Raw genomic sequence first — 72089 nt, 5'->3', positions numbered from 1 at the left:
TTTACTGATGATATTACGTCTCACTTCTGAATGTGACTACGTATTATTATCTTTCAATTTGTTGTATATTTAAGATGCGACGCAACCACATACAACATTCCTAACAAATTACTATTACACTTGTAGGTTCAAGTATTCCTACTCTAATTAACCAGTACACCAAGATATCCGACTGCGAGAAATAGTCTTTATTTCACTGTAACGTCTAACTTTCTTGTAAGTGCCTTTACCAGAATGTATTTCATCCCATTTGAACCATTTGCCGGCTCACATCGATCAGTATTGAGTGCGGCCGGAGACCTCGTCATTTCGTCTTTGGGTGACGGATTTCGCTGCGTCCCTGGGGCACGAGAAGAGGCGGCTCAGGAAGTTAGTGCGGAATGCGGCTGCGGAGCTTTGCCTTGCCCGATACTTGGCCTGGTGTCAATGGCGCATGAGTGCTGATGCGGTGTGCCACACGACGGAAGGAGCGTACCCTCTAGGTTGTGGTATGCCGTTGCGTACAGACAAGCAGACTATAATTCTGTTATTAATTTCAGTTATCTATATTCCATTCTATACGTTAATCTTGCTCATGGTAAAGCAAGTCTGATTTTCAATACAAAATTGTTTCGCTTTTAAATTGTGTTTAATTTCATATGAAGACCGATCTTGTAACTGAAGACATTGGCTGAAGGTCCTTTGTCTCAGTTGCATTAATTGCGACAGCTTAAAATGATCCTTCCTTGCTTTTAATTTCTCTTAAATATATGCATAGGAGCCGCTAACATGGCGAAAAGTCTTCAATTCAAACGCTGAAATTTCTAGATAACCTATTCTCTTGCCAAACACATGCTGAAAAAATGCGTGATGACATGAAAGCATAAAACACTTCAGGTGAGTGTGACGGAAATCGGTTATGTTTTGTAAATGTACAGACAATAAAAATTAAAATTTCAGAAAAACTGTATGAGCTATAGAAATTATCGGCGTTTGTGGGGAGAATTACAGTGAAGCGCCGACGAAACTGGTGGAAGATTACCGTCAAACCTCCTTGCCTGGGGACACCAGATGAAAGTTGATGTCGTCAAGCCCTGAATGAAAACTGCGCAACGGATAACTGGGGAGGGGAACTTGAGAGCGCTACCAAGAGAACGTGCCCTTTCTGTACGACACTAGGCAAGGGGCTGGAGGGCTCACACGATGATGTGTGGGTCGCCCTGAATTCTATATCTTTTATTTTAAATCAATTCCTTTAACTTGACTCCTATGTGGTTTTTAGGGTATGCTAAATATTGATGACAATTGATTACCTATTTATTTTAAACATTATCACTCGACTTTACAGCGATTGCAGCAATTGTTCCAGTTTACAGATATTACAGTTTTACAATTTATAGCTCGCGTATATTATATACTAATCTGCACGCACATTTATACGGGGAAGACGGAATTGTGCTGGCCAACTGTATACCGCCAAAGTCTCCCAGTACTTTACATGCGACATCAACTATGTGAGGAGGATAACGGGCAAACTGGGGACCAGATACATTAACACAAGGGGACAAATTTCCGAAATTAAACGAGAAAATTAATTTCCTTATACAATCCGAATCTGGAAATAAAAGAATTAGTGCAAATATTCAAATACCTCTCTTCCACACGTGAACATCGACCCAGACGCACTGAGGGCATGTTTGCTCACTTACCCGTCTTCTGTAACACTCCCAGAGTATCGCGGGCACCCGAAGGTCTTCCTGAGCCGCGGTGGAGGGGATGGTCGAACCACTTGGCTGTGACCAACCTCTCCACCCCAAATCTTGTGACACTGGCACGTCTCTGACTTTGACCTGCCTGTGCTGTCTCTCTGATCCCCTACCCAGGAGTAAGGTTGGCACTACTATACTACAGAACTACTTCCCAACTAAGATTTGGCCACGCTTTACGGAAAGGTGTGAGGAGGATTAGGAAAGTTCATGTGCAGATTCACATTCACGTCCAAGAAATGCATAATACACGACACATATAATTATGTATTATGAAGCATGACACATTTCTTTCCACCCGTCCACATGGGTTCTGTTGCACCCGCGGCCAGCCGCGTCGTGCAGTATAATTGGCGGCGGAGCCGCCTCCGTTTGCATTTTCTGGTGCGGTCGAGCAGCGAAACCTGCTGCTCATGGAGTGGAAACAACTGTACCGTTTCATTGGTATAATCATGAGTATTCAAATACAGAGCTATATAAACAGGCAGAATACGACACTGCGGTCGGCAACGCCTAATAACACAACAATTGTCCAATTGTCTGCAGCAGTTGTCAGATCGGTTACTGCTGCTACAACGGCCGCTTATCAAGATTTAAGTGAGTTTGAACGTGGTATTGTAATCGGTGCACGAGCAATGGGACACAGCATCTCCGAGGAAGCGATGAAGTGGGGACTTTCCGTGTGACCATTTCACGAGTGTATCGTGAATATGAGGAACCCGGTAAAACATCAAATTTCTGACATCGCTGCAGCAGGAAAAGATACTGCAAGAACAGGACCAACGACGACTGAACAGAATCGTTCAACGAGACAGAGTTGCCAGACTTCCACAAATTGTAGCCAATTTCAGTGCTGGACCACTAAAAAGTATCAAAGTGCAAACTATTGTTCAAATGTTCAAATGTGTATGAAATCTTATGGAACTTAACTGCTAAGGTCATCAGTCCGTGAGCTTACACACTACTTAACCCAAACAATCCTAAGGACAAACACACACACCCATGCCCGAGGGAGGACTCGAACCTCCGCCGGGATCAGCCGCACAGTCCATGACTGCAGCGCCCTAGCCCGCTCGGCTAATCCAGCGCGGCTGCAAACTATTCAACGAAACATCATCTATATGGGCTTTCGGAGCATGAGGACCACTCGTGTACCCTTGATGACTACATAACACAAAGCATTACGCCTCGCCTGGGCCCATCAACAGTGACATTGTACTGTTGATGACTGGAAACAAGTTGCCTGCTCGGACGATTATTGTTTCAAATCTATAATGCGGATGAACGTGTAGGAGTATGGAGGCAACCTCATGCATCCATGGACTCTGCATGTCAGCAGGGGACTGTTCAAGCTGGAGGATGCTATGTAATGGTGTGGGGCGTGTGCATTTTAAGTGATATGGAACCCGTGATACGTCTAGATACGAATCTGACAGGAGACACGTACGTAAGCATCCTGTCTGATCATGTGCACCGATTCATGTCCATTATGCATTCCGACCGACTTGGGCAATTCCAGCAGGACAATGAGACGCCCCACGCGTCCTGAATTGCTACAGAGTGGCTCCACGAACACTCTTCTGAGTTTTAACACTTCCACTGGCCACCACTCCCCAGACATGAACATTATTAAGCATATCTGGGATGCCTTGCAACGTGCTGTTCAGAAGAGATCTCCATTCCCTCGTACTCGTACGGATTTATGGGCAGCCCTGCAGGATTAGTGGTGTCAATCCCCTCCAACACTACTTCAGACGTTAGTCGAGTCCATGTCACGTCGTCTGGAGGCAAATCTGCTTGCTAGTGGGGCCCTGTAGGATAGTAGACAGGTGTATGAGTTTCTTTCGACCTTCAGTGTAACTTGTTAGCCTAGGATGGTTCGCCATGAAGTTGAACAACGCAGGACGTGAAAAATCGTCGACGTATTGCTGTGCTGCAAGAGTGCCTTGAGTGACAATCGAAAGGGGTCCTGCTGTGAAAAGAAATGCCGCCCCCAGAACATCACTGGTTTACAGGCCGTATGGCGGGCGACAGTCAAGCTGGTATCCAGCAGCTGTCCAGGGCGTCTGCAGACACGTCTTCGACCTGGAATCTCTATGACTAGAGTATAATTATGTTCAGTGACGAGTCGCATATCGAACTGAACCCCGATGATCAGCGAATACGTGTATGGAGACATCCTGGACGTTGGTGGGATACCAATCCGACTGTCGTCGGCCATGCGGCCCGACAAGGCGGGGTGATGGTCTTGGGTGTCACTTCCATTCAGAGAGGACTCCTTCAGTTGTCATGCATGGTACCTTTACCGCATAGCAGTTCGTCGACGATATTCTATACTCCGTCTTGTGGATCTTCATGCGACGCCACCTTGCGATTACATTTCAGCAAGATAATGTCCGGCCGCACACGAAGAAAATCTCTACTGCTTGTCTTCGTGCTTGCCAAACCATACCATGGCCAGAAAGATCACCGGAGTTCTCCTCAGTTGAGAACCTCTGGAGCATTATCTACATCTACATCTACATCTACATCTACATCCATACTCCGCAAGCCACCTGACGGTGTGTGGCGGAGGGTACCTTGAGTACCTCTATCGGTTCTCCCTTCTATTCCAGTGTCGTATTGTTCGTGGAAAGAAGGATTGTCGGTATGCCTCTGTGTGGGCTCTAATCTCTCTGATTTTATCCTCATGGTCTCTTCGCGAGATATACGTAGGAGGGAGCAATATACTGCTTGACTCCTCGGTGAAGGTATGTTCTCGAAACTTTGACAAAAGCCCGTACCGAGCTACTAAGCGTCTCTCCTGCAGAGTCTTCCACTGGAGTTTATCTATAATCTCCGTAACGCTTTCGCGATTACTAAATGATCCTGTAACGAAGCGCGCTGCTCTCCGTTGGATCTTCTCTATATCTTCTATCAACCCTATCTGGTACGGATCCCACACTACTGAGCAGTATTCAAGCAGTGGGCGAACAAGCGTACTGTAACCTACTTCCTTTGTTTTCGGATTGCATTACCTTAGGATTCTTCCAATGAATCTCAGTCTGGCGTCTGCTTTACCGACCATCAACATTATATGATCATTCCATTTTAAATCACTCCTAATGCGTACTCCCAGGTAATTTATGGTATTAACTGCTTCCATTTGCTGACCTGCTATTTTGTAGCTAAATGATAAAGGATCTATCTTTCTGTGTATTCGCAGCACATTACACTTGTCTACATTGAGATTCAATTGCCATTCCCTGCACCATGCGTCAATTCGCTGCAGATCCTCCTGCATTTCAGTACAATTTTCCATTGTTACAACCTCTCGATACACCACAGCATCATCTGCAAAAAGCCTCAGTGAACGTCTGATGTCATCCACAAGGTCATTTATGTATATTGTGAATAGCAACGGTCCTATGACACTCCCCTGCGGCACACCTGAAATCACTCTTACTTCGGAAGACTTCTCTCCATTGAGAATGACATGCTGCGTCCTGTTATCTAGGAACTCCTCAATCCAATCACACAATTGGTCTGATAGTCCATATGCTCTTACTTTGTTCATTAGACGACTGTGGGGAACTGTATCGAACGCCTTGCGGAAGTCAAGAAACACGGCATCTACCTGTGAACCCGTGTCTATGGCCCTCTGAGTCTCGTGGACGAATAGCACGAGCTGGGTTTCACATGACCGTCTTTTTCGAAACCCATCCTGATTCCTACAGAGTAGATTTCTAGTCTCCAGAAAAGTCATTATACTCGAACACAATACGTGTTCCAAAATTCTACAACTGATCAACGTTAGAGATATAGGTCTATAGTTCTGCACATCTGCTCTACGTCCCTTCTTGAAAACGGGGATGACCTGCGCCCTTTTCCAATCCTTTGGAACGCTACGCTCTTCTAGAGACCTACGGTACACCGTTGCAAGAAGGGGGGCAAGTTCCTTCGCGTACTCTGTGTAAAATTGAACTGGTATCCCATCAGGCCCAGAGGCCTTTCCTCTTTTGAGCGATTTTAATTGTTTCTCTATCCCTCTGTCGTCTATTTCGATATCTACCATTTTGTCATCTGTGCGACAATCTAGAGAAGGAACTACAGTGCAATCTTCCTCTGTGAAACAACTTAGGAAAAAGACATTTAGTATTTCGCCCTTTAGTCTGTCATCCTCTGTTTCAGTACCATTTTGGTCACAGAGTGTCTGGACATTTTGTTTTGATCCACCTACCGCTTTGACATAAGACCAAAATTTCTTAGGATTTTCTGCCAAGTCAGTACATAGAACTTTACTTTCGAATTCATTGAACGCCTCTCGCATAGCCCTCCTCACACTACATTTCACTTCACGTATTTTTTGTTTGTCTGCAAGGCTTTGGCTATGTTTATGTTTGCTGTGAAGTTCCCTTTGCTTCCGCAGCAGTTTTCTAACTCGGTTGTTGTACCACGGTGGCTCTTTTCCATCTCTTACGATCTTGCTTGGCACATACTCATCTAACGCATTATGTACGACGGTTTTGAACTTTTTCCACTGATCCTCAACACTATCTGTACTTGAGACAAAACTTTTGTGTTGAGCCAACAGGTACTCTGAAATCTGCTTTTTGTCACTTTTTCTAAACAGAAAAATCTTCCTACCCTTTTTAATATTCCTATTTACGGCTGAAATCATCGATGCCGTAACCGCTTTATGATCGCTGATTCCCTGTTCTGCGTTAACTTTTTCAAATAGTTCGGGTCTGTTTGTCACCAGAAGGTCTAATATGTTATCGCCACGAGTCGGTTCTCTGTTTAACTGCTCAAGGTAGTTTTCAGATAAAGCACTTAAAAAAATTTCACTGGATTCTTTGTCCCTGCCACCCGTTATGAACGTCTGAGTCTCCCAGTCTATATCCGGCAAATTAAAATCTCCACCCAGAACTATGTCATGGTGGGGAAATCTACTCGAAATATTTTCCAAATTATCCTTCAGGTGCTCAGCCACAACGGCTGATGAGGCAGGGGGCCTATAGAGACATCCAATTACCATGTTTGAGCCTGCTTTAACCGTGACCTTCACCCAAATCATTTCACATTTCGGATCTCCGTCAATTTCCTTCGATACTATTGCACTTCTTATAGCTATAAACACGCCTCCCCCTTCACTGTTCAGCCTGTCTCTGCGGTATACATTCCAATCTGAGTTTAGGATTTCATTACTATTTACGTCTGGTTTCAGCCAACTTTCTGTCCCTAGTACTATATGAGCGTTGTGACCGTTTATTAATGAGAGCAGTTCTGTGACCTTTCTGTAGACGCTCCTGCAGTTTACTATTAGCACATTAATATTGTTATTCCCTGTTGCATTTTGCCTACTCCTACCTTGCTGCGTCTCAGGAGGCGTCTTGTCGGGCCTAGGGAGGGGATTCTCTAACCTATAAAACCCCCATGTGCACTCCACACGTACTCCGCTACCCTTGTAGCCGCTTCCGGCGTGTAGTGCACGCCTGACCTATTCAGGGGGACCCTACATTTCTCCACCCGATAGCGGAGGTCGAGAAATTTGCACCCCAGATCTCCGCAGAATCGTCTGAGCCTCTGGTTTAAGCCTTCCACTAGGCTCCAAACCAGAGGACCGCGATCGGTTCTGGGAACAATACTACAGATAGTTAGCTCTGATTTCACCCCGCGAGCGAGGCTTTGCGCCTTCACCAATTCCGCCAACCGCCTGTACGAACTGAGGATGACCTCTGAACCCAGACGGCAGGAGTCATTGGTGCCGACATGAGCAACAATTTGCAGTCGGGTGCACCCAGTGCTCTCTATCGCCGCCGGTAGGGCCTCCTCCACATCTCGGATGAGACCCCCCAGCAAGCAGACAGAGTGAACACTGGGCTTCTTCCCCGGCCTTCCCGCTATTTCCCTAAGGGGCTCCATCACCCGCCTAACGTTGGAGCTCCCAATAACTAATAAACCCCTCCCCCCGTCCACTCACAGGCAGAGCGGGCGATGCCACTCGGCCAGCCTCCACATTGACCCTCCGCCTCGTGCGCCGCGAACGCCGCTGAACCCGCCACTCCCCTTGGGGAGAGGGTGGCCCAACCGCGCCCAGTACACGCGAAGATGTCTCGACAGCAGGGACAGTGGGTGAAGCATGTAACACCTGGGGTGTACCTTGCGACGCACCAGACTCCCCACTGCCGCTACACTCCGAGGCAGCAGCATTATGGGCAGGGCTCTCCAACCTTCTCGGTATTTTGACGATCTGACGCGCCAATTGGACCGAATTTGGCACAATGCCAATCAGTGCCAAGCCGAATAACTGCTTGCATAAGGGCGAACGTGTTACTGACTTGTTCAGTTTGCGAAGCTCTTTGTCTTGAATAGATCATCCAATTTTTCTGAAATCGCTTTCATTTGTCTGTGTGTATGTGTACATGACATCTACTGATTTCCATCCCATTCATATAATTTCTTTGTGGTGCATTGTTTCTTTGTCTCTCTTAAATTCTTAGATTGTATTACGACCACACGGTTTTATAATTTCAGCTGTGGATGCTCATGTAAGCATTTATTCGAAGAACAAGGCGCCAGTTTATTGGAACTTAATCTTTCAAAACATTGTGTGCTATGGCTCAAGAGACAGTAGGAGATAACGAAGTACACGTAGAATAACTGACGGCAAATTTAATATATAGTATAATGAAACTATATGGATAACACGACAAAAATCATTATAAAGTAGCATGAGGAACAACCAGAAATTTATGGAAATAGCAAAGAGCTACTAAAAATGGATCAAATGGCTCTGAGCACTATGGGACTTAACATCTATGGTCATCAGTCCCCTAGAACTTAGAACTACTTAAACCTAGCTAACCTAAGGACAACACACGACACCCAGTAATCACGAGACAGAGAAAATCCCTGACCCCGCCGGGAATCGAACCCGGGAACCCGGGCGCGGGAAGCGAGAACGCTACCGCACGACCACGAGCTAGCAAAGAGCTACTGCAACGAAGAAAATATGAAGTGATAGAAATACCTTGTCGGACAACACAATAATAACGTTTGACTTACGGCATACCACTTCATGACAGGAAAAGTTCAGTCTCAAGCGGTCTTATCCGCCACAAGAGAAAGAACTCATAGGTCTTCGAGGAATTAGTGGAGTTTTTGATGGGGGTGATGACTGAGACCTACACCTACAGTAATTTGTCTGACATAACGGCGCAGCTGAGTGAATGAATAAAACGCCATGGGGTTCGTTTGTAGTAATAAATTTTGCATGGCAAAGAAAGAATGACAGTATCCAAGCTAACGAGAGGAAGCTGTGGCGCTACATCCCTAGTTCCGAAGTGACGTCATAATACGACCCGTTTCTATGAAGTTAGTAACGAAAAACAGTTTCGGTAAGTACACATTCCACAGCTCACGGAAGGATAGGCGGCCAAGTAGTTTTTGTGTCTGTAAAGTGCTATGAATATGATGGAAACCGCAAATTTCGATTCCTGGAGATAACCTCATGAATCCATGGACCCTGCATGTCAGTAAGGGACTGTTCAAGCTGGTGGAGGTTCTGAAATGGTGTGGGTTGGAATGATATGGGGCTTTGATACTGTTACTGTTACTGGCTATTCAGTGTACGTTAGAGATACGCCTATCCGTTTGCGCGGAAGGAGGTCGCATTAGTAATTGCTGGGTTAAGAAACAAAGAAGCACACAGGACCAGACTATATCCACTTGGAAACACTGCACAAGCTCTCACCAAAGATAACCGCATATTTAAAAAGTTTAGTAAATACTACCCTGAGTCCGGGATAGGTTCCTGTAGTCTGGAACACAGTTAACTCATTAATTATTAAAAAAGATGCAGATAGGGAACCAAGAGACACAAAATCATACCGATCGATTTGCTTGTTAAATATACTGTATAAGGACCATGAGGGCTTCTGTGTAACCGTCCTCAGGTTGACAGGGGACGCCATAGCCTTAGTCAACACCAATGTGTGTTTAGACTGGGAAAATCTATCGACAAAGCAATTAATCGGGCTTCCTAAATTGCAGAACAGACATCACAGATGTACGCAGTGGCGATTCCTACAGACATTACTGGCACTGGCACGATTTTGAGAATTACAGACGCCCAAATCCCTGTACAACAGTTTGAGACACTACTTTTGGAGCAGAGTCGCAGAGTGGCAAGCTTATCAGAGGTTGTCCACAAGGCTCTATGTGTGGACCCATCTTCTGGGATATCACAGTCTCTCTTGAGTTTAATCGAGGGAGGGGAATGTACAGGCGGGATCGTTGCGTGTGAGATGACACGTTAGCTGTGATACCAGCCAACACAAGAGCAAGACAATGCACTGAGGAAGCCAGATACATGGGCACAGCTGTACGCGATCGCTAACAACGTTTCAAAAGGAGAACATGCCATATACATACTTATCAATGCGGAAGGTGCAGAAGACAATGACACGGTGACATAAATAGTTCGAGTGGCTGCGGCACTGACGATGAAACGAGAGACAGTGACAAAACTGACTTAACACAGCCAGACGAAACACACATAGCATAAAACATATAAAACATGCATAACAAGTGACATAATTATTACTCGAAGATCGTAATTTATATTTCATTATGCATGAATATAATAAAAAGTGGAAGTAATCAGAATAGTCCGTAGAGAGGTGTTGTTGTAGAATCCACTGTAAACCTGTACATATCATTTTTAACTAGTAATATAAATGATAACATCATTATGAATATATAGTAATATGAATATAATATAAAGTAAGCAGTAATTCAAACAGTGTTACTATAGAACAGTACAGTTTATGCATATTATGAAATAAATACAAAAATAACAAGCACACTACTCAACAAAACAAGTTTTACTATACAAATATGTTTTTAGAAGATTAATAGTTAGCCACGTAAGATCTATAAATAGCTTAGATTTCGTCGAGACAGGATATTGTTCCAAAACCAAACAAAATTTTTTTACTAACTAACCTAGTAGTGCAGTCCACGTCACGTAGGAAGGCGCTTCCGCGCATAGAGGAGGAGCGATAGGGAAGCGAAGAGGGGATGAGGTTTGCGTAAGCGCGGCGTCAAAGAGCGGGCAAACAATATCCCCTTCGCCAAACCGTGCTGCTCCGGACAACATCAGGTTCATTTGCCTACGGTACATCCTATTGTATGTTCAATTGTATGAGGAGAATAATCAATTTTAAAACCGATTTCGATCTACATGAGAGACGAGCTGACGATGTTGCGTCCGTTGCGTCCACAGTTTCCATGTAATGTCGGAAAGCAAGAACAGCTGACGCAGTTTTGTGAAAAATCAAGCACAGTTTTTCTTAAAATGACGATAGTCTAACAACATGATCATAGAAACTGATAGAATATTTGTGCTTTTAGTGCGAACTTGACTGTATAATAAGTTAAAATGTAATACAGAAAAAAAAAAAAATGATTTCAGGCAGAAACAGAAAATATTTGCTTGACAACTGCTTAGAATCCCGAAAATTTTTTAAAAGTGTGTAATTTTGTAATGCGTGTGTACGGGTGTGTTTGACAATAACTAAATGTAAATCACTCTGCGTAAGAAAGAATTACTGGTAGCAGATACTAATGCAAAAGAGTATCTTGTGAATGGCCACTATATTGTCATGTTTCTCACCATGACCAGCATTATACCATCAACTGACTAGTCCGACATTATGGTGAAAGACCGCATTTATGATCCGTGGAACAGACAAACTAATAGCCCGCATCTCGTGGTCGTGCGGTAGCGTTCTCGCTTCCCACGCCCGGGTTCCCGGGTTCGATTCCCGGCGGGGTCAGGGATTTTCTCTGCCTCGTGATGGCTGGGTGTTGTGTGCTGTCCTTAGGTTAGTTAGGTTTAAGTAGTTCTAAGTTCTGGGGGACTGATAACCATAGATGTTGAGTCCCATAGTGCTCAGAGCCATTTGACAAACTAATATCAAAAACCACCGATAGCTCGACGGGTAACATTTGCCAGTTTGTGCCTTCAATTTGATATATCGTAGTTTGGGTTGAACTTATCTGACCACATTCTCTCGACTTATTACAGCATAGAATGCGCTGGATACACTTAAATTTCACAACAGTACCTGCCTCTTCTTGGGCAATATGTTGAAAATTGTAGTTATGTCGCTCATTATAGGTGAATGTCTGCATTCGTCTTAGGGTAAATAACACTAGTTACTAAAGGCTAGAACAAAAACTTACAACACCAAGAATTTAGTGTGACGTAAACGAAAGTTGGTAGGCGTGTTTCTACATCTGAAAGATGATGTCTGTTCAGATTTCCCGTCAGTCGCAAAATAATGGCGCTAGTAGCGCAACTGTAAGATGCAAATCAGGTATGCTTTAAATACTTGCTACATCGGTCGTGAGCGTTAGTTATCTTTAAGCCTGAACGTGGTGAGTTGTTGATAGACAACAGTGCATTTAAGGTGTCAGAGACTCTATTATCAACACCTCACTGGGTTTGAACGAGATCGTATAACAGGGGTACAAGAAACTGAATGTTCCTTCTCCGATTTGCAGGATGACTTAGCAGGAATGTAGCCCCTTTACATGACTGCTGGCAGCAATGGTCACGAGAATACACGGTCACATAAATACTGGGCTTTGGACGATCACTCGCCATTGCCGAGAGAGAAGACCATCGTGTTCAAAAATGGTTCAAATGGCTCTGAGCACTATGGGACTTAACATCTATGGTCATCAGTCCCCTAGAACTTAGAACTACTTAAACCTAACTAACCTAAGGACATCACACAACACCTAGTCATCACGAGCCAGAGAAAATCCCCGACCCCGCCGGGAATCGAACCCGGGAACCCGGGCGTGGGAAGCGAGAACGCTACCGCACGACCACGAGCTGCGGACCCATCGTGTTCGGCGTATGGCAGTGGCGCATTGTAATGCATCTGCAGGAGCAGTTTGGGCAGCAGTTGGCACCACAGTGTCACAACGAACTGTTAGTAATCGGTTACTTCAAGGACAGCTCCGAGCCAGACGCCCTGTAGAGTACTTTCCGCTGACCCCAAACCACCGCCATTTGTGACTCAACTGACGTCAAGCGAGAGCTCATTGGACGGCGGAATGGGTGTCAGTTGTGTTTTCTGACGAAAACTCGTTCTGTCCCTGTGCTAACGATGCCAATTTGTTGGTCAGATGAAGGCCAGTTGAGGTCCTGTAACCAAACTGTCTACGTGTTTGACACAGTGGACCTACACCTGGAGTTGTGGTCTAGATGCGATTTCGTACAATATCAGGAGCGCTTTCGTCGTTATCCCACTCACCATGACTGCAAATTTGTACGTCAGTCTGGTGATTCGAGCAGTCGTGCTGCCATTCGTGAGCAGAATTCATGAGGGTGTTTTCCAACAGAACGACGCTGGCCCACATGCCACTGTTGTAACCCAACATACTCTAAGAACTGTCGGCATGTTGCCTTGGCCTGCTCGATCACTGTTTGTGCCTCCAACCGCGAATATATACGACGTTATCGGACGACATTCACAAAAAGCGTTAGTAGTCCCTGTGTTGACCGACCAAGTGCAACAGACATTGAACTCCATCCCACAAACTGACATCTGGCACCTATAAAACACAATGCATGTACGTTTGCATGCTTGCATTCAACATTCTGGCGGTTTCGCTGGTTTCGCTGTTTGTTAACGTACCAGAATTTCACATTTGCAACGGTAAATATTGCGCTTACATCAGCCTGTGACTTAAATATTATACCTGGACAAATGTATTATTTGGTGTTACGATCTCTTTCTGTCAGTGTATTTATGCAACTGGTATGTCGACGAAAACTTTTTTACAAACCGTAAATCTTTAAAACCAAGAACTGTTATTACCTTTCTTTGTTTCAAAGTCTGCATTGTAATACCATCACCACTGCTTTCTGCAAATTTACGATGACAGGTGCTAGCCTTACATCTATGTTCACCTCGCTATTAATATCCTCCTCCTGAAGTTTTTCAACGTACTGCACACAGTCTGGCCACACCGAAGGGGAGATGTTGTCTACTGCTTCATGCTCAAGCGTCTGTTATTATTTATTCATTTCTGCAATATAATCTTTAACCAGTGCAAAATCTAGTTCAGTCAGGTCGTACTGACAGTGGTATGGGTGTAAACGCAAAATTGTGTGCCCACATTCACGTGCAAGAAAGTCAAGTTCGTGTGTTTTGTCGCTGCGTGACTTGTAAATGTTAATGTTTTCCCGGGGTTCGGTACGAGTCTGATTTGCACTATGCGGAATATATTTATTTTCATGCCAGAGCACAATATCCACTTCTCTGGTGTTTGTACGTGGTGTTGTCTCCGTAACAGCTGAATGATAACTGGCGTTATCCATTATAATTACCGACTTTGGAAGAAGATGTAACAAGAACTGTTCAGTGAACCACTTCTTGAAACTGACAGCGTCCATTTCCGAATGTCAGTCACTGCTGTTTCTGTTACTCCTAAGTACAAGTTTTCTCTGGCGAACAAACCAGGAGTAGAGCCAGCATGCGTAACAATTATCTCAGAATTTTCTTATGGGTACTCTAAAGCCGTCACAGACCTACAATCACACAATTTCCAGCAGGTCTTCCTTGGAGGATACGAGTCACCCATGTTCCATCATGGTATTACAGTGTTGAACTATGTCCTTCATGTGTATCCTGCATCTTTCTCAGGAATGTGGCTTGTACTGTAGCTATATCACCTCTTTCCATTAAATGCTGCTTCCTTCCCTTTTTACTTTTAACGTCTTTGAAATTAGTGCCTAAAAGGCACTTCTTTGCATTGACGTGGCACTTTCTTTTGAACAAACTTTCTCATGCCAAATAGTAAAAAGCTTTTGCGACGGTTGATACTCACTCTATATGTATATCTGAAACACGGAGCGCCTAAAAAGATCCTTGTCAAAGCAATCCATTTATGTTATAGGCTTCTTCAGACATGAAATGAATTATTCTTGATGTTTTTACATCTCTGGCATTTTAGTTTACTATTCTCTGTGCAGTTCTCTTGTCAACACTTGTTTCTGCAGTTTGTTCTCGTGTCTTCTTAATGTCAACAATAGGAATCCTGCTTTCAAATACACTTGTTCAATAGTTATAAAATCTCCACGCCTGCTTGTGGAGCACTTGGCGTCTATTACCCTCAAATGTCACGTTTATTTGGAAATTGCACTAAATTTACAGATACGCATTCGCAACTACACTGCTTCAAGAAAGTAACTTTGGGATTGGAACTAAAAATTTGATCGCTCTGTCAATGAAACTGCATTGTAGAGGAGTACGGCAACAGCGCAACATGCAGGAGAGAGGTTCTCGTTGTCCAATTGTAACTCCGTGCTGGCCTCGCGGAAAGAAAGCAAATATTGTTGGCTGCTAGCGGTTAATGGAGGCAGATGCACAGAATGACTGGAAATTGGGCTGCCTTCCTACGTGCCACGGACTATAGTAGCTGTTATGTAACCTTCTTTTTAACCTTTTTTTTTGAGGGGGGAGGGTCATCAGTCTTCTGACTGGTTTCATTCGGCCCGCCACGAATTCGTCTGTTGTGTCAACCTCTGCATCTCAGGGTAGCACTTGTGAGCTACGTCCTCAATTATTCGTTGGGTGTATTCCAGTCTCTGTCTTCCTCTACAGTTTTTGCCGTCTACAGCTCCCTATAGTACCATGGTAGTTACTCCCTGATGTCTTAACAGACATCCCACCATCCTGTCCCTTCTCATTGTCAGCGTTTCTCCCCTATTCTGCACAGAACCTCCTCATTCCTACCCATATCAGTCCACCCAATTTTCGTCTGAACCACCACATCTGAAATGCTTCGATTCTCTTCTGCTACAGGTTTTCCACAGTCCATGTTACACTACCATACAATGTGAAACGTCCCCTTTGAACAATTTTACATGACTTTGCTTAAACTGACACACGATGTTTTTAGCGCAACGCAATCTGACTTTCAAAATTCCCTACAAAAGAATGGCCCTGACTAACATTAAACTATACCTTTCACAAATCACTTACCTCACAAAAATCTTCGCTGCTCAAGCTACTGCAATACAGCGCGCGCCACTACTGCCAGCTAAATAAAAGATTCAAACTACTGAAGGCACTAACTACTGATAGGGATGGTTAGCAAATGAAAGATATTAATAGAGAACAAACAAAGTATTTACCTTGATATCATCATATATAAATATAGCAGTGCATGACAAATTACAAATCTCCGCCATCTGTCTCCCCACATCCACCACTGCTGGTGGCTCACCTCCAACTGCGCAACGCTACGCGCTGTTCACACCCAGCTGCCGCTGCCCAACACTACAATGGCGAGTATTACAACAATGCAAAGCAGATACAGACTGCCCACAGCACAGCCAGTGATTTTCATACAGAGGTGGCGTTACCAATAAAAAAACCTAAACAGCCTACTTACATAGCCCCCATGCTCCCCACAAAAAATTTTACAAATTGGATTGGGCAGTGGCCAATACAGATTTGAAAAAAATTTTTCATAATGACAATAACAAAGAAATCAAATGCACACACTTATTGATACAATGTTGGTCAAAAGCTAAAATTGTCTCACAGTCCATAAAGACAGTCCTAATCGTACATAACAGGAGAATAGCAGTGTTTTTCTCAAAGTCTGAGCAGTAAAAGAAAATGCACACGGAAGTAGTGGATTTCCATGCAGTCTTGAAGAAGTAGTGTTGTCCTTCCAATGGAAAGACAGTGCTGACTCTCGACATGCAGACAGGTAATGGGCCACAACAGAGCAAACCCACAGCAGAGTCAGTCGAAATTTTGAAGAGTATTGGTAGGTAGGTCATCACAGAGCAGACCCACTGTAGTCCTGGTAGAGATTACGGTATTGGTGGGCCACCAGAGGTGCAGACCCACTGCAGTCCTTGTAGAGATAATGGTACTGGTGGGTCATCAAAGATGCAGACCCACTGTAGTCCTTGGAGAGATAGCCAGCAGCCATCTGTTGTGACTGTGCAGGTGCACAATCACCGTTGAAGAGTCTTGCGGATAATATAGCAAGTCCATAACCACCACTTGTGCACTCACAAAGTTTTTGGAATTGTCCTTAGAACCAGCAATGCTGTTATCGAGTCCCTTGCTGAATTATTAACACACGTGCAAACACTAACAGTCCCTACTTCTCACATATTGTCCATATACTATGACCAACAGAAACGTGTGCAGTGAAATGTAACTTACAAGTTAATAATAAGATGAACTGGTGTCAATTACAATTTTATAACATGAGAATACAATTACAAAGGTACAAAATACATCACTAAAAACATAATAATACAGATAACATTTGTAGTAATAGGGGCTTTACAAAAGAATAGAAATAAACATATACATCAGTGTTACAGGAATTATGATATGAGTACAAAAATAAAAGATCAGAATCTCTTTCGAAACATCAACTTCACACATGAGCATTAAAACAAAACAGAATAAATAATGTGTAAGCATATTTATAAGGTAAATAACATATTATTAATGCCAATTATATTTGAGGATAACAGTATTCCTCATCATAGTGAATGTAGCTTAATATTAAAAGAAGAAAAAATTCTATGAAACTACACAGAGACAGGAAGAAAACAAATACACAAGGGTACACAAACATATAGTGGGATAACACAAAAGGGAAAGGACAGGGTTTGTTTTACTGCAGTATTTTGCATGGAGATCTCCCTTTGTTCATCATTATTCCCAAAAAGTCCTATCTAAGCCTGCCTTCTGTATTTTGTTCACATCCTCTGTCAATAATAGTTTTTCTCCACTGTACAGTATCCTATTTCTTATAAATTTATAATAGTTAGTTTCTTATATAGTCTACCCCCTCTTAAGCTAACTTAAATCTACTGAGCTCAGATGCTAAACTAAGGGACGAGGCAATGCAGCAGCACATAAAACAATTAATATAAACAGCAATAAAAAAAATAGAAAATCGCAAAGCAAGCTACAGTAAATCTAAATTACCAAGCAATTCAACATTACAACTAATATGAGGCAATGCGCAGCAAACAAAAAAATAAATCTGGCTTAGCAGAGTAACACAAATTAAAGTTCAGTAGCACTATGCCTGGCAAACAGCAGCTTATATCTAAACATGACATAGCTCAAGCAAAAAAAATAGTACACTAAAGATAACAATGCAGATAAGGGAAATGTATAATCACATCTTAATGTCTAGGTAATTAAAGTGGTGCACCACAACAACTTATTGTAAAAGAAATATTACCATGTACTTGAAAAGAATATTATGTATGCAGTTACTGTTACTAGTCCCTTCTTATTGTTCTTTCCTTTCCAAGTGCTCCTTTTTTGAAGAATGTGGATCACAAAATTATTATTTAATAGATCTGTTGACAGAAAGTGTTCACATTAGCAAATGCATTTAATTTTATTTTATGAAACCAGTGCTGCAACACAGCTGAAAAACAGAAGTCAAATGAAATAAGCAATTACGCAAACCAAGGCATAAAAACATCATTCAATAGTCATGTGGCATTTCGTAAGTCAGTAGCTCTCAACTCTCATAGAAAGACACTTGTCATAATCAGGTGTGCAGATGTACGAATATTTCCCATCAATTCATAAGCATTGCAGTAATTAGCACAAAGTACGAGTAATCATATGTTTTCAGGTAATGAGCGTGTAATATTTGCGATGCTTTCTACAAAGGAATGTCAATAGCAAGGTTAATGGAAGTAATGAGGGTGTCGCATTTGCAATATTTTCTCTAAAGGAATGTCAATGGCGAGGATAAAGGCCTGCCTTTCTTCCTTTTTTTTTTTCTACCCGTGCTTCCGGAAAGGCACACCCTAATGGCTTCTTCTCCAGGTGTTTGACACAGCTGCGTGCCCACAACACATTACGTGCAGGTGGTCACTTAACTTTCTTACGGAAATATTTACGACAGCAGTTTCCGCTACAGTGACAGTCTCACATAAAAATATTTCACAGGTCAAGAATTAGCGTTGCAAATCTGTAGAAAGAAAATCCTATAAATATAAGTGTCCAAATAAAATATTCATCAGCATTGTGATACAGTCACGAATTTACGCACATTTCATAACTCTTAAAGTACGATTCTTGGTTTCCAACATACTTCTTATTCCTCATATCCGGTAGCATCATCTTATTGATCATAAACATATCTCAAGAGCATAGTACACATTGTCGTCATAATAATAACATCACAACACTTCAGTCAAATCTCAAAAACGTCGTAGCTTTCTGCAATAATTTCAAAACCTAAAAAAATTCTCTGCTCATTTCAATAGTGTCATCTACCTCAAACGTACTTTAAAATCATGCTCCCTTACCAAATACATCATTCAAAGCTCTCATAGTATCACAATGATTCCGAAAAAAAACATGAACAGTTTACAAAGTACAGACAAAATACAGTTTCATAAGTGTGAAGTTACCCAACTGTGTATTGCGTAAACATGTGTCACTGATGTAGTAAAAAAATGTTTATCTCTCAGTTAAATGATCAGATAGCTGTGTAATTTGTGTGTTAGAGAAATATGGTACCGATGTGTAAAGTTGTATAAGCAAATACCATATTAGCTAGGGTTCCTTGTGGTTGCCACACACATGGTACACAAAGTAAGCGTGTACCCCCCTGAGGATTAATGTAATTATACCCTCAGGTGTTACAGATTACAGCAATGGAATGAAATGTATCACAGAAAACTTTCTTTGTAATTCAAAAATCTTTAAAAATAAATGTTTTAAGTACAAAATTAATCACTCAAATACGTGTACTGTAGCGCTAAATGTGCGTCTTGTTGCAACATAATCTGTGTGGAAGTGTCGTAGTTATCGTCCTCCGAAAGCTAAGTTCTGCAGAAGTCAATGTACTTACCTCATAATACACAAAAGTGAAATGCTTTGCGTATAAATGTCTTAGTTATTACGCTTATTGCCGTGATGAGGAAAGTACTGTGCTGTAACGTATTGTTGTGCTACGGAAAAGGCAGTCTCATTGTAGCTATACCACAAAAGTTGCTACTAAAACCTGTTTTACTTTCCAGAATAAAACAGAAAACTGTGCAGATATAAAACAGAAACACTGCAAAAGCAACATTGTAAATTGTCACTCATTAGTAGCGTCGTGATAAAACCGTGTAGCTGTGACATAAACTAACCACTATGTCATCTGGTATCTCACAGAAAGTACTTTAAATCCAGAATACATTTTCAAGTAAACCAAAATGTTGCATTAAAATCTCATTAGCAGTACCAGTATGTGTCCTAAGTATGTAAGCCTGATAGTCGTTACGTAATCGTGCAACTAACAAGCAAGAATGTACAAATACAACACAGTGTCGTCTGTTCACTATAACAATGCATTCGTAATTTCTGTTTAAAAATGTTCCCTAGGTTCTAGACTGGATATTTAATTTCAAACATTGTTGCATGTTAACAGTTTCTTAAGTCTGACAAAGCATACTAGTAATGTAAAGTGAAAAGTTATATGGCAAAGACAAAGTTAAAATACAGATTATCTTTCAATAAACGGTTTTACATGTGAAATGTGGTGTAAACCTTTACTCTTCCTAGTGCGCAGAGTTTCAACTTCAACGCAATTATCATGTTGTATACATCGGTAAAGAATGCTAAAATTTTTCTCAAGGCTAGCGTCTTATGTTATTTTTCTCGGAGCCAGCGGGCGCACACGGCTGCCTGCTGTGCGAGTCATTGTCTGTCTCTTTGTTGGCGCGCGCCGTTATTTTGATTTGGAGACCTAACTTCCACAAATTCACCGTGACGAGAGGGCCCTGCCCTGTTTAAATCCCGCCAGTTCTGATGAAATTCTGGTCTGTGGTTTTGTCGGTAGTTTACATAGTTTCTTTTTTGTTGGTCATGTGGTGGAGAATTTCTCCCGGAATCGTAACTGCGCGCTGAACTGTTGCGTCTGAAATTACTCTGTCTCCCTTGATAATAATAGTTCTGGTTACCATATTGTCTGTTTCTATTATTGTCTCTGTCATATTCATTACTATGGAAATGCGATCTTTCTCTGTAACTATTACTACTCTGCCAGTGGTTGTCATATGGGTGGTGTCTGTTTCGGTCACGATTTGTGTTGTGAGAATAGCCTTGTCGCGTCCAGTTATTATTTCTTTCATCGCGGAATTGCGACTGATGTGATCTGTAATTGTTGTGCTCCTGCGTTCTGCGATTGTCAGTGTCACTTTCCAGTTCTTGTAACAGTTCCTGAAAAGCTTCAATGTCGTCTTTGCAACGTCCTGCTAAAATAATATGTCGTAAATGTTCAGGCAGTTTGGTTAAGCAAATGCGGATGAGTTCTGAGGGGCTGTATGGGTTTGACAGGTACTGATTCTTGTGTAACATGTCTTCAAAATATTTCATAAGACTGGAAAATTCGGATTGTTCGAAACGTTTCATCATTATGATGCTATGTTTTACTCGGTCTTGTGTGGCTTGAGACCAATATGCTGAGAGGAAGGCATGGTAAAACTCTCCTTCACTGTGGCAATCGTGAATTACCGATCGCATTCTTACAGCTGGTTCATTCTCCAAGTAGCCACACATAAATTCTAATCTGTGTTCTAATGACCAGTTGGGAGGAAAACAATGCGAGAATTGATGGAGCCATGCTTGTGGATGAATGTCGTTGCCAGAATTCTTAAATGTTTTGAATTTACGTGTAGTAATAAATAGCTTATAGTCAAAATCATCATGTCGGCGAGTCGCATATCGGTCATTGTTAGGTCGTGTCGGCCGTTCCATCTCAAAATTCGGTGCACATTGCCAATTTCTTTCATAACTTCCGAAATGCGCTGTGTTATTATTTTGTGGCTGTTCCGTATTTCTATGTCCCTCTTCCCGTATTGGGGCGCGAGTATCCTCTGAAATACGTAATTCTTGTATTACCTGTGTCAGCTGATCTTGTACTTCCCGGATTTCTCTTTTGTACTGTGTATTGATTTGATTTTGATTCTGTTTGAATTTTCTAATTTGTCCATACTCTTCTGTGTCAGTGAAGGCTACGGGTCTTGTGTCATTCAGATCATCATCTACCTTTGTAGATAAGTTAGTGACCTGATCCGAAAGTTCGGCTACTTTCTCCGATAGTGTACTTATTTCCTCCATGTGTCTTTCTGAACCAATTTTCAGGGTATCTACTGTGTCCTTTAAGTTTTCCTGAGTTTTTGCAAGTTGCGTAACCGAATCGGTAGATGCAACTGAGTCAATTTTAGCCCACAAGGTCTCATGATTTTCATGAACAATGGTTTGCAGTTCTTTTATGGCTGCTTCGTGATTCTGTAATGCATTTTCATGCCGCGAAAAAATAGGCTGAAAATGCTCACAAATTTGTGTTTTTACGTCATTACAGACTTTTTGACATTTCGATTCAATGTTATGTAACTCAGTACTTAAATCTTCACGTGTTTGTTCAAGTGTGGTGTCTAACTTTTGAAGATTTTGTTCCATTGCGTCTAACTGTTGCTGTGTTTGTCTCTGGTGTTGTTCCATTGTGTCTAACTTTTTAAGATTTTGTTCCACTGTGTCTAACTTTTTAAGATTTTGTTCCACTGTGTCTAACTTTTTAAGATTTTGTTCCACTGTGTCCTACTTTTTAAGATTTTGTCCCATTTGTCTCTGATTTTGTTCCATTTGTTGCATTCATTGCAATAATAATGTATTAGTGTCTGGAATCTGTTTCTCTACGCTTTTCGGCAGTGCATTTGCACCGGCAACATTCACATTTTGACAAGCAGAAAATGTGTCTTGACTTATTTGAGAAAACGGTGATGACCCAAAACCTGAATCTACAGTATTTGCGAAATTGTGTCCTGTCATTTCGGATCCCTGAGGCGAGCTGTTGCCGACCGATCGATCGATAATGCTTCCCTGTTCACTACCTGTTTCAATGTCTACACCATTGTTTGCAGCCCGCTCCATTTCCCTATTCACAATTACCAAATTACTACTTTGAACATCAGTTAATTCATTACTCGGTGGCGCTAACACACTGCTTTCATTTTCACTGTCATTTCTCAGTTTACTTTGATGCCTAGTATTACGTTTTTCACACGCCATTATTGTCACAGTATTTCACACGAGAACACAGAAAAACACAATTTGAAGATCAAAAATAAGAGAACACATTAACATAGCTCTGAAAATAATATCTAGTTAATTGCAGCTGCGAAATACTTGGTGCAAATCTACATGCATGCCACAACTGTTTTACTGTACAACAATGAAAGACTGCAACTACAAAGGAGATTTTCTCTACAATTACGCGCTAGCAATAAACAATAGCTACACTAATTACACAAACTACAAGAAAAAAATCAGAAGACTCCAGTGAGGTATCCTAGGCCAAGGGTCGACATATGAAATGTCCCCTTTGAACAATTTTACATGACTGTGCTTAAACTGACACACAATGTTTTTAGCGCAACGCAATCTGACTTTCAAAATTCCCTACAAAAGAATGGCCCTGACTAACATTAAACTATACCTTTCACAAATCACTTACCTCACAAAAATCTTCGCTGCTCAAGCTACTGCAATACAGCGAGCGCCACTACTGTCAGCTAAATAAAAGATTCAAACTACTGAAGGCACTAACTACTGATAGGGATGGTTAGCAAATGAAAGATATTAATAGAGAACAAACAATGTATTTACCTTGATACCACCATATATAAATATAGCAGTTCATGACAAATTACAAATCTCCGCCATCTCTCTCCCCACATCCACCACTGCTGGCGGCTCACCTCCAACTGCGCAACGCTACGCGCTGTTCACATCCAGCTGCCGCTGCCCAACACTACAATGGCGAGTATTACAACAATGGAAAGCAGACACAGACTGCCCACAGCACAGATAGTGATTTTCATACAGAGGTGGCGTTACCAATAAAAAAACCTAAACAGCCTACTTACAAATGCTGTTCTCGAAACGTACATTCTCAGAAATTTCTTCCTCATATTAGGACCTTTGGTTGATACTAGTAGACTTCTCTTAGTCAGGAATGCCCTTTTATCTAGTACTAGTCTGCTTTTGATGTCCTGCTGGCTCTGTCTTTCATTCGTTATTTCGCTGCCTAAGTAGTACATCTCCTTAATTTCACCTGCTTCGTGACCATCAGTCCTGATGTTAAGTTTCCCGCTGTTCTCTTTTCAACTTCTAATTACATTCGTCTTTCTTCGATTTGCTGTCAGTCCATATTCAGTCATTAGACTGTTCATTCTATTCAGATCATGTAATTCTTTTTCACTTTCACTCAGGTTAGCAATGCCATCAGCTAACAAACTTCAACTCACGCAGCACGCTAAGAAATAACACCAACATTTATTAGATTAGATTCACATAGCCTGAACAAATCGTGCTTTTCTGAAGAGTGATATTCATGTGGGTAATACTAAAATGGGCGGAACCACACAGAGAGCTGGACTTGCGGTGCAGTACCAAATCATCTTCCCTGTGTGGTGTGGGTGAGGGTACATCTATATCTACTCTTTCTTGCCTTGTTCTTACTCTCTTCTCGAATTATGCCATAAATTTATAATTTCCTGCTTCCAAGTTCATGCATTTTTCTTTAAAACAAGTGTGTAATTGCTGTAAGTAATTAAAAGCTAATACCAAAGAGACGACGAAACAACTCCAACTCAACGTGGTGCTGTATGGGCAAAAGTGCTCGTGGCCTCCACTGCTTAGCATAAGTTTGTGCATGGCGGTGGCCATGGGTGCTGGCTGAGAAGTCTGGGTGGAAGACTACAGCCTGCATAAAGTAATAAAGTGGTAAGCCCTAGTAGTCATAATGCTAACTGAAAAAAACAGTCAATATTTTTGCTTACTAAATATTTCTGCCACCTATCTACGACCAGTTATAAGGTCGACAGATATCACAAGGGCAAAATATCTGTACCCAATTGTCAAAGCACATAGTAATTTCTGTTTTCATCACATACGATATGAATACATACATATCGAATTCTAAACGAATGAGAGAAATAAACATTACATAACAAACTGATTGTCTTCGCACTCTTCCTAGTAAATGTTGATGTAACGCTGAAAACCTGAATCTGTGTACACTTCAGGCTTACTTGTTGCAAAAAATATTGCTGAAGCTACCATGTAACCCTACTAGGCCAGTACTCGACGCTAATGTGAAGCGTCAGGTACACGCAACTACATACAACGACAAATAAGAAGTTTATTATTTTCTATTTTTATATTCAACAGCGCCCTTGATGACTTTGTACATGTAGACTGGTACATTCCCATGAGCATCGCAGCGTGGTTGCAAACATCCACCATCAATAAACTTCATTAACTGACTGGCCAGTGCTCCGCTGAAATACTGTGAAATTTCAGAAACGACATTCAGCGTAACTCATTATGGTTCCAACAGAAATTACAAAATTTACTTTACTGTTTCATGGGCACATTGTAAGTAACGACTCAGTGAAGTTATTTTTATTTATTTGTGTGGTGTACTGATCAAATTTTCGTTTTGATACTTCTTTTCTCGTGATTTAGGAGCAAGAACTGTAGTAGATAGTATTCTCCCTAAGGCTATTATTTGTGATCTATTATGGACTACCATTACGCAGACTTCGAAATTACCTTTTTGACGCGAAACGTCTTTAGAAGCCGACTTAATACGAGTCGGATTTGAAAATCTGGCGATTCCTGCTCGTTTTCACCAGTGTGGAATACTACAGAAATGAAGCGAAGTGTCCTGCCATCAGAAGTGACAACAGTAGTAATATCACGACAAAGAGAGTCTGATTGTTGTAGCAGTCTTTATACACCCCGTGCAGCTTACAACCACAAGATGTCATCCACTTCCGGAAGTGAGAAGACATATTTTCATCAATTTACTAAAAGCACTAAGTTGGTTGGAAGTGTTCAGTGTTCTTGTAGCAGTACACAAAAATGAAGTGCTAAACATCATAGGACTATCCAGATCTTGGCCCTGGGGGGGGGGGGATAAGAATTCCTTAAGCAGGGTCCCCCGCGCGTTTGTTTTTCCCCATATACTACTCGAAGACACCTACATGAAAAATAGGTGTCTGTAGTGTGTAAGGGAAACACCTGCAGGAGACCCTGCGCTACATAAATATAAATATGCATTTCTTTAATTTAAAATGTTTGATCAGACATCTGTTTAAAAAATAATTTTCGAAGATCTTCAGCAAAACGGTTTATGACTTCCCCCGGAAAAGAATCACCCGTACTGTTTACAAGTTTTTTATGTACACTGAGCATACTCGGCCTATTTAACCTGTCTTCGATCGTAATTCATCTCATCCATGTTTTTGTGCGCCTAAGGGAATTGAATAAGCATTTAATTGTAGCCGTTGAAATAGGCATTGGCAGCAAAATTTCTAGGGCTGTTTTCACTTTTGAACAGAAAGATTCTGCTTGTTGGAATAATTCTGTTACCTCTGAAGATTGAAACTTCTGTTGCTTGTTTATCCAAAAAGTGCGCTACAGTTCGGTTCCTGATTTCATCCATTCTAATTCGTAACATTTGGATGGTTTCTCCATACTTTTTTTAAATTTTCGGAGCTGTAATTTTTATTACCTGTGCGTGGTGTAACAATGAATGAGGAAACACTGTTTATTAGTCTTTGCCGAACCTCTCCGCTAATTAGGGTGACAACGAATCTAAATAGGACACGTATAAAGAGCGTCGAAAATACTGCCCTAACGAGCCAGCTGCATGATTTGTCCTATACTGCTGGCGGCTTGCTGTACTTGGAAGGCACAGCTCTAGGCTGAAAGCCTCAGGAATGCCATTAGTTGTTTTTAATAATTCTTCACTCTCTTCAGCGGAGCGCCTGTGTTCAGCGTTCTGCAACTGCAGTTGCTAGGGTTTGGATGTGCTCTGCACATTTAATTACGTCCCGGGTTCTAGAATGTAATGTGTTTGCGACCGGTTGCAGCAGGGAACTGGACATGTCCATAATATAAAAAGCCAATATAAATGTGGATTATCCAGCTATGGATAACAACTAGAACAACTTTGCTTGTTCCTGAATTCCCTTCCTCAGAAAGATTTTGCAAACCTTCCACAATTTTGTCAATATGATTCTTAAAACAAGGAAAAACTTTTGTATTTTACCCGCTTCAGACAGAGATGGTATTTTTTCTGCATATTTTTGAACCAAAACTGATTACCTGAAAAAAATTTACTGTATCTTTTATAGTTCCAATGTCGTTACGGATCTCACGAATATTATTTGTTTTACGACAAGCTTTAATTTGTGGCAGGCACAGTGAAAATATAAACTATCTTTACAAGTTTCTCTCAAGATTCTTTGGACGCCGCTATCTTTTCCCGCCATCGTAGCGCGTCCGTCGTAGCTCTGTCCCAGACATTTGCTAAAATCATATTTAATTCATTAATGAATCCATTTGGGCATCAATTTCTTCCCTTATAAGTCGACAAAACTCACAAATTCTTTTTTAACGTTTTTTCCATTTCATCGTAATATCTAAGATCGACTGATAGTTGCTCCTTTCCTGATATATCAGCTGGATCATTAACCAAAATGTTGTAGACACTTGCGGCTTTGTGTCTACCAATTTTGCTCTTGTTAGGGCTCCAGATATTTTTAAAATTGCATTTTTCATTTTTAGGAACGTATATTGAACATTTGCATCTCATTTTTGTACGTGCTTGCTCAAAATTACGGCACCAGAAGCAATTTTTAAAGTAAGTAAAACTTGAAATACGACGTCACATATTTATTTTCTTCTCAATGGCAAATTTGGAATTCTGCAAAATATAATTGCATTGACTGCAGCTTGTGATGCCTTTCTATTATATTCAAAACTTTTCAAGTGACCTGTATGCTTTTCAACGTGTATATTTGTTTTTGCGTTGCCAAAAAAATTGGCAGACGCACAAGACTACCTGTGCAGTTGACTTAAATACAACTGTTTTACAATAATTGCGTATATCATTATACTAAGTGACTTATCGGAAAATTAGATCTCTGTACACCACGTACGTGTGCATTTCTAACCGTTTGTGATTAAATCTGTGTTTCAAAGGCAAAATCGTAATTTTCTGGAGGTACGCAGCATCGCTATAACACTTCCATTCGCTTTTCGGTAGTAATTACAAAATATCGTCCAACCAGACGCCCGATAATATTATCATGACAGTTATCTTCATCTTTCAGAATGAATGTAGATTCAGATGCAAGAAATTCAGAAGCTATCTTGTCAATAATAATACCAGGATTTACGAGTTCCAATTCCGATCCTTCTAGTGGGTCCAGTAGTGATTTATACAAGTTTTAATTATTTTAATTACTACTGTCTCCTGGACGATCAAAATGAAACTGAAAACTGGCGCTGGATCCACCTCACTAAATTTACTGTCACTTTACTAGGTATTTTCCTCTGTTTCGGTTTTATGGTTGCAAACGTAAAGAAACTCACGTTTCAGTTCCAGTCTTGTCTGTGATTGTTTTCACAATCTCACTGATCACTGTTAGGAACGACTTCAGAAAAGGAGAATTTATTTATTCGACCCGTATGTATGTATGTAATAAGTATTCCACAATTTTCTTAAGAACGAATAAACTGATTATATTTATGCACCGATATCTTTTATAACAACTGAAATCTAAAATATTTTTGAAGATGTATCAAAATCTAAATAATCTTTATTCAGGTACCCATTCATGGATAGAATAAATTATTATGAAAGAAGACAAATGACAAAAACAATATTTTATCATATCAAGTATTAAGAACATCACATCTACTAACATATTCAGTCTGACATTAAAAATTGACATGAAAATTGTGTGGTGCAGCTGTTCGTACGTGGTCGTGCGGTAGCGTTCTCGCTTCCCACGCCCGGGTTCCCGGGTTCGATTCCCGGCGGGGTCAGGGATTTTCTCTGCCTCGTGATGGCTGGGTGTTGTGTGCTATCCATAGGTTAGTTAGGTTTAAGTAGTTCTAAGTTCTAGGGGACTTATGACCACAGCAGTTGAGTCCCATAGTGCTCAGAGCCATTTGAACCATTTGAAGCTGTTCGTAAAAACATAAGGTTCATCTTTCTTTAGCCAGGCAGTAGAGAAACTGCCACGTTTTTACGTACTAAAATCAGTTCTAGCCGCATAAACCGGTATGATGACCAGAGGTTTCACAATATCTGATATCTACTTAACCTACACCTAACTACAAACAACCTTGTTCCCTTTTAAAAATGAGGTATTAAAATTAATAATAAAAAATAATCACAAAAGTTTCCGAATATGCATCATTACTCAGTGCGACACTCTTTTGTATTGTTCAAAAGAATGCACATATCACGATACAAAATCAACCAAATTTTTTAATTTAATTTGATATGCACACTAAATGAATATTTTTCATCACCTACGTTTGGCTCCTTCAATACAATTATATGTAAAATAGTTGATAGGCGCTCCCAACTCCCTCCTTCCCCCTGCCCCTCCCCCCATCCGCCCGTTTAAAATTTGCAGTCTCTCTCGTAATCGAATATAAGAGCGCTCGGCCAGATTCGGTAATCTTCGTCGGTAGTCGGTGCGGTGGCGGCGGCGGCTAACGAACATGACGCTTGTTTACTGTGCTAGTATATTTCATTAATCATTAATGCAACTTCAAAAGTTAACGCATGTATATTGTAAAGTAAGTCATAATGTTACTCTAATATAACTTCTATCGACAACAGTAGGTACTTTGGCATATAAAATACAAGGGGAAGGGGGGGGGGGGGGGAGATGGGGCACTTGTCCCTCTGTCTATCTGCCCCCCAGGGAACGCCTATGCTAAACATACTTCCATGTGTCATGGAAAAATTGCTTTTATGCTAAGCGTAATTCCCACTGCCCTTTAAAATAAATAGGTCGTAAAGTATACTTCCAAGGGATCCTGAAATGTACAAGAGGTATTCTACGAGAGTTAAAAGCTTTCTTTTACATCAAACACAAACTACGTCTGGTGCAGCAGACTAGCGTTAAATGCCAGGAGCTTACAGAGGCGGTGCATTTAATTAGACTTACACTCAACAAAATATCTGATTTGATCGTGTTCAGATTTCTGTTACACAGAGTGTAAATCGCAAGCAGATTTTTGATGTTTTCTGATAACCAATTAGCAGATTCGAATGTCGAAAGACTATCATGAACAAACGCGTTTTCAAATGTCCTGATAAAAATATTAACTTCACAGAAAGTTGTGAATGATAAAGCCTGTGGCGACGTCATTTATCCACTGCGCCAAAAACAGCGGGTGAAAGCTGCAGCTGATAGATATTTATCTTTGCCGTAGTTGTTTATTCTTGTTAGTTTTAGATCTGTGCTTGGAAAATAATATGTTTTCTCATCTCATGAAAAAGCTGTTACTCCATAAAATATAAAGGCTCCCATAGTGGTGACCCCGAAAAATCGTAGCAGAAGCATAAAGAAAATATATATACCGACGAGAATAATGAATTCAGAAACAAAAGCATGGGGCAGTGGAATCAAGATTGAAGACAAACAGTCTGTTCGACAAAGGATCGCGGTCCACGCCCTTTGATTCGCCACAAAACGGAACGACAGATGTTAACGCAAAAGATGGGAGTACCTACGCGCGACACGGAAATGTTAAGCTTTCCGCGTTCTGGCCGACGCGCCCCCAGCTTTGGTTTACGCAGGCTGAATGCATATTTTGGCAGTGTGGGGTGTCTAACAACATTGACAAATTTAATATAGTGGTTTCACATCTAAATTTAGAAGTGATAGAGCAAGTGGAAGAAACCTTGTCGCAACAAAATTACTTTGTGCTAAAGGAAGCTCTCATACAGCATTATACGTTGTCACCAGATTTGCGACTGCAAAAAATTTTCGCATACGAAGATTTGGGCGACAAGACTCCGTCACAAGTACTCAAAGCCTTACGTACATTAGCCGGCCCGGAACTCCTACCTGAAGAGTCTTTACGTCTAATATGGCTTCGTAAACTTCCTGCCAACATCCGTGCCGTCATTGCAGCAGAAACAGACGTGCCATTGCAAGTCTTAGCAAAAGAGGCAGACACCATCGCAAACACCTTAACCGAAGTTTCTGCGTGTTTCGAATTCAACTACAGCCAGGATAGAGGCCCAAGAACGTGTAGTGTGATGGAATCTGACGTCAGTGAGCCAGGAACAGGCAATAATACTTCCAAACAGCAGTGCTCATCGACCGAACCCACCATACAGCAACTGGCAGCACAAGTGGCAAAACTCATCGTACAAGTAACTTCACACCACCAGCAGCTACGAAGTGGCAGTTGGTAAAGACGAAGAAATGCTATCCAACAGGATTTGACAGATCAATGGTGCTGGTACCACAGAAGCTTCGGCAACACTGCCCGTCAATGTATTCAACCCTGCACCTACTCAAACTTAAAAGGCTGATGTGTCGAGTCCTATAATTGGAGCGGACTTTTTACGGAACTACCGACTTATGCCCGACCTGGTTAACCGTCGTTTGGTGACAGTTCCCACAGAAGGGATTTCGCCTACTGCGTCTTCCGCGTCGGTTCAAGTGCAGTGCGATGTGCCCGTGTCTTTCCGCGCGAAGATTTCCGGCTCCTCTACCGCGTCATCCGCGTCGGGATATTGTGATACTATTTCGTACCCGCAACTAAGCGGGGCGCACACGTGTGCTTCACGCAAGAAGACACCCGACAGTCGTAACGATTCGTATTGAAACGTCCCCTTTGAACAATTATACACGACTGTCCTTAAACTGATACACAATATTTTTTTTAGCGCAACGCAACCTGACTTTCAAAAATCCCTACAAAAGAATGGCCCTGACTAACATTAAACTATACCTTTCACAAATCACTTACCTCACAAAAATCTTCGCTGCTCAAGCTACTGCAATACAGCGAGCGCCACTACTGCCAGCTAAATAAAAGATTCAAACTATGGAAGGCACTAACTACTGATAGGGATAGTTAGCAAATGAAAGATATTAGTAGAGAACAAACAATGTATTTACCTTGGTATCATCATATATAAATATAGCAGTTCATGACAAATTACAAATCTCCGCCATCTCTCTTCCCACATCCACCACTGCTGGCGGCTCACCTCCAACTGCGCAACGCTACGCGCTGTTCACAGCCAGCTGCCTAACACTACAATGGCGAGTATTACAACAATGCAAAGCAGCCACAGACTGCACACAGCACAGCCAGTGATTTTCATACAGAGGTGGCGTTACCAATAAAAAAACCTAAACAGCCTACTTACATAGCCCCCATGCTCCCCACAAAAAATTTTACAAATTGTATTGGGCAGTGGCCAATAAAGATTTGAAAAAAAATTTTCATAATTACAATAACAAAGAAATCAAATGCACACACTTATTGATACAATGTTGGTCAACAGCTAAAATTTTCTCACAATCCATAAAGACAGTCCTCATCATTCGTCACAGTAAAATTGCAGTGTTTTTCTCAAAGTCTGAGCAGTAAAGGAAAATGCACACAGAAGTAGTGGATTTCCATGCAATCTTGAAGAAGTAGTGTTGTCCTTCCAACGGAACGACAGTGCTGACTCTTGACATGCATACAGGTAATGGGCCACAACAGAGCAAACCCACAGCAGAGTCAGTCGAAATTTTGAAGAGTATTGATAGGTAGGTCATCACAGAGCAGACCCACTGTAGTCCTGGTAGAGACTACGGTATTGATGGATCATCAAAGATGTAGACCCACTGTAGTCCTTGTAGAGATAATGGTACTGGTGGGTCATCAAAGATGCAGACCCACTGTAGTCCTTGTAGAGATAGCCAGCAGCCATCTGTTGTGACTGTGCAGGTGCACAATCACCATTGAAGAGTCTTGCGGATAATATAGCAAAGTTTTTGAAATTGTCCTTAGAACCAGCAATTCTGTTATCCAGTCCCTTGCTGAGTTATTAACACACGTGCAAACACTAACAGTCCCTACTTCTCACATATTGTCCATATACTATGACCAACAGAAACGTGTGCAGTGAAATGTAACTAACAAGTTAATAATATCATGAACTGGTGACAATTACAATTTAATAACATAAGAATACAATTACAAAGGTACAAATACATAATTAAAGAACATAATAGTACAGATAACATTTGTAGTAATATGGGCTTTACAAAAGAATCGAAATAACATATACATCAGTGTTACAGGAATTATGACATGAGTACATACATAAAAGACCAGAGTAACTTTCGAAACATCAACTTCACACATGAGCATTAAACAGAACAGAATTAATAATATCTAACATCTTTACAAAGTAAATAACATATTATTAATGCCAATTATATTCGAGGATAACAGTATTCCTCATCATAGTGAATGTAGCTTAATATTAAAAGAAGAAAAAAATTCTATGAAATTACACAGAGACAGGAAGAAAACAAATACACAAGGGTACACAAACACATAGTGGGATAACACCAATAGGAAAGGACAGGGTTCGTTTTCAGTGTAACATGTGGTACTGCAGTCCAACCCAAAACTTCATATATCTTTCCTCTTATTTCATCCTTTGTTTCCACCAAAAAAAATTCTATCTAAGCATGCTTTCTGTATTTATATGTTCACACATTTCTTACCTCAACATTTATTTCCAAGAAAATCCTACCTAAACCTGTTTTCTGTACTTTTTTTCGTATAACTTCTCAATGCATTTCATCCAATTCATCGAAACTCATTCTCTTAGAGGCTACCCCCTCTTAAGCTAACTTAAATCTACTGAGCTCAGATGCTAAACTAAGGAACGAGGCAATGCAGCAGCACAAAATAAGTAACACAAACAACAATGACCAAAAAAATGGAAAATTGCAAAGCAAGCTACAGTAAATCTAAATTACCAAGCAATTCAACATTACAACTAATATGAGCCAATGTGCAGCAACAAGAAAAATAAATGAGTAGTAAAATTGGCTTAGCAGAGTAACACAAAGTCAAATTCAGTAACACTACGCCTGGCAAACAGCAGTAACTTATACCTAAACATGACATAGCTCAAGCAGAAAAAATATTACAGTAAAAACAACAATGCAGATAAGGGAAATGTATATTCACATCTTAATATCTATGTAATTAAAGTGGTGCACCACAATATAATCATATGTTTCCAAGTAATGAGCGTGTCTTATTTGCAATGCTTTCCACAAAGGAATGTCAATAGCGAGGATAATGGTCTCTCCTTTTTTTTTCTCCACCTGCGCCTCTGAAAGCCTAATGGCTTTTTTTTTTCGGACGGCCGTCGCCCAGGTGGGTGCCCGCGACGCATTACGTGCAGGTGGTCACTTAACTTTCTTACGGAAATATTTATGACAGCAGTTTCCGCTACAGTGACAGTCTCACATAAAAATATTTCACAGGTCAAGAATTAGCATTGCAAATCTGTAGAAAGAAAATCCTATAAATATAAGTGTCCAAAAAAATTTTCGCCGGCATTGTGATACATTCACGCATTTACACACATTTCATAACTCTTAAAGTACGATTCTTGGTTTCCAACATCCTGTTTCACAAGTCAAGAGTCCCTACCCACTATTCATTACTCCTTACCTTATTACACATATACGTATCCATCGACACTCGTCAATATTTCGTCATTATAAATATGAAGCATAATCAAATAACTCATACAGCCTCAGCCTATTAATCATAAACATACCTCAGCAGCATAATACACATCATAACACCTCAGTCAAATCTCAAAATCGTCGTAGCTTCCTCCAATAATTAAAAAAATTCTCTGCTCATGTCAAAAGTGTCATCTGCCTCAAATGTACTTTAAAAATCATGAATCCATACCAAATACATCATTCAAAGCTCTCATAGTATCACAATGATTTCGAAAAATATGAGCATTTCTCAAAGTACAGACAAAATACAATTTCGTAGGTGTGAAGTTATCCAACTGCGTAATTGCGTAAACATCTGTTACTGATGTCAATGTACTTACCTCATGATAAACAAAAGTGAAATGCTTTATGTATAGATATCTTAGTTATTACGCTTATTGCCATGATGAAGAAAGTACTGTGCTGTAACGTATTGTTGTGCTACGGAAAAGGCAATCTCATTGTAGCTATACCACAAAAGTTACTACTAAAACATGTTTTACTTTGCAGAATAAACAGAAAAACTGTGCAGAAATAAAACAGAAACACTACAAAAGCAACATTGTAAATTGTCACTCATTAGAAGCGTCGTGATATAACCGTGTAGTTGTCACTTAAACTAACCACTGTGTCGTCTGGTATCTCACAGAAAGTACATTAAACCCAGAACGTATTTTCAAGTAAACCAAAATGTTGCATTAAAATCTCATTAGCAGTACCAGTATGTGTCCTAAGTATGTAAGCCTGATAGTCGTTACGTAATCGTGCAACTAACAAGCAAGAATGTACAAATACAACACTGTGTTGTCTGTTCACTATAACAATGCATTCGTAATTTCTGTTTAAAAATGTTCCCTAGGTTCTAGACTGGATATTTAACTTCAAACATTGTTGCATGTTAACAGTTTCTTAAGTCTGACAAAGCATACTAGAAATGTGAAGTGAAAAGTTTTATGGCAAAGACAAAGTTAAAAAGCAGATTATCTTTCAATAAATGGTTTTACATGTGAAATGTGGTGTAAACCTTTACTCTTCCTAGCACGCAGAGTTTCAACTTCAACGCAATTATCATGTGGTATACGTCAGATTCTGTATGGTCCATTGTAAACTAGAAAGAATTTGTGACTCAAGTGTTTCTTCTTATGTGACAATGAATGAGCTTTAATGAGAACTTTCTGACCAATATACAATTTCTTTGCATTTGCTTTACCGTGTAGTTTTCTCCTTTTGTCTGCTGCAGATTTTATATTTTTAAGAGCCAAATCAATTATGTCTTTGTGTCGAAGTTTACGTGTATTCGGGAAAGGTACAAGCTCTCTGATTCTGTTCGGTGGTTCTTCATTCTTCAGTACAAGAGTAGGTGGTAAAGCAGTGGAATCATGAGGCATTTCATTCAGCACGTTTTGAAATAAGTGTAAATATCTGTCCCAATGCTGATGCTTTCTGTGACAATAAAGCCTGCAAAGCTTATTGATTTTTTTCATAATCCGTTCGGAGGGGTTACAATGTGGTGAGTACAATGAAATAAAAACAGGTTTGATTTTATGGTTGCGAAGCATGCGTGACCAAACAGGAGATCTAAATTGCGGTCCGTTATCTGAAATGACTTTAGCAACGTGGCCAACTTCACGTAAGAAATTTTTAACAAAGGCGTTGGATACAGACCGTCCAGTGGCTTTACGTAACGGTGTGAAAGAAACAAATTTTGAAGTAAGTTCAACAGCGACTAGAACGTACGAAAATCCATTAGATGTTCTGACAAGCGGTCCCAAGAGATCAACAGCAGCAAATTCTTTTAATTTAGAAGGAATGATAGGAAACAACGGAGCACGATGTGAGACAGTAGATGGTTTCGCCTTTTGACAAAGTTTACAAATAGACAAGACTCTTCGAATTCTCTTTTCCATATTGTTAAAATAACAAGTCGTTCGAAGAATATGATAAAATTTTCGTGGACCAAAATGTGCGTAGCTGAAATGAATGTTCCAAATGAGCTTATTAACAAAATCGTCAGGAATGCAAAGTACCCATAGCTTGTCATCAACAGTACAGCGTTTGAACAGTATGTTGTTTCTAACCAGGTAATAATGCCGAATCTGTGTGTGTGTCTTTTCATGCCATTTGCTCTTGATGTCTTTCCAAATCGGATCTTTATCTTGTTCATGAGCAATGTCCTTTAAAGATGTGGTGATGAAGTTTTCAAAGGCGACTTTCTGAATGTAAAGAATACTGAAATTTTTCTTGAGGTTGCCTTCTGTGGTACTTTTCTCAAGCCCAGCCGGTGCGCGTGACAGTGCGTCCGCAACAATGTTCTCCTTGCTGGGAATGTAGACTATTGTGAAGCGGAATTCTTGCAGAACAATGCCCAACGTTTTAACCTGTCATGATTTAATTTTGAAGACATAAGAAATTGTAATGCACGATGATCACTGTATACTTTTACGTGATTACCAGAAAGAAAGAAACGGAATTTGTTAAATGCCCAAACGATAGCTAAAGCTTCTAATTCAGTAACGGAATAATTTTTTTCAGATTTTGTTAGCACTCGGCTAGCAAAAGCAATGGTTTTCTGAATGGTAGTGCCATTTTCTATGGCTTCTTGAAATAAATGGGCACCAAGACCGACTTTAGAAGAATCCGTGCTAAGGCAGAAATCTTGTGACAGATCTGGATGAGCTAAGATTGGCGCGTGAAGTAACGCTTTTTTCAAAGAATTGAATTCCAACTGTGCTTGTTCGTCCCAGTTCCAAATAGTATTTTTTCCAGTGAGAGAACAAAGTTTTGGTGTAACAAGAATTTGCATATTCAGAAAACGACGGTAAAAATTTACGAGACCTAGAAAACTGCGGACTTGTCTTTTTGTGGATGGCACTGGAATGGCTCTGATTGCTTCTAACTTTTCAGGATCCGGCTGAATCCCTTCAGAAGAAATAATATGTCCCAAAAACTTCACCTTTGTTCTACCGAATTCAGACTTTTCCAAGTTAACTGTAATTCCAGATTCTGCAAAAATACGTAACAAACTGTTGAGGATGCGATTATGTTGTTCCCATGAAGCTTCTGCTATCAGAATATCGTCCACATATAAGGTGATGTGACGTTTTAAGAACTCAGGTAATATGGAATTTAACCCACGAATGAATGCTGCCGAAGAAATGTTCAAGCCAAAAGGAAGTTTCCGAAACTGATAACAAACGCCGAAACAAAGGAAAGCTGTGTATTTTCTACATTCTGGATGAAGTTCGATCTGATAAAAGCTGGATCTGAGATCAATGGAAGACAACACTTTTACACCATTAAAATTTTGAAGAAGTTCTTCTAACGTTTGCGGCCTGTCTGTTTAAGGAATAATGATCGTATTGATTTGTCTCGAATCTAAGCCAAGCCTGATCGATCCATTTTTCTTCTCAACAACATGTAATGGATTGTTGTATGAGCTTACTGCAGGCTCAATAATGCCCTCATTAAGCATAGATTGTATTTCTGTTCTAACACGGTCCCTATAATGCGCCGGAATTACGTATGGTCTAACACAAAATTTAGTATGCTCACGAACACGAAATTGGTATTGAAATCCCTTGATTGTTCCTGTTTTATGAGTAAAAACAGTGGAATGTGCTTGTAAAATCTCAAAAAGGTCCTGCCTATCAGTGTCATTACAATTCTCAATTGTTTGAATTTTATTCTGAATTAACTTATTAGTGTCAAATGCGCCGTCGATATCATCCCTGTCAGTACCTGCAGAGTGATTGTTAGTGTCTAGTTCCGTAGAAAAGTCCGAACTGTTGTCTAACAGAAGGTAAAGCCGATTAATTTCCTCGTCATGGTTTGAGAGCCAATCTTCAAATTTCAAAGCTATTGACTTACCTTCTTTCTCTAAACTTATTTCAGCATCGTGAAAGTTTAAGATTGCTTTGTATTCATTCAAAAAGTCTACTCCCAATATAATTTCGGTCGACAATAATGGAACAATGAGAAAGTTCATAGAGAAGCTGTGGCTTTGACAAAAGAATTCTAAATTGGTTTGTTGGCGTACATCTACACTTTTTCCAAAGATTGCACCTTGTAATTTAATCTTACGTAACGGAAGTGTGGGGCAATCGTTCGATTTGTTGCATTTGCTAAAGGCTGTTTCACTGATTACTGAAATGGGACTGCCAGAGTCAAGTACTGCCGTAAATTTTACGTCATTTACAGTAATGTGAATCACAGGATATGCAATGTTGTTATGTTTTACGTCGTGTTCCTGGAGTAAGATGTCCCTAATGTCTTCCATTTTTACGTAATTACTAGCTACGGCAGCTGCGTCGTTAGTGTCAAAAGAACGTTTTGTGGCTGCCAGCGGTGTGAGTCATTGCCTATTGTCTCTTTGTTGGCGCGCATCGTTATTGGGATTTGGAGACCTAACTTCTACAAATTCACCTCCTTGAGAGGGCCCTGCTCTGTTTGAATTCCGCCAGTTCTGATGCAATTCAGGTCTGTCGTTACGATCACATCGTCTGTCGTCATGTCGGTAGTTCCTGTAGTTTCTTTCTTGTCGGTTAAGTGGTGGAGAATTTCTCCCTGAATCGTAACTGCGCGCTGAACTGTTGCGTCTGAAGTTATTCTGTCTCCCTTGATAGTACTTATTTTGGTTCCCATATTGTCTGTTACTCTGATTGTCTCTGTGATAGTCACTACTGCGGAGAGGTGATCATTCACTGTAATTATTACTACTCTGCCAACGGTTGTCGTACGGGTGGTGTCTATTTTGGTCACGATTTGCGTTGTAAGAATAGACCAGTCGTGTCCGGTTATTGTTTCTGTCGTCACGGAATTGTGACGGATGTGACCTGTAATTGTTGTGTCCTTGTTTTCGCGTTCCGCGATTATCAGTGTCAATTTCTAGTTCTTGTAACAGTCCCTGAAAAGCTTCAATGTCGTCTTTGCAACGTCCTGCTAAAATAATATGCCGTAAATGTTCAGGTAATTTGATTAAGCAAATGCGGATGAGTTCTGAGGGGCTGTATGTGTTTGACAGGTACTGATTCTTGTGCAACATGTCTTCAAAATATTTCACAAGACTGGAGAATTCAGATTGTTCGAAATGTTTCATCATTATGATACCATGTTTTACTCAGTCTTGTGTGGCTTGAGACCAATATGCTGAGAGGAAGGCATGGTAAAATTCTCCTTCACTGTGGCAATCGTGAATGACCGATCGCATTCTTACAGCTGGTTCATTCTCTAAGTAGCCACACATAAATTCTAATCTGTGTTCCAACGACCAGTTGGGAGGAAAACAATGAGAGAATTGATGGAGCCATGCTTGTGGATGAATGTCGTTGCCAGAATTCTTAAATGTTTTGAATTTACGTGTAGTAATGAACAGCTTATAGTCAAAATCATCATGTCGGCGAGTCGCATATCGGTCATTGTTAGGTCGTGTCGGCCGTTCCATCTCAAAATTCGGTGCACATTGCCAATTTCTTTCATAACTTCCGAAATGCCCTGTGTTATTATTTTGCGGCTTTTCCGTTTTTCTAAGTCCCTCTTCCCGTGTTGGAGCGCCAGTGTCCTCTGAAATACGTAATTCTTGTATTACCTGTGTCAGCTGATCTTGTACTTCCCGGATTTCTCTTTGGTGTTGTGTATTAATTTGATTCTGATTTTGTTTGAATTTTCTTATTTGTTCATACTCTTCTGTGTCAGTGAAGGCTACGGGTCTTGTGTCATTCAGATCATCATCTACCTTTGTTGATAAGTTAGTGACCTGATCCGAAAGTTCGGCTACTTTCTCCGATAGTGTACTTATCTCTTCAGTGTGTTTTTCTGAACCAAGTTTCAGAGTATCTACTGTGTCCTTAAAGTTTTCCTGAGTTTTTGCAAGTTGCGTAACCGAATCAGTAGATGCAACTGAGTCAAATTTAGCTTGCAAGGTCTCGTGATTTTCATGAACAATAATTTGCAGTTCTTTTATGGCTGCTTCGTGATTCTGTAATGCATTTTCATGCCGCGAAAAAATAGGTTGAAAATGCTCACAAATTTGTGTTTTTACGTCATTACAGACTTTTTGACATTTCGATTCAATGTTATGTAACTCAGTAGTTAAATCTTCACGTGTTTGTTCAAGTGTTTGTTCCAATGAGTCTAACTTTTTAAGATTTTGTTCCATTGTGTCTAACTTTTGAAGCTTTTGCTGTGTTTGTCTCTGATTTTGTTCCATTGTGTCTAACTGTTGCTGTGTTTGTCTCTGATGTTGTTCCATTGTGTCTAACTTTTCAAGCTTTTGTCCCATTTGTTGCATTAATTGTAATAACAATGCACTGGTGTCTGAAACATGTTCCTCAGCGCTTTTCGGCAGTGAAGTTGCACCGGCAACATTCACATTTTGACAAGTGGAAAATGTGTCTTGACTCATTTGAGAAAACGGTGGGAACCCAAAACCTGAGTCTGCAGTATTTGCAATATTGTGTTCTGTTATTTCCGATTCCTGAGGCGAGCTGTTGCCGACCAATCGATCGATAACGCTTCCCTGTTCACTACCTGTTTCACTGTCTACACCATTGTTTGCCGCCCGCTCCATTTCCCTATGCGCAATTGCCAAATTACTATTTTGAACATTAGTTAATTCATTACTCTGCGGCGCTAACGCACTGCTTTCGTCTTCACTGTCATTTCTCAGTTTACTTTGGAGCCTAGTATTACGTTTTTCACACGCCATTATTGTCACAGTATTTCACACGATAACACAGAAAAGCGCAATTTGAAGAGCAAAATAAAATAACATAGCAATGGAAATAATGTCTACTTAATTGCCAGCGCAGCTGCGAAATACTTGGTGCAAATCTACATGCATGCCACAACTGTTTTACTGTACAACAATGAAAAACTACAACTACAAAGGAAATTCTCTCTATAATTACGCGCTAGCAATAAACAATAGCTACACTAATTACACAAACTACAAGAAAAAAATCAGAAGATTTCAGTGAGGTATCCTAGGCTAAGGGTCGACATATGAAACGTCCCCTTTGAACAATTATACACGACTGTCCTTAAACTGATACACAATATTTTTTTTTAGCGCAACGCAATCTGACTTTCAAAAATCCCTACAAAAGAATGGCCCTGACTAACATTAAACTATACCTTTCACAAATCACTTACCTCACAAAAATCTTCGCTGCTCAAGCTACTGCAATACAGCGAGCGCCACCACTGCCAGCTAAATAAAAGATTCAAACTATGGAAGGCACTAACTACTGATAGGGATAGTAAGCAAATGAAAGATATTAGTAGAGAACAAACAATGTATTTACCTTGATATCATCATATATAAATATAACAGTTCATGACAAATTACAAATCTCCGCCATCTCTCTTCCCACATCCACCACTGCTGGCGGCTCACCTCCAACTGCGCAACGCTACGCGCTGTTCACAGCCAGCTGCCTAACACTACAATGGCGAGTATTACAACAATGCAAAGCAGCCACAGACTGCACACAGCACAGCCAGTGATTTTCATACAGAGGTGGCGTTACCAATAAAAAAACCTAAACAGCCTACTTACAGTATACTGTAGGCAATATCAGAGCACTGTCGGAGGAATAACTTTTTCGTAAACTGCTTCAAGACTTTCCAGCACTTACTGAACCCGTCAACGCAACCAGGAAATGCAGACACAATACTCAACACCACATCAGCACGACACAAGGTCAACCCGTTGCCATCCGCCCGCGGCGTCTGTATCCAGAGAAGCTGTTCGCGGCGCGAGCTGAGTTCGACAGACTTCTAAAAAGAGGTATTTTAAGTAGGTTTGATAGTTCATGGGCATTTCCAATTCACATGGTCCGTAAAAAAGACAATTCATAGAGAGTATGTGGAGACTACAGGGCGCTCAATGCCCGCACAATTCCCGACCGCTACCCAGTACACAATGTGACTGATTTTAACAGTACGATTAGCAATGCCAAAATATTTAGTGTGATTGATTGCGCCAAAGCATTTTCCCAGATTCCCATGGCTCCATCTGACATTAAAAAAACAGCAGTTATCACATTATTCGGTTTGTTTGAGCACAATTTTATGCCATTTGGCCTCAGAAACGCTGCCCAAACATGGCAAAGATTCATGCATGAGGTGCTTCGAGAATTACCATTCGTATTTTGTTATATGGACGACATTTTAGTATTCACTGGTTCTGTATGTCAGCATGTCGAACATCTGCGGCAGCTTTTCCGCCGTCTGACAGAGTATAGCATAATTATTAACGAAACAAAGTGCACCCTTGGAAAACGCGAGGTTAAGTTCCTGGGATATTTGGTTTCAGCAGCAGGCCTGTCACCTTTGCCTGAGCGGGTTGAAGCAGTACAACAGATGCCCCTTCCCACAACTTACAAAGGACTTCGCGGATTTTTAGGCATGCTCAACTATTACAGACGTCACCTAAATTAGCTGCCGCCCAAGAGCCACTCACAACGTTACTTGCAGGTAAAAATACAACAGGAAATCGTAAAATTCCATGGAGTCCAGATGCTGAAGCAGCTTTCCATGACTTAAAGAAATGTCTTTCTCGGGCAACACTACTGGGACATCCAAGATAGAGCGCTCATGGTTGATGCGAGCCAAACAGCAGTGGGTGCAGCTCTACAGCAAGAAGTTGATGGCAGATGGCAGCCGCTCGCATTTTTCTCTAAAAACCTGACTCGACAGCAGCAAAAATGGAGTGCTATTGACCGTGAGATGCTTGCTATTTACTTAGCCATAAAGCATTTTCGCACGTCTGTCGAAGGGAGGCACTTTGCAATTTTTACCGATCACAAGCCGTTAGTAGCTATATTTCAACGAGACACAGAGCTCAATTCACCACGTCAGTGCAGGCAAGTCGAGTACATTGCACGGTTCACAACTGACGTGCGTCACATTTCAGGAAAAGACAACCTGGTCGCAGATTGCCTGTCTAGTAATTGTGCCAGTTTAAATTCAATTCGTTGGACCGAGTTAGCGTCTAAACAACGAGAAGATCCTTTCTTGCGCCGTCTAATAGAGGAACAGAAAACTGCGCTGCAGCTCAGACGTGTGTCTGTCCCAAATGTTCCAGACGGAATTTGGTGTGATGTAGCAAAAGGAAAGGAGCGACCTTACATACCAGAACAATATCGTCGCGAGATTTATAGTGCACTACATAATCTATCACATCCACGAGTACGAGCTACAGCCAAGTTAGTTTCCTCCAAAGTAGTGTGGCCTGGAATATAAAAAGATTGTCGTGCATGGGCGCGTGCATGCCTAACATGCCAGCGTAATGAAATTGGCAGACATGTCTTCGCACCTATTGCTGACTTCCCGACGCCATCTGCAAGATTTTCACATATACATGTGGACATTGTGGGCCCGCTATCATGCTCTTCAGAACAACGCTATTTGCTCACAATCATTGATCGTTTTACCAGGTGGCCAGAAGTAGTTGTAATACAAGACATTTCTGCGGAGTCGGTTGCAAAAGCACTGTTGCATTCATGGTTCTACAGGTTTGGCGTTCCGCAAAACATAACAACAAATCGCGGAAGGCAGTTTGAAAGCCAACTTTTCGATGAACTTTTACTACTGTGCGGGTGCAACCACCTACGCACCACATGCTATCATCCATCTAGTAATGGAATGGTGGAACGACTACACCGCACGCTCAATGCTGCATTAATGTGTAGTTCCACTTCATGGCCTGAAGCACTACCGCTGGTCCTACTCGGATTGAGAACGGCCGTGAAGGAGGACTTACAATGCTCTTCCACAGAATTGGTTTATGGCGAGCAATTGAGGGTTTCTGGAGAATTTATCGTTCCAGCATCTACACAGCCGTTCGCCCCTGAGCTATGCACGCAATTCGCGAGACAACTCAGCGTTAGAATGAGAAACATCAAACCCACTAACGCTGTCAGACATGGAGACCGGAGAGTGTTTGTACATAAAGACCTGAAAGCAACGTCCCACGTGTGGCTTAGGGATGATACGGTGCGCCCGCTGCTTGTTTAGCCTTACTCTGGACCATACAGGGTAATCACAAGAGGAAGCCACAGCTTCAAAATCGATAAGGGTGGTAAAGAAGAGACAGTCTCAATTGCGCGGCTTAAACCTGCTTACACCGAAGAGGGTACACTCCTTCCTCGGTCTGCAAAATCACCCTCAAACGTGGAGGCCAAAGAAACAGCAGATAGTCTCGCCGAGCCCTCGGTTTCGGAAGAGGACAACGAAGCAGCAAGTGCAGAACAGGAGCAGCCATTGCCTGCACCAGATGTTTTCACGAGAGCTGGTAGAAAAATCAAGTGCAAGTTTCCCCACATACCTGGTGCACCCGGTTTCAAAAGGAGGGGGGCTGATGTGGCGACGTCATTTATCCACTGCGCCAAAAACAGCGGGTGAAAGCTGCAGCTGATAGATATTTATCTTTGCCGTAGTCGGCTTGGTTACGAGTTGTTTATTCTTGTTAGTTTTTGATCTGTGCTTGGAAAATGTTTTCTCATCTCATGAAAAAGCTGTTACTTCATAAAGTATAAAGGTTCCCATAAGCCTATCTCTGGAATGGGCTGCGCCGTAAATAATCTCTGTCAGATTTCCTAAATCATGAATATCTAATTGCCTTCTAATATCCACAGTAATTATCAAACACAGACCAAATAACTTTTTGTTTGATACTGTAAATAATCACTCACAGTACACTTCTTGATTGAGAACTAGGACACATAAGATTCATTTTAGGAGGTCTTTATTACTATGTAGTAATTGCACGGAAGTTAGTAACAGCTCTTGAGAGCAAGGCGATAAGAAGCATACTAATACCTAACCTCATTACATGTCAGATATTTAATATAAGTCTTTTCATTCTTTTTTCAACTACAATATTCTTCGTAAGTAATTCAATTGACGGCAGAGATAGGCAGCAGTCGGCGGTATCTTCTTCTCCGCGCTGGCTGTCGGTTAGTGTGCGGCAATGGTCGGTTTATTATCTCTGGCGCCAGACACGACGATAATGACGTCGACGCATTGCAGCACTCTTCCTCCCTAAATGAAACAAACATTTACGTACGAAAATTATCAGAACCATATATTTAAATAAGAAAACAAATTCGGAATCCAATAACTTAATAGTTACCCTACCATTACATTCACTTCTCGGTTGCACAAACTAGTGTGGTAAGAATCACAGTGTAACTGCCACTAATTTCCGTTAGACCACATCACCGTGTCACTAGCCCAGTGTTACAGATGGTAAGACCATTACTACCTGTTTCATATCGTTATGTTACGGGATGTTGCTATCAGTGTGACGAGTAATCTGCTACTAATAAAAATTCCTTTTACTACCATCTTCAAAATAATTATGTACAGATTGTTGTGTGTAGGACAGGAAGCATAAATGTCGTATTTTAATGAAACGGAATACTGCAAGCATATCTTAAAAAAAGATTCCAGTTGCCCAACAAAGTAACGTTATTTCAGGATTTTGCTATGCTGATAGCAATTTTGTTGGGCAGATCATAGTATGTTAATACGTCGATATTACCGTTTCTTCTCAGCTATCAGCACGGTCACTTTTCTCACACGATATGGGTAACTCATATATATACGTTCTGTTATTTTATACCTAACATTTATCTTTTATATCCATCAGGAGTAGATAATTCCTTTGACCGTGCCGTATTTGCATATTCTAGACTATCTAGGAGTTGTCATAACCGTATATCTCTTTTTGAACAGTACTGAAACATTAGTACTGCACCAAAGCAGTTTCAATATCCTATGCCACTCCACACAAAGGTTTACAAAAGTATGGACTTCCAGTTTTCTGAAGGGTGATGTTATCACATTACAGATATTCCATTCAGTTAGCCTGGCTAAGCACTAACAACCTGTTACTTTAATGTACTTTGTGTACACCATTGTGCTGAACTGTAGTAAAAGGGCAGGGAGGATGAATTTTCTTGGGTTCTATGAGGTATGGGTAGCCAAATGATCAGTTTATTCCACAAATGTAATCTCAGAATATAGTGCTTAATTATTGTTAGTCCAGCTGCACATCAGTTCAAATCTATGCAAATTCTTTCTTAATATAACAGTAATTTGTTTATCAGATATGTTGGCTACAACATGTAGAATATCCCTTGGATATACCTAGTTGGTACAAAATTCCACATTTACTCGTCTGATTGGATCTGTGTGACGCAGTTTATAAAAATGTAATGTGTGCAACTTGTAAAATAGAGGTTTTATCCCATAGCAGCCCCTAACTCCAGTTACACACTCCTAAACATCCCTAAGTCCACTGTTTCAGATGTGATAGTGAAGTGGAAACGTGAAGGGACACCCACAGCACAAAAGCCTACAGGCAGACCTCGTCTGTTCATTGACAGAGACCGTCGACAGTTGAAAAGGGTCGTAATGTGTAATAGGCAGACATCTATCCAGACCATCACACAGGAATTCCAAACTGCATCAGGATCCACTGTAAGTACTATGACAGTTAGGCGGGAGGTGAGACAACTTGGATTTCATGGTCGAGCTGCTGCTCATAAGTCACACATCACGCAGGTAAATGTCTAACAACGCCTCGCTTGGTGTAGGGAGCGTAAACATTGGAGGAATGAAGAATGGAGAAACGTTGTGTGGAGTGACGAATCACTGTACATAATGTGGCGATCCGATGGTAGGGTGTGGGTATGGCGAATGTCCGGTGAACATCATCTGCCAGCGTGTGTAGTTGCAACAGTAACATTCGGAGGCTGTGGTGTTGTGGCGTGGTCGTGTTTTTCATGGAGGGAGCTTGCACCCCTTGTTTATTTGAGTGGCACTATCACAGCACAGGCTTACATTGATGTTTCAAGCACCGTCTTGCTTCACACTGTTGAAGAGAAATTCGGGCATGGCGATTGCATCTTTCAACACGGTAGAGCACCATAATGCACGTCATGTGGCGGAGTGGTTGCACTACAATAACATCCCTGTGATGGACTGGCCTGCACAGAGTCCTGATCTGAATCCTATATAACACCTTTGGGATGTTTTGGAACGCCGACTTCGTGCCGGGCATCACCGACCGACATCGATACCTCTCCTCAGTGCAGCACTCCGTGATGAATGGTCCGCCATTCCCCAAGAAACCTTCTAGCACCTGACTGAATGTATGAATGCGAGAGTGGAATCTGTCATCAAGTCTAAGGGTGGGACAACACCATATTGAATTCCAGCATTACCGATGGAGGGCGCCACCAACTTTTAAGTCATTTTCAGCCATGTGTCTGAATAATTTTGATCACACAGTGTATATTTACACTCATTTCTGTGATTTGTATGGATTTATATATAATTACTAGAACCTATTAAACACTCTGACAGTACATTGTTTAGTAAGTTCATGTAACACATTGCACCTTTTCATTGTCAACACGAACTGAAATGCCAGGAAAACCTAAAAATTTCGTATTCGGTGGCCCTAGGTTGGTCTTAGCTAGAAGCTGCCTCAACCGGAACGCTACATCTCCTAGTCGTCTGTCTGCGAGTCGCTGACTGATGTGGGACACTTCTCTGTACGTTTTCTCAATCATATCTTTTGACCTTCAGACAATTACGGTCCTTCCCGTATTTCTACGCCTCTCTCTACATTCTGTGTGCGTTTCTCAAGCGGTTTTGCTCTTAAAGGTCCTGTCACGGTCTCTAGTGCGGCGTTACAGCCCCTGTTTACGATGTGTAGGTGTAGTAGAAGTTCAGTTTTCAGTTAATTAATCAGCCCTGTACTAGACTAAATACTTGATTAAGCTTTCGTGACAGTGTTCAGATTTATGCTACCCAGGGTGTAAGCCACAACTAGTTTTTTGAAGTTTTCTGATAAGCAGTTAGCAGATTCTAACATCGAAATACTCTAACTTCAGCAACAGCACTTCCCATTGCGTGATAAAAAACATGTCATCATGATTTACTGAAAATGTAGTGAATTTCCTTTTAGTTGGAATATTTGACTCATGTTTGCGTTTATAATCGTAGCAATAATGATGTCCTTACGCTACGAAAAGTATTAGTGAGCAGGAAGCTGTCGTCTGTAAAATTATAATATTTCAACGTCTTGAGTGCTTACAAAAGTATTAAAATATACTGCAAGCTATTCTGAATTCGTCTTTTTAACTATTTCAAGAGCTAAGGATCATGTTAGGACACGATAAGTTTTGGCAAATTACAGTCGACATGGCATATTGTTTTTGAAAATATTAAAAATAAAAATCCACAATGCTTTTTAGAAATTTATTTAATGTAAAATGTAAATGTAGTGTGACTAGGGCCTCCAGTCGGGTAGACCTTCGCCAGGTGCAAGTCTTTCGATTTGAGCCACTTCGGCGACTTGCGCGTCGATGAGAATGAAATGATGATGATTAGGTCACCAAAACACTCAGTCCCTGAGCGGAGAACATCTCCGACCCAGCCAGGAATCGAACCAGAGCTCTTAGGATTGACATTCTGACGCGCTGATCACTCAGCTACCGAGGGCGGACAATTTATTTAATGAATTCTGATGATGAGATCGGAGCCAGAAGAATGGAGGAATAGAGTGTGGGTGTATTGTGCATTGTGTATTGAACCGGAGACCTAGAAACGACGGAGAGGCTTCGTCCCCGCCGTAGCCTTCAGTGGTTCACTACCCCACAACAGGCTACAGCAGTCCACTCAACCCACCGCCACCCCACGCCGAACCCCTGGGTTACTGTGCGGTTCGGCCCCCAGTGGATCCTATGGGAATGGGTATGACACCAAATGTTTGCATGGTAGAGTAATTATGGTGTACACGTACGTGGAGACAGTGTTTACGCAGCAATCGCCGACATAGTGCAGCTGAGGCGGAATAAGGGGAACCAGCCCGCATTCGCCGAGGCAGGTGGAAAACCGCCTTAAAAACCATCCACAGACTGGCCGGCACACCGGATCTCGGCACTAATCCTCCAGGGGAGTCGTGCCGGGGACCAGCACGCCTTCCCACTCGGGAAACAGCGCGTTAGACCGCGCGGCTAGCCGGGCGGGCGAGGAATAGAGTAATGATAACTGAAAACGGCAAATACGTAAACTTATTTTGAAGACACCGTTTAAAAAAAATATGGAGTATTTTTTACGTTGAGTTCTAGGACAAAGTTTCTCATAAAGAGTCGGCTACAGAAAACTGTCTAATACTCCCCACTGTAAAATTCGCAGAAACTGTTAGTGACTAGTTGACGTTTTCTATGATCACGTGCCAAAAGTCCCTTGTGTTTCTACGTCGCAGACTTCAGCGAGGAAAATGCCAGCAGTGCTTTTGGACAGGGTAATATGAATGTAAAGCTGAACTTTTCTCATGAGTAGTTCTGAGAATAAAGCTGCTCTAGATCTCTTCATCGTACAAGTACAATCGTGCATCTTAACATAAAGATTAAATTAATACAATATTTTACATGCAGTTTCAGGATTACTACTAAAGAAACTTATTACCCTTCCAAGAGAACTGACATTATCATTAATGGCCACACAAGCACATGGTACGAGGATCGTTGGGCATTATTATAAGAAAATTCTTCGTGATGAACTTGGCATCGGATTGTGACGCTGATTAAACGTAGAAATTTGATATAAAAGTCTCGAAAGAACCACCATTATTCCATTTATTTAATTCATAAATAGTTCACCTCTTGTACTCAAATAGAAGAGATTACGTGTTAATCCCGCATCTCGTGGTCGTGCGGTAGCGTTCTCGCTTCCCACGCCCGGATTCCCGGGTTCGATTCCCGGCGGGGTCAGGAATTTTCTCTGCCTCGTGATGGCTGGGTGTTGTGTGATGTTCTTATGTTAGTTAGGTTTAAGTAGTTCTAAGTTCTAGGGGACTGATGACCATAGATGTTAAGTCCCATAGTTCTCAGAGCCCTTTGAACCATTTTAGATTACATGTTGTGAGGCTTTTAAGAAAAATGGCATCTAATTTTTTTTCCTTGTTCATGCACAAGTGAACATTGTGCCTCTTGACAATGTTCAGTCTAACTTCGAAACTAGTTACGTCTCAAATACACCATACAACGGCAGATTTTTGGAGGCATTTTCTATAAAATTTCCAAATTATTTTTCAGCTGTTTTACTTAATTCATTCAGGTGGTTAGCAGCAGTACACGAAAAGTGGCAGAAAACTAACTTACAACGAGCAAAATGCCGAGCGTCATCGATGGGGCCACAACACGTGCACTTGTCGGTGTTTAAAAGTGCTACATTCCGGTAAGTTTTTCACTTTATTAAATACGTAAATACACAGTCGTCAAGTCTGCATGTGCAGGAACACTTCCGTCTAACTAAGATTTCATTTTTTGTGCTACTTTATAGGGCTTGTATTTGCGATTCAGCAGATGCGTTTCGGTATCAGAACGTGGTCAGTCTGGGAAAATAACGAAAGTGTGTCCAATTCTAAGAATAGCTGCTCGGTCAGAAAAGTCAGGATGAAGGACGTGAGGAAACATTTGGTACGTGTTCCCATGTTGCACAGAGCTCGGTGGGACCCGCACGGTTAACAGAATTCCCCGAGGTACAATGTTAGGTAACTGGGTTAGACAGGCACTGCTGGGCAGACTTCACGGAACGCTGCCCGCTGTGGTCACTCAGCGTGTGTTTGCCGCCAGGCGAACTGCCCTCTGAGTACTCCGCAGCACACCGCAAACACTGTACTGCGCAGGGGTCGACGCCAGCTCCGGCCCACCGGGGTCTGCCGCATGATAATCGCAGTTCCGAATTATGTTTCTGATAATGGTAGCGGCATTTCATTCAGAATTCCCGGTGTAGTAAGAACAGGCAAAATGAATCGAAACCCAGATAATAGGTAAAGGAGTTTCGCGTGAACCCAGTAGTTCTTTGTCTTACGCATTCTTAAAGGAAAAGCTCAGGCAGCGAAGAACTACCAAATAAAGTGTAACCTATCAAATAATTATAAGTACGCATCGCCCGCCTGTGTGAGTTCTACGTTATCATCTTATTACGTCCAAAAGGGACTAATGACCGAAATCTCGTAAAGCCTATTACACTACTGGCCGTTAAAATCGCTACACCACGAACATGACGTATTACAGACGCGAAATTTAACCGACAGGAAGAAGATGCTGTGATATGCAAATGATTAGCTTTTCTGAGCATTCACACAAGGTTGGCGCCGGTGGCGACACCTACAACGTGCAGACATGAGGAAAGTTTCCAACCGATTTCTCATACACAAACAGCAATTGACCGGCGTTGCCTGGTGAAACGTTGTTGTGATGCCCCGTGTAAGGAGGATAAATGCGTACCATCACGTTTCCGACTTTGATAAAGGTCGGATTGTAGCCTATCGCGATTGCGGTTTATCGTATCGCGACATTGCTGCTCGCGTTGGTCGAGATCCAATGACTGTTAGCAGAATATGGAATCTGTCGGTTCAGGAGGGTAATACGGGACGCCGTGCTGGATCCCAACGACCTCGTATCACTAGCAGTCAAGATGACAGGCATCTTATTCGCTGGGCTGTAACGGATCGTGCAGCCACGTCTCGATCCCTGAGTCAACAGATGGCGACGTTTGCAAGACAACAATCATCTGCACGAACAGTTTGACGACGTTTGCAGCAGCATGGACGATCAGCTAAGAGGCCATCGCTGCTGTTACAGGAGCGCCTGCGATGGTGTACTCAACGAAGAACCTGGGTGCACGAATGGCAAAACGTCATTTACAGCATCATGATGATCGCATCCGTGTTTGGCGACATCGCGGTGAACGCACATTGGAAGCGTGTATTCGTCATCGCCATACTGGTGTATCACCCGGCGTGATGGTATGGGGTGCCACTGGTCACCTCTTGTTCGCATTGACGGCACTTTGAACAGTGGACGTTACATTTCAGATGCGTTACGACCCGTGGCTCTACAATTCATTCGATCACTGCAAAACGCTACATTTCAGCAGGGTAATGCACGACCGCATGTTGCAGGTCCTGTACGGGCGTTTCTGGATACAGAAAATTTTCGACTGCTGCCCTGGCCAGCACATTCTCCAGATCTCTCACCAACAGAAAACGTCTGGTCAATGGTGGCCGAGCAACTGGCTCGTCACAATACGCCAGTCACTACTCTTGATCAACTGTGTTATCGTGTTGAAGCTGCATGGGCAGCTGTACTTCTACACGCCACCCAAGATCTGTTTGACTCAATGCCCAGGCGTATCAAGGCCGTTATTACGGCCAGAGGTGGTTGTTCTGGGTACTGATTTCTCAGGATCTGTGCACCCAAATTACGTGTAAATGTAATCACATGTCAGTTCTAGTATAATATATATGTCCAATGAATACCCGTTTATCATCTGCATTTCTTCTTGGTGTAGCAATTTTTATGGCCAGTAGTTTATATCGTATCCTTCTAGGGGCGTTCAATAAGTAAAGCAACACGTATTTTTCTCAGCCAGTTGCTGTCGAAAGATCGGGGATTTTTCTGTGGGACGTCGTGAAATATTCCCGCTTCAGGCCGTGTAATTTCGTAAAGTTCCGATAGGTGGCTGCACTATACGTAGCCTTCAAAATGGCGTCTATAGCGAAGGGGCATTCCAAGCATAGAACTGTTATTGGGTTTCTTTTCGCGTAAAACCAGAGCATGCCAGACATTCATGGGCACTTGCAGAATGTCTATGGGGACCTGACAGTAAACAAAGGCACGGTGAGTCGTTGGGCGAGGCGCCTGTCATCACCGAAACAAGGCAGCGCAAACCTGTCCGATACTCCATGTGCCGACTGGCCGCACACAGCTGTGACTCCTGTAATGTCGGAACGTGCGGACACTCTCATTAGAGGTGATCGACGGATCACAGTTAATCACTTCGCTGCGCAGCTCGACATCTCTGATGGGTACTCAAAGGTGTGTGCACGCAGTGTTCCCAACCCCCTAACAGAAGACAACAAAGAGCAGCCAAGCAACATCTGTGCGGAATTGTTTCCACATTATGAGGCTGACTGCAACAATTTTTATCGAACATCATCACAGGCGATGAAACACGGTTTCATCACTTCGAACTGGGAACAAAACAGCAATCCATGGAGTGGCGTCACATCACCTCTCGTCCGAAGTAAAAGTCCAAACCGCACCGTTAGCCTGCAAAGTCATACGCGACGATCTTCTGTGACAGTGAAAGGGTGATTCTGTTTGATGTCCTACCTCACAACAGTGAACTCTGAAGTGTATTGTGCTACCCTCAGGAACTGAACAAACGGCTCCAGAGTGCTCGTCCACACAAAAATGCAAACGAACTTCTCCTTCTCCATGACAACGCAAGGCCGCCCACAAATCTGAGCACACGAAAGGAGCTCACAAAACTTAATTGCACTGTTCTTCCTCATCCATTCTACAGCCCGGATACCGCACATTACCACCTCCATGTGCTAGGCCCAATGAAGGATGCATTCCGCCGGAAGCAGCATGTGGATGATGGTGAGGTTATTGATATAGCAGCACGTTAACTCCGACGTCGACCAGTAGAGTGCTGCAATGTATTCATAAACGCCCTGCCAGTAAGGTGGCATAGGGTCGTCGTAGTGAACGGAGATTATACAGAATAATAGGGTTTTGTAGTCAAGTGCGGGGAATAATATGGTGTATTTTTATCCTGAAAAAAAAAAGATCTATTATCAGCAAAAGAGGTGGTGCATTACTTACTCTACGCCCATCGTACATTGCGTGTTACGTTCCGGAAGTGTTGCGTTTTGCATTGAGTGAATTGAGGGGGACGGACGAAGGCTGGGCGAGGCAATGTTACCACTGCACACGATGACCTCATCTTGTCTACATGGTCGTAACAGTCCGTGCAACTTCTTCTCCAGTCTTTGCGCCTGCATTACTGCAGTGGATGTGTAGCACTCTGTGTCGACGATTGATTCTATGTACTGACGGAACACATGTCGCAGCACTGGGTTTCATCGTCCATGCATCATCGATTGATTAAGAAAGCCGTCGGCATGGGAAACTAGATGCTGTCGTACTGTGTTACGGGCTCCTGTGTTTTGAGGAGAGTTCCGCTTTAAAAATGCACTACAGTGACGGCGAAATACGTCTTTTTTAAATTTAATTATATTTCTAATTACTGTAAATTCCATATTTATTTCAGTAGAATACCTGATGACTTCAAAAGACATGTTCGTGTATGGAAATATAGTACTTTATTATTATGAGGCTACCTTACAGTCTCTTTACTCAACGATTATTTTGTAAGGTTTCACTTTATCATACGAAGACAGTACTGATATTACACTGAAGTGCCAATGAAACTGGTACACCTCGTTAATATCGTGTAGTGCCGCCGCGAGCACGCAGAAGTGCCGCAGCACGACCTCTCAATGGCTCGACCAATGTCTGAAGTAGTGCTGGAGGGAACTGACACCATGCATTCCGCAGAGCTGTCCATAAATCCGTAAGAGTACGACGGTGTGGAGATCTCTTCGGAACAGCATTTTGCGAGGCATCCCACATATGCTCTACAATATTCATGTCTGGAGAGTTTGGTGGCCAGCGAAAGTGTTTAAACTCAGGAGAGTGTTCCTGGAACCACTCTGTAGCAATTCTGGACTTGTGGAGTGTCGCACTGTGGTGCTGCATTTGCCCAAGTCCGTCGGAATGCACAGCGAACATGAATGGATGCAAGTGATCAGACAGGAAGCTTACGTACGTGTCACCTGTCAGAATCGTATCTATACGTATGCAGGGTCCCATATCATTGCAAGTGCACACGCCCTACACCATTACAGAGTCTCCACTAGCTCGAACAGTGCCCTAGTGCCATGCAGGGTCCATGGATTGATGAGGTTTTCTCCATACCCGTACACGTCCATCAGCTCTATGCAATTTGAAACGACAGTCGTCCGATCAGGCAACATGTTTCCAGTCGTCAACAGTCCAATGTCGGTGTTGGGCCCAGGACAGGCGTAAAGCTTTGTGTCGTGCAGTCATCAAGGGTACACGAGTGGACCTCCGTCTCCGATAGCCCATATCGATGATGTTTCGTTGAATGGCTCGCACGCTGACGCTTGTTGATGGCCCAGCACTGAAATCTGTAGCAATTTGCGGAAGGGTTGCACTTCTGTCACGTTGAACGATTCTTTTCAGTCGTTATTGGTCCCTTTCTTGCAGTATATTTTTCCTGCAGCAGAGATGTCAGGTATTTGATGTTTTACCGGATATCTGATATCCAAGATACATTCGCGAACCGGTTGTATGGGAAAATCCCCACTTCATCGCTACCTCGGAGATGGTGTGTCCATCGCTCGTGCGCAGACTATAACACCACGTTCAAACTCATTTAAATCTAGATAATCTACCATTGTAGCAGCAGTAACCGGTGTAATAAATGCGCCAGACTCATGTTGCTTTATATAGGCGTTTCCGACAGCAGTGCTATATTCTGCCTGTATTTGAATATGCGTGCCTATACCAGCTTCTTCAGCGCTTCATTATAGTAGAATTCACTACCTCAATTCACTTGGTCGCCAGTACACCCTGACTGCCGTACTATTTACATGAAAATAATATGCACTTAATGTCATCTTGGACGGACAAATTGGGGAGAGTACAGTGTCTGTAAAGGGTAGGTGACTAAATGATTGGACAAGTTTTCGTGACTCAGTCGCATCAGTATCAGCGACGTTGTATATCTTCTATGACTTACCAAATCCTGAATACCATTTCTTCTGAAAGCGAGCAACTTGCGTGCTATAATGCTGGTGGAGTCAGCGCCATAGTGTGTGTAGCCATCCTTTTTTTCCATGCCTTATATTCACTCGCTTTGAGGGTAGGAAGATTAGAGTTCAACGTTCCATCACACTCACTTTTAGTTTAGCATGTCGTCAGGTGCCTTGTTACCGTAGATCAGCAGCTGCTCGTCGTGCGTTGCGTTACTTGTGACCTTGGCATCGTACTGGATTTGTTGGAGGCCTTAGACCGATGCAATTCAGTCAAAGTTACCAAAGTTCCATAGCACTTCAGCTCAGTCAACTTCTGCGTAATTTTCATGAAGCTGATGTTGTTGTCCTTTCGTATTAATGGTGTGGTGAGAGCTAATGGTACACTCAACGAATTACGTGTGATGATGACCCTGTTCAGTAGAAGCGAGCATCTAACTGAACTTCAATTATGGTTGCTCCCTATGCAGTCAACACGCTCTTGGTCTGAGAGAAGCAATGGGTATGTTCTCTTTGGATATCAGGGCAAAAGGTTGTGTGACCACATATGGTTTATTTGCAATGGAGCGCCGGTCAAGGAATATTCAGTCACTTGATGACTGAAGGGGCACAGTTATCTTCAATGTATTGATAATTTTTGTCATTTCAGTTCAAGGTAGTAAATTAATGTTGCAGAAAGTAAGTAGCCCAGGAAAAGATATTTCGAAGTGCTGGTTAGTTCGGTGTATTGGGCAGTAACGGCACGATTTCTTTAAATAGCTGTTACTCTTTAGCACCGCATTTTTTGTCGAAAAAGCTCGTGTAACTCAATTTTTGAAAATAGAAAAGGTGAGTACCGTATAATTTGGACTTAAGCAACGTAAGTGTATTCCTCAGGAATTGATCTCAGCCGGACGAAGTGGCCAAGAGGTTCTAGGCGCTTTAGTCTGGAACCGCGCGACCGCTACGGTAGCAGGTTCGAATCCTGCCTCGGGCATGGATGTGTGTGTCGTCCTTAGGTTAGTTAGGTTTAAGTAGTTCTAAGTTCTAGGGGACTGATGACCACAGAAGTCCCATAGTGCCCAGAGCCAATTCAACTCAAATATGATGGGACACTTCCGTTGCTTCCCAAACCATAGCGCTGGCAAGTGTCGAAGGCATCAATCCGCATTCTAAGACGTATCTGTCAGACAGTACCTTGGTGACCACAATCGCAGCATGTGTTATCCAGGAACAGAGTTGCTTAATTGTTCGGGACGTCATTCGAAAACATCACCTGGAATTGAACGTATCGAGGAGCAGCAACAGCTTGAACAGGGAAGGCTTAGAGTACGAGGTGGTCCGATACAGAATAACGCCGAGCCTCGTATGCCCGGTGAGTAAGAGATTTTTTTTGGAGAATAACGACGACCCATCCGGTACCTTCGCCTGCCATGTCGGCCACCGTATATTTGGTTATGGTGTCCCTGATTTGAATAAAATGATTGTAGATATTAGGCCACATCATTATGAAATAGTAAGATGAACTGAAATAACGACAATTTGGCCGTCTTTGCAACGGTCCTCTTCAGGGCGAATAACTGCAGCAGTTAGTTGCCCTGAAGAATAACACTGCAACGACAGCCAAAACGCTGGCATGTTGGTTGTTTTTATTGTTTCATAATGATACTGCGTAATACCCAATCGTTTTATTCAGATTGACACTGGCCATCGAAGCCTACGAATTAATGTTATCCCTGATTGTTTGTAATCACTGAATCTGTGTGTGGAGTCATATTTAGCACGCTGCATGTACGCTTATCACCCAGAACATTACGGCCATCGACCTACTATCGATATAAATCCGTCCAGGAGATAGCAGCGTCACCTGGCCAGGAATGACTGCTACTGAGACACACGCACTGTACTTGTAGTATCTGTGGGCGTGCCGCCCGTGTGTAGAATGGGGAAAGTGCGCGATGAGTCAGGAGTTTGATCGAGGGCTCGGAACGAGCATTTCGGAAACTGCACGTCTCGTTGGATGCTCGAGGAGTGCTGTGGTGAGCGTCTTCAACACGTGGCCAAACCAAGGTCAAACCACATCCAGACGTCGTGTGGTTGGCGGCCACCCGTAATTACAGATGTCTCAACTTGTAGGCTGGGCAGACCGGTGGTACAGTACAGGCGACGAACTGTGGCAGAACTGACATCAGACTTTAATGCTCGGCAGAGTAAAAGTGTGTTCTGACACACAGTGCACCCAACACTCCTAAGGACGGGCCTCCGCAGCTGACGACCCATGCATGTGCCAGTGTTAACACCACGACATCGGTAATACGACTGAAATGAGTACATGAACATCGGCATTGGACGTTGGCGCAGTGGCAGAGCACTGCGTGGCCTGATGAATCACCATACTTTCTTCATTATGCCGGTGGGAGGGTTCAAATCCGTCGTATTGCGGGGTAACATCACTGACATCCGTACTGTGGGACGGAGACAAGCTGACGGTGGCCCCATTATGATCTGGGGAACATTCGCGTGGGCATCCATGAGTCCAGTGGAGCTAGTGCAAGGTCAAGGAGTATCGTACACTGGTTGCAGACCAAGTACCCCCAATCATGTATATCATTTTTCCCGACGACAGGGGCGTTTTTCATAAGGCCAGGGCTGTGATGGCGTTGTTCGAGGAACACAGTGTCGCGTCCCAGTTAACGTGCTGATCCTGCAACTCTGAAACCGATCGAACACATGTGGGATGTGACTGAACGTGCAGTCAGAGCTCATCGCCCCCCTTTTTCCCACTTGTGTCTGTGTAGGGTGCGTATTTTTATTACGGTGGGTACGTAAGGTGAAGTATCTGCGCTAGCAGAATAGAAATGCGGAAAACACGAGTCCGAAAACTATTTATTGGACTCAGCAGAACGAAACAATAATACAGTATTCAAAAGAACAACCGCCTCGATCTCAACTGGGGACCGACACAAATAAAAACTAACACATAATAATAACAATAATAATAATAATAACAATAATAATAATAACAAGACAATAGCTATAAATACTTATGCTATACCAATATTGACCTACTCATTTGGAGTAGTGAAATGGAGTAACACAGACCTAGAAGCACTCAATACACTTACACGTTGACAATGCCACAAATATAGAATACATCACATACATTCAGCAACAGAAAGATTCACATTAAGCAGAAAGGAAGGAGGAAGGGGATTCATCGACATAAAAAACCTACATTATGGACAGGTAGAAAATTTAAGAAAATTCTTTCTAGAACGAGCAGAAACTAGCAAAATACACAAGGCAATCACTCATATAAATACATCGGCTACACCACTGCAATTTCATAACCACTTCTACAACCCTTTAGATCACATAACATCAACAGATACGAAGAAAGTTAATTGGAAAAAGAAAACACTTCATGGCAAGCACCCGTATCATCTAACACAGCCACACATCGATCAAGACGCATCCAACACATGGCTAAGAAAAGGCAATATATACAGTGAGACAGAAGGATTCATGATTGCAATACAGGATCAAACAAACACCAGATATTACAGCAAGCATATTATTAAAGATCCCAATACCACAACAGATAAATGCAGACTTTGCAAACAACAAATAGAAACAGTAGATCACATCACAAGTGGATGTACAATACTAGCAAATACAGAATACCCCAGAAGACATGACAATGTAGCAAAAATAATACATCAACAGCTTGCCTTACAACATAAACTTATAAAACAACACGTTCCCACATACAAGTATGCACCACAAAATGTACTGGAGAATGACGAATACAAATTATACTGGAACAGAACCATTATAACAGATAAAACAACACCACATAACAAACCTGACATCATACTCACCAATAAAAAGAAGAAATTAACACAACTAATCGAAATGTCCATACCCAATACAACAAATATACAAAAGAAAACAGGAGAAAAAATTGAAAAATACATCCAACTGGCTGAGGAAGTCAAGGACATGTGGCATCAGGATAAAGTTGACATTATACCAATTATACTATCAACTACAGGAGTCATACCACACAATATCCACCAGTACATCAATACAATACAGCTACATCCAAACTTATATATACAATTACAGAAATCCGTAGTTATTGATACATGTTCAATTACCCGAAAGTTCCTAAATGCAATATAACATATACTGTACAGTTAAAAGGAAGTGACGCTTGATCAAGGTCCGCGTCACTTCCCATTTTTAACCAGACTTAACGTCTGAGAAAGTAAAGAATAATAATAAAAACACTCGACTCTTCACGGGGAGCGAATACAAACAGTTCTACAACGTTCAGAGGTTCGTCGACTATACCCAGAGATCGGCCAGCTGGGAGAGAGTCTGGCAGTGGCTGCCGGGATGCCAACTCTGTATCCTTCCGAATGGGGCGTCGAACTGCCTTTCGCCGGAAGTACGCCACATTATAAAGCCTGTTGGCGGATGTATCTGCCGCTACTATTTGCGATCACGTGCCTGGCGTAGCAAAGTAGTTCTAGACTAGCTGCGACCTCTGGTGAAGCTGTCCTGCAGGCTCAGCGAACGGGTAGCTGTCCCTGGCGGCCGTTAGTGGAGACCTGGTGGTGTGTTGTGTTGTGGCCGCCAGTAATTCTTTGTTTTAACAACACATTCGACGTAGGTTTTCCTGGTGAATATACACCCTTTGATGCAGGCATCCCGTGATGGTTCGACGTAAAGTGTGATGCCGATGCAGTAGGCGCAACGATGTCCGAAGTGTGATGCCACAGCATAAGGTCTGTTATGATTTTCCAAAGGTTCCGATTACAGTACACTGTAGTCTTACACCCTACTCAGTTCCGCCACTCGGTCTAAATGCGCAGCTCGGTAAGCCTAATTGGTTTTGTGTTCTCATCTTCCTAATATGTTTTATGAAGTTCACTTCCTTTATATTTCCGCTACGGTCGCAGGTTCGAATCCTGCCTTGGACATGGTTGCATATGATGTCCTTAGGTTGGTTAGGGTTAAGTAGTTCTAAGTTCTAGGGGACTAATGACCTCAGAAGTCAAGTCTCATAGTGCTCAGAGCCATTTGAACCATTTATGAAAGTTTATATTTATCCTTCTTAGTGCTACAACTTTTCAAAGCGTTGCTGTGTTACATATGGATCTGACTGACATTGCTGTGCCTTTAAAGATATCTCTTCATTAAAAGTAATAATTAAAATTCCGCTTCGCGGTATGTCGTCGACCAGAGGTGGAATTTTAGTGACTGGTCTTACCTTTTTCAAAGTTAAACAGATCGTCATCTTACAGTTCCAGAATTTTATCCATTCTGTATATTTCTCTTGTCAGCAACTTATATGCAAGAGTTTTTAAGCTGATTGTCCGATAGTTTTTGCACTTATCTGCCCATACTATCTTCAGGATTGTGTGGATGAGCTTTTTCAGAAAATCAAACGGTATGTTCCCACTCTCTCTATGTCAACACAGTTTGGCTGCAGCTTCCTCCCATGAGTCTAGAAATTCTGAAGCAATGTTATCTGTCACTGCTACCTTATTTGACCAGAAGTCTTAGAAAGTGCTTATAAACTATGACTGTAATTCTGAATCATCTGTGTCTTCCATATCGCCTACCATTTCTTCTTCATTCACGTTATTGAATAGCTCTATTCATCGCAGAGGCCTTCACTGTACTATATGCTTCTATCTTCTCTCTCCTCACCGTTTGAATCCTGAACTCCCATTGTACTTTTAATGTTGACACTCTTTTTTTTAAATGTCATCGAAGGTCGTTTTGACTTTTGTACATGCAAAGCAGAAAGGGTCAGCATTGGCCGCCGAAAACGTCTGGCATAAGAAGTAACCCTAATTCTGCCAACGCCCTTGCCAAGGAGGGCACAGGATGGAACAGAGTCAAGGGAAGTCTGTTATCTTTGGGTTGGGAAACTGCCCATAAAGGTGGAAGACTTTGCAATGCTCAACGTCTTGAGGATGCAGAAGACAATGAAAACCACAGCAATGAAGAGACATAATTTGTATCCACAGCATATGTGGCCTGTAATTGAAAAAGTGTCATGATGACCTCTCCGTTGGCAAAAGATTCCGCTCTAATACCCCATTCGGATCTTTGGGAGGAGATTGCCAAGAGGGAGGTTACCATGAGAAAAAGTCTGAACAATCATCGAAATGATTACGTTCTATGTGACGGGGCATGTTGTGTCAAAAGTCCGAACATGGTAGGAAATCTAGAAATTCTGGAACTTTAAGAGGAAGAATTAATACGCCAAGAAGTGGGGTATGGAAGTACTAACGAATGATGCGATACGCTTGAAATTCTCTAAGAGTGTAGGAATAGCTCAGTAGGCATCACAGTTGAAGCGGAATGGACATCTCTAAAAGGGCCAATCACTGAAGTTGGGAAAAAACTTAGGTAGGAAAAAGGTAAAAGCGAAGAAACCATGGTTACCGGGAGATATACCTCACTTGATCAACGAAAGAAGGAAGTCCAAAAATACTGAAGGAAATTCAGGAATGCAGAAATACAAGTCCATTCCGAATGAAATAAATAGGATGTCCAGCGAAGCTGAAACGAAGTGGCTGAAGGAAAAATTGTATGAAGTCGAAATAGAAATGGTTGTCTGAAGGACTGACTCACCAATAGAAAAGTCAAAACAACTTTGGATGAAATTAAAAGCAATAATAGTAACATTAAGAGTGGAATGGGAATCCCACTATTAAATGCAGAGTTGGAAAGAGTTCACTGAAGCCCTCAGGGGGAAGACTTGCGTGATGTGATAGAAGAAGAAACAGGAGTCAATATATATGTATTAGAATAAGAATTTAAAACAGCTTTGTAACAGTTAAGATGAGATAAGACAAAAGGGATAAATTCCATCAGAATTTAGAAAATCACTGGGGGAAGTGGAAACAAGATTATTATTCACCTTGGTGTGTCGAATGAGTGAGACTGGCGATATATCAGCAGACTTCCATAAAAACATCATCAGCACGATTTTGAAGATAGCAATAGCTGACAAATGAGGGAATTATCATACAATCAGCTTACCAGCTTCACCTCGGCGTATGACCATGTGGTGCATTTGACCTGACGTCGCCGCACGGTGGCGCTGGCAGCAGTCCACATACGCAGAGGTGTGTTGGTGCATGTCAGAGTACGGTGCAGCGAGTAAGTGTGCAGAAGTTTTCAGACGTGCTCAGCACCGGCCTTCCGCGTGCCACAAAGTATGATCTCAAGAATATGGCAACGATTCCAGCAAACAGGAAACGTGTCCAGGCGCTACAGTACGGGACATTCACAGTGTACAACACCACAAGAAGACCGACATCTCACCATCAGTGCCCGCAGACCGCCACAGAGTACTGCAGGTAGCCCTGCTCGGGACCTTACTGCAGACACTGGAACATACAGTATGTACAAGAGCAAAGAGGGAGTGAAAAGAGTGGTCGACCAAGAACGAAGTGCTCGGATTAAAAATGGGTGTAAGACAGGAAAGTGGTCTTTCGCCTCTACTGTTCAATCTGTACATCGAAGAAGCAATGATGGGAATAAAAGAAAGGGTCAAGAGTGGCTTTAAGATTCAAGCTGAAAAGATATCAGTGATAAGATTCGCTGATGTCATTGCTATGCTCAGTGAGAGTGAAGAAGAATCAGATGATCTGCTGAATGGAATGAACAGGCTAATAAGTACACAATATGGATTGAGAATAAATCGAACAAGAGAAAAACCACGAGAAGTAGCAGAAATGAGGACAGCGAGAAACTTAGAATCGGGATTGGTGGTCACAAAGTAGACGGCGTTAACGAATTCTCCTTCCTATTAGGAAAAAATCGGTGACTGACGGAGCAAGGAGAACATTAAAAGCAGACTAGCACTAGCAAAAAGGCCATTGGAAACAAGAAGACGGGACACTATGAAAGGACATCTCTTAAGACAGCAGGGTACTGGAGGAAGCTGTAGAGGATAAAAACTGTAGAGGAAGACAGAGATTGGAACACATTCAGCAAATAATTGAGAACGTGGGTTGCAAGTGCTACCCTGAAATGAAGAGGTTTGCGTAGGAGAGGAATTCGTGGCGGACCACATTAAACCAGCCAGAAGGCTGCTAAGACACACGCACGCACGCGCGCGCACAAACACACACACACACACACACACACACACACACACACACACAAATGGTTCAAATGGCTCTGAGCACTATGGGACTTAACATCTTAGGTCATCAGTCCCCTAGAACTTAGAACTACTTAAACCTAACTAACCTAAGGACATCACACACATCCACGCCCAAGGCAGGATTTGAACCTGTGACCGTAGCAGTCCTGCGGTTCCGGACTGCAGCGCCTAGAACCGCACGGCCACCGCGGCCGGCTACACACACACACACACACACACACACACACACACACACACACACACACACACACACACACACAAAGTGCTTACTCGGCACTTCTGGCGACCATTCGTTTTCACATTATTTTATTCCAGTATTTGGTTGGCTGGTAGGTTTGTTTTGGGGAATGAGACCCAGCAGCGAGGTCAACGGCCCCATCGGATTAGGGAAGGATGGGGAAGGAAGTCGGCCATGTCCTTTCAAAGGAACCATCCCGGCATTTGCCAGAATCGATTTAAGAAAATCACAGAAAACCTGAATCAGGATGACCAGACGCGGGTTTGAATCGTTTACCTACCGATTGTGAGTCCAGTGTGCTTACCACTGCCCCACCTGGTTTTTCTTCTCTGAACATTTTTGTATTTCCTTCTTTCATCGATCAGCTGAAGTATATCTTCTATTTCCCTTAGTAAAATTTTTTCTGTTAGCTTTCTTGTATCTATTACTGCCTCTTTTAGAGACGTGCGTTCCTCTTCAGCTTGACTACCTACCGCTATATCCATTGATGCAGTATCTATACCCTTTGAGAAATTCAAATGTATCTCTACATTCGTCGTTATTCAATATCTTATTTGTTTCCAGACTCATCCTTGCGAATGACACTATTAAATTTATTCCTCCCCTTCATGATTACTAAACTGCGATCAGAATCTTCATCTGCTGCGGGGTACGCCTTACAGTCCAATATCCGGTTACAGAATGTAATCAGGTTGGAATATTCCTCCTCTCGTGATCTATGAATGGTGCATTCACTCTTACCAACTCACATTTAATTCGGAGAACTGTATTAGTATTTTTCCTCTCTCATTCCTACCACCAAGTCCTTATTCTTATGTGACTCTGTATTTTATTCCTACATCTAGAAGCGGTTCCCAGACGCACATGATAATTAGATGATCTTTCTTTTTACATACTGAATTATTCGTTCGTTATCCTCACATACGGTCTCTCTCTTTATGTTTTATCTGTGGCTTCGATATGTACCTATGTATGTATGGTGTCGGCGTACGTTTGGTGTCGATACATACAGGAATATCACTGAACTATTGGAAGTAACTCACTTTCTGCTCTATTTTGCTATTGATAGCGAATTCTGCTCCCTTTCTACCATTTTCTATTGCTGTTGATGTTATTCTTTGTTCGTCTGACCAGAAATGTTTATCTTCTTTCCATTTCGTTGCTCTGACTGCCACTATATCTTTCCTGATCCTTTGTAATTCCCTTTTCAGATTTTCTGGATTTCTACCATGTTCAGACTTTTGATAATCCACGCTACGGCACGTAGACATCGTTTCGTTGGTATTTAGTCTTTTCCTCATGATGACCTACTTCCTTGGTAGTCCCCAGCATGGCATCCGAATGGCTGACTAACCTGGAACCTTTTCACTAGGTATGGACCATCGTGATACTTCTTCAATTACAGGCCACATGGCCTGTAGTTATGCAGTATGTGTCTTTAATGCAGTGGCCTCCAGTGCTCTCTTCATCCTCGTGCCATTGATCACTGTTGATCTTCCGCCTTTTAGAGGCTGTTTCCCACGCCAAGGGCATGAGGCTGTCCTGAAATTCTGTCCGGCCCTTCGCCCGCTTTGACAAGATCATTGGCAGAATATGGGTGACTCTTTTTACCTGAAGTCTTCGGGCACCATTTTATTCAGAATCTAAGAAGTGGCTGGGATCGAACCCGGAAACTTGCACTTTTTGACTATTGGTCAAGGGCATTATCATTGACCACAGAGTCAAGGACAACAGCGGTATGAAAACTATTATCTAATATAAGATGAGTCTATGTCGTTATTGAAACATAAAAGGGAAGAAGGAATTTTAGATTTTAACATTCCGTCTATCACGAGGTGTTTGGAGACGGAGCATAAGATCGGAATATGGCAAGAATTGGGAAGGAAATCGACGGTACCCTTTCAAAGGAACCACCCCGCAATTTACATGTAGCAATTTAGGGAAATCATAGAAAACCTAAATGTGGTTGGCCGGACGGGGATTTGAACCGCAGTCTTCACGAGTGCTAGTCCAGTGTGGTAATCACTGCGCCACCTCTCGCGGTGCGAAACATACAAGAGCAACATGGATAAGTACTGCGTACAGCGGTAAACTTAAAGCACTGAATAACTTAGAGCAATACTCGTCTAGTGGCTGTCGATGATGAAAATAGTTCTGAAACTACTTGTTGGAGTTTATTTCTCTGGACATCTGATTTATTTATAGGTTTATCATGTCTAAATAAACAAGAAATTTATTGCGTGTACATACCAATTAAGCATTTGCTTCTGTACTTCTGCGTTGTTTACGAATCAATGCGTATGACAGCCGGCCGGTATGGTCGAGCGGTTCTAGGCGCCTCAGTCCGGAACCACGCGGCTGCTGCGGTCGTTGCATGGATGTCCTTAGGTTATTTAGGTTTACGTAGTTCTATGTCTAGGGGACTGATATTAAGTCCCCTAGTGCTTAGAGCCATTTGAACCTTGCGTATGACAATTTCCGTTAAATGATCGTGGAAGTGACTGTTGTTATGATCGTCTTTTTGAGTTTGGCTTGAAGGTCTTTCATTAATTTCTAGAGGCGTAATGGTGTTCGTTGTCCTTAAATCAGTATTCCACCAAAAGCTAATGCCTAATCCGTGGAGGTAACGATAAACTAACACCACCGGAATCAAATGATAACTTTCGTATGATAATACGAAAATGAGGTGGACAACGCGTCCTCCTCGTATCGATTCTAAGTGTCTTAGGACATTAATCATGTATAAATATGTATTTAATAAACAAGATTATTTATTTCAGGTTATACACAGAGGAAGAAACAGTATTTAGTAAAAATTTACCACTTTTTAATCTCTGACAGCGCTTGTAAAATCGTATTTTCCGTCACCATAGGCTCGTAAGAACTGTGCAAGTGCAACTTTGCACTTCTGTTCCAGCCGCCATCACAATTCTCAATCTGTTTTCGTATTTTTTGCGGAAAAAGTGACCAACTCTTACATCCAGAAACAACTGTAGACGGACTTCACTTTCTTTGCATGGGAACTGATTTGTTAAACTACAGATAACAGAGATTTGTCAATATTTATTTTTGTGCAGTTATTATTCGCACGTATTTGTAAGACCGTTTCGTAATCCTCAGTACGGCATTTTCTCACATACAGGGTGAGGCAGCTTAGTCATAACAACCCTTGTACCTTCCCAGCCGTAATAGATACAAAGATGCTGTTTCGACACTGAATTGCAGGGACAGGGAATACTTGAATACATCACATTTTATGTTTGTGCTATTTTTTATTTTTGTTTCTTTTTAAATGGAACCCCATGTTAACTTTTAGCGTAACGTGATGGGCTTAAAACGACGGTTTCAGATATGTGTATATCATAATATTTAGGCGAATAGTTTTTGAGACACAGATATGTTCTCGTATCGTGTTCGTCCTTCGAGGCAGCGTTGTCCAGTGCGACATTTTCTGTTGTGTAGAGTACATGGTAAACGTCACGAGTCCGCCCTTACACAAACACGCCCATTTACCCGACAGTAGTTATACATACTGCAATATTTTGGGCAAAAGCTAACTGACGATGTCGCGCAAATATTATTCAGTTATTTGACAACTGTGACACCAAAATAGTAGACAGCATACAGTATTAAAATACTGCAAGATGTTTATACATTTTCAGTAACAGAAATACAAACGTAAATGAGGAGGTCCTTATTGGTCACAATTATTTCCTACGTATTTGTTTTTATTTGAAAATATTTACTACTGATCACAATACGAAGCAAATACGCGTAAAGATGCAAAACACACACTTTGCATGATACAAAACATTACTGAAGAATGTGCTCAAAATGGTTCCCCGTCTGCCGCATTGCACATTTGAAGTCGGCATTCGAATGATTTGTGAACGGCTGCGAAGGTGTCACGTGAGATATCAGCGCACGCTTCGATTATACTTTGCTTCATATCGTCTGGCGTAGTTGGTATTTGAGCATACACTTTATGTTTGATTGCTCCCCACAGAGAGAAATAAAGAGGGGTAAAATCAGGCGAGCGGGCTCGCCAATTCACTTCAGCACGTCGTCCTATCCGAAATCCGGGAACTTTTCATGTAGCAGATCTGTAGCCACACGGGAAGAGTGAGCAGGACAGCCGTCATGTTGGAACCACAGGCACTGACGCGCAGTTAGTGGTACCTATTCCAGCAAAATGGGCAGAATGTTTTGCGGCAACTGTGCATAGTTATTGCCACTTAGTGTACCCGGAATAACGTACGGCCCCACAATAACATTTCGGACGATGCCGCGCCACACGTTAACACTCCACGGTTGCTGATGCTGTACCTGTCTAAGCCAATGAGATCTCTCTATTGACCAGAAATGCGTATTATGCAAATTCACATCACTGTGGTTGGTGAAAGTCGCTTCATCAGTAAAAAGCACCTGTTGAAAAAACGTTGGATCATCTTGTAGGCGCTGCAGAGAAAAAAAAGGGAAAATTCCTGGCGGCGTTCGAAATCCACACCGGAGAGTGCTTGATGTAATGAGAGGTGAAACGGGTGAAATCTATGCCGGTGCAATATGCCTAGAACTCTTATACCATATTCCGAGGTGATACGTCGCGACGAAACAGTAGCGTCGTTATGCGCCAACGATAGAATGCCCTCTTCATGTACCTCGCCAGTTGCAGTTTTCTGCATTGTCCTCCGTATGGCGTTCCATGATCCCAATTCAAGTAGTTTCTCGCAAATACGTGCAAGAAGCTGGCGCGTAGGACGCTCGCGGTCAGTATACAGCTCTCCATATCGCTTTATTGCTCTAAAAGCATTTCTTCTGCTTTCACCATACACTAGAAGCATATCTAGCTTTTCTTCGTTGGCGTACATGTCTGCTCCAAGAAGCTGCGACGGAAATGCGATGTTTCATTACCCCAACAGCACATTTATACCCTTCTCTCCAACTACCCCGTGCGTCACCTTGCGGCGTTATCAAGAAGCAGGAAACAACGCCTTCCCTGTTAAGTTCCTCAGTAGTCGACAGGAAAGGTTGCATTGGACAACGCCGCTTCGGAGGATGAACACGATACGAGAACATATCTGTGTCTCAAAAACTATTCGCCTGAATATTATGATATAAACATATTTGAAACCGTCTTTTGAAGCCCATCATGTTACGCTAAAATTTAACATAGGGTTCCATTATAAAAAACCAAAGATTGCCTCATATCTCTGTAATAAAAAAACAGCACAAACATGAAATGTGATGTATTCAAGTAGCTCCTGTCCCTGCAATTCACTATCCAAACGGCATCCTAGTATCTATTACGGTTGGGGAGATACAAGGGGTGTTATGGCTTAGCTGCCTCTGCCTGTATAAGCTAACTTCCACATTTTTCCATTGGAAATATACATAGGTGAGGTGAATACTCGAAAAAAATATATCGAATTTCTTTTCATTTTTTGACGGCATGGAATTCGTTTTTTCGTTTTGATTAAATCAATCTCCTACTGTGTATTTCGCATTAGAAAATGGGGAGAATATTACATTACAAACTCTTTTGCAAAGTCTAACTTGAAGAAGACTATGCAGATAGCTAAGACTAAGACTACGGATTATTGCCAATACAACTGACTAAGAGGCCACTCAATAGCTTCCGTCTTCTCCTGTGCGGAAACAAATCGTGAACTGACGTAGTACAAAACCAGTAACGCGATACAAGTTCGGATCTCTGGAAAGGCAACGAACACGTTGGAATGAACCAAGCATGGACATAAATCTCCATCTGGTATTCTGTTTGGCAACCTGTCGCTTGTCATCTGACCCATCAGACTGGAAAGCAATGACCTGAAATACGCATCACAAGCGATGTACAAAACCGAGCTATAAATGACGCGGACTGCATCGGAATTGCAGCTCCATATGAAGAGCGGCATGTTGCCTGTCGTGAATAAGAAACGTGATTACGTCTATGACCACTGACATGAGTTATTGATGAAATGATTACAACACCGACTATCGGGGAAAAACTATTGCCAGGCTCACGAACAACACATTTAGAGACAACCACCTGGTTAAATACAGACCCGATTACCCGCTGATGATTGCAACACAAAATCCAGCAGACTGTGAAGAAACGTCGTGGTTCATGACAACCCAACACCACCACCCACAGCTCATGAATATTAACTGTCAATGCTGGATCTCACCTGATGTCATCCTAGCGGTGCTATATAGGTCTAATTTCAGGTATATGGATGCGTAACACTGAGGTGACAAAAGTAATGGGATAGCGGTATGCACGTATAAGGTGGCGGTAGCATCGCGTACCTAGGGTATAAAAGGGCAGTGAATTTCCGAAGCTGTGATTTGTACTCACGTGGTTCATACTACAAGGTGTCCGACGTGATTATGGGCGCACGAAGACTCTGAACGCGTATTGATAGTTGGAGCTAGACATACGGGATATTCCATTTCGGAAATCGTTAGGCAGTTCAGTATTCCGATGTCCACAGTGTCAAGAGTGTGCCGAAATACCACATTTCAAGCCTTCCCTTAACGACTGAGAGTTGCTTGCGGCTTTTGCATTGAGTTGTCTGTGCTGGTGGACAAGCAACACTGCGTGAAATAACCACTGAAATCAATGTGAAACGTACGACGAACGTATCCGTTAGGTCAGTGCGGCGAAATTGGGCGACAATGGGCTGTGGAAGCAGGCGATCGATGCGAGTGCCTTTGCTAACAACACGAATCGGCTACAGCGCCTCTCCTGGCCCGTGACAATACCTGTTGGACCATAGACACTGAAAAACCGTCGCCTGGTCGAATGAGACTCGATTTCAGTTGGCAAAAGTTGATGTTAGGATCTAGGTGTGGCGCAGACCCCAAGAAGCAATGGACGCAAGTTGTCACCAAGGCACTGTGCAAACAGGTGGTTCAAAATGTTCAAATGTGTGTGAAATCTTATGGGACTTAACTGCTAAGGTCATCAGTCCCTAAGCTTACACACTACTTAACCTAAATTATCCTAAGGACAAACACACACACCCATGCCCTAAGGACGACTCGAACCTCCGCCAAGACAAGCAGGTGGCGCCTCCATGGTGGTACAGGTGGTTTTTACATGGAATAGAATGAGCCCTCTGGTTCCCTGAACCGTTCGTTGACTGTAAATGTTTAGTCTTCGGCAACTTGGAAACCATTTGCAGCCATTCATCTTCTTCATTTTTTCAAACAACTACGGAATTTTTTTGGATAGGAATGCGCTATGTCAACAGGCCACAGTCATTCGTTATTGGTTTGAAGAACATTGTGGACAATCCGGGAGAATGATTTCGCCACGCAGATCGACCGATATGAATCCCATAAAAATTTTTAAGACATAATCGAGAGGTCGGTTGGTGCACAAAATCCTGCACCGATAACAGTTTCGTAATTATGGGCGTCGTTAGAGGCAGTATGGCTCAGTATTACTGTAGAGGACTTCCACTGACTTCGAGTGGCTGCACTACTTCGGGCAACAG

This window comes from Schistocerca serialis, chromosome 4 (assembly GCF_023864345.2).
Source record: "Schistocerca serialis cubense isolate TAMUIC-IGC-003099 chromosome 4, iqSchSeri2.2, whole genome shotgun sequence".
In the NCBI taxonomy this organism is placed as follows: domain Eukaryota; kingdom Metazoa; phylum Arthropoda; class Insecta; order Orthoptera; family Acrididae; genus Schistocerca; species Schistocerca serialis.
The sequence above is the reverse complement of the archived record's forward strand: the minus strand, read 5'-3'. Positions refer to the sequence as shown.